This window comes from Triticum urartu, chromosome 6, assembly GCF_003073215.2.
Source record: "Triticum urartu cultivar G1812 chromosome 6, Tu2.1, whole genome shotgun sequence".
NCBI lineage: Eukaryota > Viridiplantae > Streptophyta > Magnoliopsida > Poales > Poaceae > Triticum > Triticum urartu.
The window spans coordinates 107,632,509-107,704,597 of record NC_053027.1 but is presented as its reverse complement, the minus strand read 5'-3'; the positions used below and the strand labels follow the sequence as shown (position 1 = coordinate 107,704,597).

General features: G+C 44.0%; 1 protein-coding gene, 1 long non-coding RNA gene and 1 pseudogene across 7 annotated transcripts; 1 reads left to right on the top strand and 2 right to left on the bottom strand.

The window, feature by feature from the left end:
• Positions 1–9,921: 9,921 nt before the first annotated feature.
• Positions 9,922–14,198, bottom strand: LOC125516643 (annotated as a pseudogene).
• Positions 14,199–35,549: 21,351 nt separating this feature from the next.
• Positions 35,550–38,951, bottom strand: LOC125517216. Of its 3 annotated transcripts, none has more exons than XM_048682394.1 (5): positions 38,418–38,951; positions 37,222–37,259; positions 36,166–36,193; positions 36,018–36,074; positions 35,550–35,702 (listed from the first exon to the last, which is right to left on the bottom strand). In XM_048682394.1, the coding sequence occupies exons 1-5, from the start codon at positions 38,792–38,794 to the stop codon at positions 35,651–35,653; spliced, it is 552 nt and encodes a 183-aa protein (XP_048538351.1). In that variant the 5' UTR covers positions 38,795–38,951; the 3' UTR covers positions 35,550–35,650. The 3 variants fall into 3 exon arrangements, with proteins under 3 accessions (XP_048538351.1, XP_048538352.1, XP_048538353.1); XM_048682395.1 differs by having other exon boundaries at positions 35,566–35,702; positions 35,972–36,074; XM_048682396.1 differs by having other exon boundaries at positions 35,690–35,702; positions 38,422–38,951.
• Positions 38,952–41,733: 2,782 nt separating this feature from the next.
• LOC125516185 lies at positions 41,734–48,038 on the top strand. Of its 4 annotated transcripts, none has more exons than XR_007287279.1 (13): positions 41,734–44,427; positions 44,543–44,642; positions 44,898–45,001; positions 45,084–45,142; positions 45,213–45,305; positions 45,390–45,491; positions 46,467–46,551; positions 46,696–46,764; positions 46,922–47,041; positions 47,214–47,269; positions 47,386–47,434; positions 47,520–47,586; positions 47,762–48,038. It is a non-coding gene; the product is annotated as an uncharacterized LOC125516185 (long non-coding RNA). The 4 variants fall into 4 exon arrangements; XR_007287280.1 differs by having other exon boundaries at positions 41,735–44,427; positions 44,543–44,634; XR_007287278.1 differs by having other exon boundaries at positions 41,739–44,634; positions 47,762–48,033.
• Positions 48,039–72,089: the final 24,051 nt, after the last annotated feature.

The following is a 72,089-nucleotide window of genomic DNA, read 5'->3' as shown; positions in this document are numbered from 1 at the left end:
CTCCCTTGGTCTCAACTACAATCACCTCCGCCCCATTGTCAGTAACCCCCTTGCTAATATCTGTGTTCTTACTAGCGCTGGCAAGTTAGTTTTAAAAAACCCAATAATTAGAAAAATAGAATAAGTTTTGCTTTGCTCTTACTCTTTTTGCCCCTTGGAGTTTGTTTGCATTTTTGCTTTTAGCGGACTTTATCTATGCCAGACAATAAGGAATGCAAGAGTAAGGAAGAGAAGTGTGTAAATTCGTAACCGTGAAGGTATGTCCTATGACTCATGTCTTTGTTATGTTTAGTTTAGCAAACCATGACTTGTTGGGGGACAATTTTTATATAAAATAATCTTAACCAAGAATAACCATGCACAAGAGAAAGTCTATGAAGAATTGCAAAAAGAATAAAGGATGCCACTACTAGGAAAAGGCCTACTAGTGGCGCACCAGTTTTGCCTACTAATGGCGCACTACTGGTGCGCCACTAGTACCACGCCACTAGTACTTTTTACTAATGGCGCACCAGTGGTGCGCCATTAGTATCTGGTATACTAATGGCGCACCACTGGTGCGCCATTATTATAGGCCACAGTGCGCCATTAGTATAGGCCACTGGTGCGCCATTAGTATAGACCACGGTGCTCCATTAGTATTTTTGAATTTTGAAGGCGGGAAAATAGTAGTGGCGCACCGTCTAACCCCCACCGTGCGCCATTGCTATTTTTGAATTTTGAATTTGGATCTGGATCGCGATTTTTTTGCCCATTTTTGCTCGTTTTTTTTGCACGATATTATTTCAAATTTTGTTCCCGTTTTTGGATCTTGTACGTTCTTTTGCTGTGTTCTTTTGACGGAGAGGAGTTCGCCGAAGAGGAGGAGGAGGAGGTGACCGGAGAGGCGCTCGCCTACATCGCCGGAGAGGAGGAGGAGGTCGCCGGAGAGGAGTTCACCGGAGCATCGGAGAGGAGGAAGGAGAAACCATGAGGGGATGGGAGGATAGGAGGGAGGAGGAGCTCACCGGAGATGAGGGAGGAGGAGCTCACCGGAGAGGAGGGAGGAGAAACCGTGAGGGGAGGGGAGGGGAGGAGAGGAGGGAGGAGGAGGAGGTCGCCGGAGAGGAGGAGGAGGTCGCCGGAGAGGAGGAGGAGGAGGTCGCCGGAGAGGAGGAGGGTAGTATGGTGGAGGAGAGAAGGGAAGATGGAGTGGAGGAGAGGAGGAGATGGAGTGGAGGAGAGGTGGAGTGGAGGAGAAGAATGAAGAGGTAAGGAGAAGAGGACACGCCCAGCCATATATACGGCATAGTAATGGCGCACCGTGGGCAGGTGCGCCATTACTAAAAAAAATTGATTTATTTTGAATTTTGAAGGCGGGAAGATACTAATGGCGCACCATGGGCAGGTGCACCATTAGTAACTTTTTTTATTTTTTTGATTTATTTTGAATTTTGAAGGCGGGAAGATAGTAATGGCGCACCATGGGCAGGTGCGCCATTAGTAAGTTTGAATTTTTTTTGAATTTTTTTGCCTCTCCAGATCTTAAAAGCCCCGTATCTTTTTTTCTGTTAGGTTTTTGAGGATTTTGAAAATGTTTAACGGGATTCCCCCGTTAAATTCGGATGTAACTTTTCGAGTAGATAATTTTTCATATAAAAAACTTTTTCATCCGAGTTCGTATGCAAAAGTTATGCCCATTTTTACAAATTCTCGAGAGATTTTGCAAAAAAGTCGAAAATTCATGGTTGTAAAGTTTGCTAACAACTAGACCACATAATACATGGGAATCTTATTTTCTTTTATTTTTTTGACATTTCTATCATTTTCTTTTTTTTGAAACTGAAAAGGCGGTCCACCGGGGGGTGCATTGGGGGGAATGTTTGGGCCAAATTACTAATGGCGCACCGTGGGATGGTGCGCCATTACTAGTTCAACTAGTAATGGCGCACCACTCCCACGGTGCGCCATTAGTAGTTTAAAAAATAATAAAAAATGAAAAAAAAATGAAACATAATTACTAATGGCGCACCGTGGGAGTGGTGCGCCATTACTCACCATCCCACGGTGCGCCATTAGTCATTTTGAAAAAATTAAAAAAAATTACTAATGGTGCACCGTGGATGTGGTGCGCCATTAGTATTTGCACACTAATGGCGCACCAACACATGGTGCGCCATTAGTATTTAGTAATGGCGCACCACATGTACAGTGGGCCATTAGTGTCCATATTGGCTATAGCTGTTTTTGTAGTAGTGTGCCATGCGTCACAATCTAATAAGCCGATACCCATTTGCATTGAATTAAAACAGAGAAGCTCTCGAGCCATAGGATCAAGATCCGATGGTCCAGAATAGATCTTGGAGGGGCACACCAAATAAGACCAATGATGCGGCGGGTGACGGTGTCCTGGACTAGGGGGTACTCACCACGTCGTCTCCCGATCTGTTAGATTGGGCCGAGGACCCCCATGGTCGTATACTTATGGGCCAGTTCGGACAGCTGCCGCATACATGGAAGATTCCACAAGACTTGGTGATCAAGACAAGGACTCCTCCCCACCGGCGTATTCGGCTAGGACTCTTGTTATCCTAGGCCTCTGGTGCATTATATAAACCGAGGCCAGGCTAGTCGATAGATCATATACAACAATCATACCATAGGCTAGCTTCTAGGGTTTTAGCCTCTACGATCTCGTGGTACATCAACTCTTGTAATACTCATATCATCAATATTAATCAAGCAGGACGTAGGGTATTACCTCCATCAAGAGGGCCCGAAACTGGGTAAACATCGTGTCTCCTACCTCCTGTTACAATTGATCCTAGACGCACAGTTCGGGACCCCCTACCCGAGATCCGCCGGTTTTGACACCGACATTGGTGCTTACATTGAGAGTTCCGATGTGTGATCGACAAAAGGATTGATGGCTCGCCTACAGATCAACTATGACTTCGGCATCTTCGTCGCCAGCTCGACTGGTCACCTTGGTTCGACCAAGAACTGCGCCCCGTGTTCGGATCACCATGTTCGGACGAGGGCCTTCATCAAACATCAACTCCGATCTCTATCAAGATCATGGAGGAATCATCCATGGAGCTCGGGGGCTCAACGTCAACATTGCCCTCGAGCGACTGTGCTGTTTTTCTGGACAGTGAACTCGTATCTGCCGCCACCACCTTCTCGGGTATCGCTTTGACGATTGCTTCTCTGGGATTGTGCGGCCTTTAGTCTACAACAACCATGCACAATTTCATCGAGTTCCGGTGGAGGAATCTCTGGCAATCTATGATATACCGGAGCCGTTTTGAATCTGGATGAGTTTAGGGCGTGGTCTCCAGAGCCCAGCTCGGAGGTCCTTTGGAAGATCTAACCGTTCATCTACTGCGGAATTCCCATATCTAGCACCCATCCAAATTTCAGCTTGATCCTACGGTTCAAACTCTGGGAACCTTCTGCTGAGTGGACCAATTTTAGGATCCGTTTTCTGCGCGAATACGGATCCGACCCGAATTCATGTTTCTTTATGAACGTGATATTGGACAAACTTTTTAGAGGAATTCTCTTCTAGGGTATTGTGAGTTGTTTTTAAACACGTGCCCGTAAATTTTTAAGCCTCCCCTGAGGTCACCTTCATCATCATGCTGGTGTCAAACCAGTCCAGCAATATTGCTCCAAGGCTGCCGACCTGCGGTAGACACGTCGTCACTTTGTTGAGCCGAGCTCAACTTCTTCGGATCATCATTTTGGCAAGCCGAACAAGAGTTCGGCATCGCGAAGGATAAATCATCACCAACATCGCCGCCCCACGGATTATACAGAGCGGGCATACCGGCATCGCCACACGGTCACTTCATCAAGCCGGCATCGACCATGTCACGACCTGCATCGGCAGGGCCGCACTATTGCTTCTTCAAGCTGGTGTCCATCACGCGACCTACTTCAACTCATCGGCTGACATCGAGGCTTCGACATCTCGGCTGGACCGGGGGCTTCGCCATCTCTTCATCAACCTACTCCGGAGACTTCGGCGTCACTAGCCGACCAGCTCCGTCAGGTTAGCTGGATCGAGGGCTTTGCCTCGACGAGCCAACCTTTTCCAGCATCGCCATACCGTCGCTTTATCACCCATCAGGCAATGGGTGTGCGGATCGAGTCCCAATTTTCGGAATCACCTTTCTTCGAATTGCTACAACGAATAAACCAGGTGCTATTAATCCTAGTATTTTTTGCTTGTTCGGGTTCATTTTTCCCTAGGAATTATTACTCTGGTTTGTTCATCAGATGTACATAGGTCTATCAAATGATGGCCGCATTAACGACGGTCGCATGGTGGTTTGGTCAGTTTCCGTACATGGTCCGGCGAACGCCGCATCCGGAACTCAGACCGACCTGTGAATTCAGGCTTTGCCATGCCTTTACCGTATCACGCCGACGCCCTGCATCGACATTGACTTCGGCGCCAGGCCATATTTCTTTTATTACTCACTTTGCATAAATTATTTATTATGCAACGAGTTTTTTAAAATTATTATTACTATTATCTCCGGTTTGCACTATTTTTTGTGCACAGGAAAATGATCTGGGTTGGGTAGTATCGTCAACTCGGCGTAGTGACATACCACGTCACCTCGGCTGGACGGGGGGCTTCGTCAACACTTCATTATCCCATGCCAGGGACTTCGGCATCACTCCGCCGGCCCGCATTGACCGTGCTATGTCACCACTTGGGAGTGTCGAGCTCTTTGCTCCGCCACCTTGGGACCGGCTTGGGGGATGGAACCTTCTCCCGCATCAAGCTCGGGTCGCGTCATCAATACCGAACACATTAACCATCTAAGTTGCCTTCATGCTCAAAGTTTTAAATTTTTAACTTGTGTTTGGTTCGACCAAGAATTATACCTTTTTGAAAAAAAGTTGCTTGTAGAGAATCTCCTTGTCAAAACTTTGTTTGTGACACACAAATTCAAATACCCCGTTTACTTGGGGGCTCCCTTGATGGAGCTTTTGCTCTTGCATATGATTATACTTGTACGGCTTCGTTCCTTGTTCATGTATTATGCCACAATATGCACCATATTGACCTAAGCGATTTGCAGGCTGGGTTTCCTGGCTCCTGTGCTTACCCCTATGTTTCTGATTGTTTGGCTAGGGAGTAAAGGGAGCAACTCTGCGATTGTCACGACCGGGTCATCCGAGCTCTGACCTCAGACTGGGTGAAGCCGAAAGCTAGCACTCTTATTGTTTTCAATCATGGTCAGCACACAACAGAACTCATGAGTACAAAAAATCTATTACACAAGTCTCATAGTAATAATGAGCACCGAAGAAAGGTATCGGTGGGGGTACTATTTTGTTCGAAGATGCTTCTTACACTTCGTTAGTAATATAGCATAAGGTCCCTGAGCGCGCTTTGTCTATTATAGCCTTATGGCCTGATTGCCTGGTCATCGGAAACACCGTCGATACTCTCGACAGGCGGAGTACATGACACTTTTCGGCCCTTGGCTGAAGAGGGAGAAGCCGACGGTCGGTTAAGACGCGTTTAAAGTTCGGGTGAACACAAATATGATATAAGTACTTCGGTACATACAATCATTATACATAAGATTCTTACCCAAGTCACTTGGGGGCTCTTAAAATTTATATATGAGCTATAAATGTGTTTTCTTCTTGGTCGTTGTCAAAACACGACAGAAGCACAATTTTTTCTTTCTCTTCCAATTTTCGGATTGGCACCGAACACTTGATCTTGTTCGGACGTCATGTTTTTACTGACGTTTTTTTGTTTTCCAAGCTTTTTGGCACTTTTAAACTATTTGTGTGTTTCTAGCACAAGTCTCACAGTGCAATGTCGGACACCTTTATAGATTCGGCAAAAACATTCTCGGATCTCACTATATATGCATTGGTTTCGAATTGTGTCTTCGGTCAATAGTTGGGTTGCCCGGCTCCTGCGCTTGCCTCCTACGTTCCGCTTTGTTCGGCTAGGTGTGCAAACGGAGAACCACTGCGATTGTGCTTCCAGCTCACATGGTTAAGCACCTCGCTGGAGAAAGCCAAAAACTGACTGTCACAATAAGCGTAAACTGGTCAGCGATCCGATGACGGTGTTAAATGACGGTCCATTCATAACAATGGCCGAAGTGTTTACGGCTTGACCTCGACTGTCGCCGAACACTATTGGGGGCTATTAACTGGCCTCCCAAACTAAATCCTCGATATTTTGCTCTTACATTAGAGCTGAGGTTTAATGATCATGCTTAGCATGACAACCCAAAGAAAGGAACCGATAACGGGACTATTTTCTTTGGAAGACATTTCTTATGTTAAATAGTAATATAACATATCTCTTTGAGTACCTTTGTTTATAAAACCGTATGGCCAGATTGCCTTGTTTGTCGTAAATCTTTGCCCTCATAAAGGCTTTATAAAGTAGGACAAACACTCCTCGGCTACTAGCCGAGGAGGTGGAAGCCGATGGTCGGTCAACAAAGTTTTGTACAATGCGGATCCGAGCATTAAGGATGTAAATTACTTGGATACATAGAGTCATTACACATAATTTGTGATTTTACTATGGATATCGATCCTTAATTCGGCCACCCGTGCCCGCATTAAGGCTCAGGGGCTACTGGGCTTCGGGTTTATTATTTACAAATATTAAAGGGGCACATCGATCCCCTGATCTGGTGTTGCCACCCGACCAGTGTCTCGGGGGCTACTGCATTGCCTGTCCAATGCAGAAAATTTTAAGTGCAATACAGTTTCCGAGGAGATTATGATCCTCAGGTTGGTCGGCCGCACCCAACCTGAGTCTCGAGGACTGAGCATGCCGCTTTTGTATCCCGAAGTATTCTGCCGAGCTAGGACTTGATCCTCAGGCCGATTTTGCAAATCAACCCGAGTCTCGGCGGCTACTGGGATCAGTGGTCTTACATCATCCTTCAAGTGCATCTTAGGTTTTAAACCGATACACACGTTGAGGGTTACTGGCTATATATCTTGGCAGAGAATAAATTGCACCAATCAAAAATATCGACAAAAAATTGGCCATAGTCGGGGTGGTGCACCACCTCGGAAGCAGTCCGGCATAAAGCTCGGGCGCTAGTGGCTGGTTCCATAGAGGGCATTTCCAGCATTAAGCTCGGCTAAACTCCTTCAACTTTTTTGGACCAAGATGATCTATGACATCTTGGATATAGTCCGGCGTTGGAGCTTGGACAAAGTCCGGCGTTGGAGCTCGGATACATTTTGGCGTTGGAGCTCGGAAGCAGTCCGGCATTGGTGCTCGGCTGCAAATGATACCTTGAATGCGGTCCGGTGTTAGAGCTCAGACGCAAGAGGACACTGCCTCCCGGGAACCACTTCAAACCCGAGGTGTGGCATATAAATAACAAGGCATTGATAAAGGCCGGAAACTTAAAGGGGCTCCTCGGATACCCGACATGTAAACTCGTCGAATGCATTTCGGCGATCCTCAAGATCAAAGATGATAAGATTTGTTGAACCAGTATTCAAGACCGACAACCGAAGATGAAGAACAGTTCGGAAGAATCGAGGAGCGTCCCTAACTTGAAGACCATTTCTGGGGGCTACTGACGGTGTCCTGGACTAGGGGGTACTCACCACGTCGTCTCCCGATCTGTTAGATTGGGCCGAGGACCCCCATGGCCGTATACTCATGGGCCAGTTCGGACTGCTGCCGCATACATGGAAGATTCCACAAGACTTGGTGATCAAGACAAGGACTCCTCCCCACCGCCTTATTCGGCTAGGACTCTTGTTATCCTAGGCCTCTGGTGCATTATATAAACCGAGGCCAGGCTAGTCGATAGATCATATACAACAATCATACCATAGGCTAGCTTCTAGGGTTTTAGCCTCTACGATCTTATGGTAGATCAAGTCTTGTAATACTCATATCATCAATATCAATCAAGCAGGACGTAGGGTATTACCTCCATCAAGAGGGCCCGAACCTGGGTAAACATCATGTATCCTGCCTCTTGTTACCATCGATCCTAGACGCACAGTTCGGGACCCCCTACCCGAGATCCGCCGGTTTTGACACCGACAGCGGGCGTCGGCGGTAGTTCGAGCGTGGCGGGGTCTGGGATGGTGGAGGTCTCCGGCGACCAAGATGCGCTGGACAGCAAAGAGGAAGTCGCGGTGGACCTGAGGGACAAGACGGGAGCGATTTATAGAGAGAGAGAGATAGAGAGAGAGAGAGTTGGGCTCTCGAAGGTGGGGTCTTCGAACAAGGGTGGCGAGGGGCCGAGGCAAAAGCTTTATAAAGATCTCAGGGTGTCCAGGTGCATGCGCGATCTGGGGGCCGAAACCTAGCTAGTCCCGTATTTTCCAGTAATGGTGACTGGGTCATTGATTTGAAGTTAATGATGAGGGGGAAAGGTCCGATGGGTGCGAGATACGCGCGGGAGGAGTGCAGGGCGGAGAAGGAAAGAAGGGTCGGCAGGGTGTGCGAGCCGGCGTGCGCGTGGTGCTCCTATTTGTTGGCTCTTGCCAAAGGAGGAAGAAGAATCACCCCTCTCCTTTCTCAAAGCTATTTTTAAAAGGGTTAGGTGGAAGTTAAGCACAATGGGGGTGTTTCACTTCAACCTTGCAAGAAAAACAATTCATGAACCTTGCTGCGGATATCCAAGTATTCACTTAAACTCTATGTTTTAAACTTATAAAATTATTTATCAAAACTCAGTTTCTTTCTTCACTGTCTAGGGGAAGTTGGCTTTCGGTAAATAAACCCTAGACATCCCCTACCCAGCATGACTATTTATGCCTTAACTTTTTTGCAACTTGTGAGTACACTCAGAGTACTTACCTGTACATGCCATGTGAAGATGATGATGTTAATGAGTGAAGAAGTAGGGCTATGGAGCTACACTCAACCAGCCTTGTGGCGATTGATGGGCTCAGGATTGCTATTATGTTTATTTGCTTACGCTATGTAACTCGGTCTTAGCTGAGCATATGTAATAAATTGAACTTTGGATCATCAATGTAATAAATGACTTTTGTGTTTTATAGTCCTTGTAATAGGTGTGCTGGGCTTTTAATCCAGAGATAGCACAGAAATCTTAGAAGATTTGGACTCTAACGGTTCGGATCGTTACGTTATATGTATAATTAGTGCATGTTAAAACCTTATCGATCTTTAACTTGATTGTTCATTGTGGGTTTTCCACCGCTTCTGCGGGCAATGCACGTCAAGTTAGGCTTCCCAATAGTATCTAAGGGTCTAATGGGTTGGTGAAATCACATGTAAAGTAACGGGACAGTTCTCCCGTACCAAGAAACATGTTCTTCTGTTTGGTTGGGAAAGAGAATCTTAAGGCACCCATTCCATAAAATGGAATATACCCCTTAGATCCGGAATGCCCAGTTCCTCCAAATCGGCGGAACAGCATAAAACTACAACACCTCGCTCTCAACCCCGTTCTAGCCCGTCTTTCGCAACTGCACCTCTTAGTCTCTCTTTTCTCTGGTATTGCTGAACCATGGAGTATAGGCGATGGCGAGGACGGTTAGGAGGACTGGTGGCAAGCCAACACTTAGCAGTGACCCCTTCTCCTGAAGTCATCTCCTCCAACAGCGGTCGGGATGACGTGAATCCATCTCTCCTTCACCAGGGACGACCGAGAAGGCATAGGTCTGCCTCTCCTTGACTAGCGGTTTGGTGGCATATGGCAGGAACGGCTCAGCCTAGCGGCCGAGATGCAAAAATAATGATTCTCAAGTGCATCATAACATAGGTAATTAAATTAGAGTTATTTCAGATGCGATAAAAGAAATGTTGGTCTGTAGTAGTCCAAAGACTTTCAAAACTTGGTGTGATTAAGTATTTTTGACCAAAGTCTGGACACTCGGCATGCTTTATTGATCAGATAACAACATTACATAGTTTAGCAGCAACTTTAAATATATCTAATAGAACATGATGTAATCGGTAGGCATATAGTGGCAAATAGGTTCACCACGCTCTCTGTCTAATAGCTCAAAGTACTGTGTGTCCCAATCAGATGTGTTCATATGGCACATGGCTATTGTCGTCACACTCGCCATGCCATCTTTCAAATCCTTGAGTTGCACCCTCAAAGATTGCACTTGTTTTGGCCGATGGCAATAAAAAAACCTCATACAGAAAATCCATAAGGTGGCATGGCACCACGTTACTGCTGAGTTGGGTGATATGTTCCACAACATACATGGAGCTTGGATTCTCATGCCCATGAATCCTTGTAATGGCTGCTCATGTGCCGCTGACTCCCAATTCTCTGGTGGCAAACCTTGCCATTGCTTCGCGGGATGAGAAACACATGTGAGGTTCCTCCTTGTCAGCCGGTTTCCCACATGAATGAAGGGTGTCAGCTACCTACTTTGCCTTCATCGAGGCATGAGGTAATTTGAAGTATGAAAGGATGGTTGGCAAGTACTTTGACTCCAATGGAGTAGATGAAAAATGAATAGACTTTGGTGCACCATCTCGTGCAAACATGGTTCCTTCAGGCAGTGTAGTGCCAATGTGTAGATTCTTCTTCAGGAATAACATGCCAGTTTGAAACTTTACATGTCCGTGTTTTTCTAGTTCTTCAGGAATGGAGGAAGCTGCATTGTTATTATTAAAATAGAAGTTTAAGAGAAATATTGACATACTAATGATATTTTTGGAGATTAAATGCATACATTTTTTCACTGGTATAAAGAAACTAAGACATCATATTAAAAAAAATCAACTTGATATGGTAGCACAAGTACTTACAAGAGTGTGCATGATCTGGATCCCAATGTACCGCATAAGTACTTCCATGAAAATCATTTCTTTCTATAGAAAATCACAAACTATGAGTTGCTTCAAAACTAACATGTTCTCCACCTGATAAGATATGTAGCACAAGTACTTACTGGAAGTTGAATCTTCTAGTTTCCAATCAACTTTATAAGCACTTGCCCCAAAACCTTTTTCTTCTACAAGAAATAACAAACCATGAGTTCATTCGAGACTAACCCATTCTCGACTTCGCAAGGTAGCACAAGTACTTACCAGAAGGTGCATCTTCTAATTTCCAATCTACCTTATAAGCAATTGCCCCAAAACCTTTTTCTTCTGTAGGAAATAACAAGCCTTGAGTAAACATTCATTTAGGACTAACACATTATCGACTTGGTAAGGTAGCAGAAGTACTTACTGGACCGTGCATCTTCTGGTTTCCAATCCACCTTATAAGCACTTGCCCCAAAACCTTCTTCTCCTGCAGGAAATAACAAACCATGAGTTCATTCAGGACTACATTCTTAACATGGTAAGGTAGCAAAAGTGCTTACTAGAATGTGCACCTTCTGGTTTCCAATCCACCTTATAAGCACCTGCCCCAAAAACTTTTTGTTTTGTAGGAAATAACAAACAATAAGTTCATTCAGGACTAACACATTCTTGACATGCTAAGGTAGCACAAGCACTTACTAGAAGATGCATCTTCTGGTTTCCAATCCACCTTATAAGCACTTGCCCCAAAACCTTTTTCTTCTGCAGGAAATAACAAACCGTGAGTTCATTTGGGACTAACCCATTCTGACATGGCAAGATGGCACAAGTACTTACCGGAAGGTGCATCTTCTGATTTCCAATCCACCTTATAAGCACTTGCCCCAAAAACTTTTTCTTCTGCAGGAAATAACAAGCCTTGAGTAAACATTCATTTAGGACTAACACATTATAGACTTGCTAAGGTAGCAGAAGTACTTACTGGAATGTGCATCTTCTGGTTTCCAATCCACCTTATAAGCACTTGCCCCAAAACCTTCTTCTCCTGCAGGAAATAACAAACCATGAGTTCATTCAGGACTAATACATTCTTGACATGGTAAGGTAGCAGAAGTGCTTACTGGAACGTGCACCTTCTGGTTTCCAATCCACCTTATAAGCACTTTCCCCAAAACCTTTTTGTTCTACAGGAAATAACAAACAATGAGTTCATTTAGGACTAACACATTCTTGACATGCTAAGGTAGCACAAGTACTTACTGGAAGATGCATCTTTTGGTTTCCAATCCACCTTATAAGCACTTGCACCAAAACCTTTTTCTTCTGCAGGAAATAACAAACCGTGAGTTCATTCGGGACTATCCATTTCTCAACTTGGCAAGATAGCACAAGTACTTACCGGAAGGTGCATCTTCTGATTTCCAATCCACCTTATAAGCACTTGCCCCAAAACCTTTTTCTTCTGCGGGAAATAACAAGCCTTGTGTAAATGTTCATTTAGGACTAACACATTATCAACTTGGTAAGGTAGCAAAAGTACTTATTGGAATGTGCATCTTCTGGTTTCCAATCCACCTTATAAGCACTTGCCCCAAAACCTTCTTCTCCTGCAGGAAATAACAAACCATGAGGTCATTCAGGACTAATACATTCTTGACATGGTAAGCTAGCAGAAGTGCTTACTGGAAGGTGCACCTTCTGGATTCCAATCCACCTTATAAGCACTTGCCCCAAAACCTTTTTGTTCTGCAGGAAATAACAAACAATGAGTTCATTCATGACTGACACATTCTTGACGTGGTAAGGTAGCACAAGTACTTACTAGAAGATGCATCTTCTGGTTTCCAATCCACCTTATAAGCACTTGCCCCAAAACCTTTTTGTTCTGCAAGAAATAACAAACAATGAGTTCATTTAGTACTAACACATTCTTGACATGGTAAGGTAGCACAAGTACTTACTGGAAGATGCATCTTCTGGTTTCCAATCCACCTTATAAGCACTTGCCCCAAAACCTTTTTATTCTGAGGGAAATAAAAAATCGTGAGTTCATTCGGGACTAACCCATTCTTGACTTGGCAAGATAGCACAAGTACTTACCGAAAGGTGCATCTTCTGATTTCCAATCGACCTTATAAGAACTTGCCCCCAAACCTTTTCCTTCTGCTGGAAATAACAAGCCACGAGTAAACATTCATTTAGGACTAACACATTCTTGACTTGGTAAGGTAGCACAACTACTTACTGGAAGGTGCATCGTCTGATTTCCAATCCACCTTATAAGCACTTACCACAAAACCTTCTTCTCCTGTAGGAAATAACAAACCATGAGTTCCTTCAGGACTAACACATTCTTTACATGGTAAGGTAGCAGAAGTACTTACTGGAAGGTGCATCTTATGTTTCCCAATCCACCTTATAAGCACTTGCCCCATAACCATTTTGCTCTATAGGAAATAACAAACCATGAGTGCATTCAATACTAACACATTATTGACCTGGTAAGGCAACATCAGTACTTACTGGAAGATGCATCTTCTGGTTTCCAATCCACCTTATAAGCACTTGCCCCAAAACCTTTTTGTTCTGCTGGAAATAAAAAACCATGAGTTCATTCCGGACTAACACATTATCGAAGTGGCAAGGTAGCACAAGTACTTACCAGAAGGTGCATCTTTTGATTTCCAATCCACCTTATAAGCACTTGCCCCAAAACCTTTTCTTCTACAGGAAATAACAAGTCATGAGTTCATTCAGGACTAACACATTCTCTCCTTGGTAAGGTAGCACAAGTACTTACTGGAAGATGCATCTTCTGGTTTCCAATCCACCTTATAAGCACTTGCCCCAAAACCTTTTTCTTCTGGAGGAATTAACAAACGATGAGTTCTTTCATGACTAACACATAGTTGATGTGGTATGGCAGCACAAGTACTTACCAGAAGGTGCATCTTCTGGTTTCCAATCCACCTTATAAGCACTTGCCCCCAAAACCCTTGTCTTCTATAGGAAATAGCAAACCATGGGTTCGTTTGGGACTAACACATTCTCGACTTGGTAATGTAGTAGAAGTACTTACTAGAAGGTGCATCTTCTGGGTTCCAATCCACCTTATAAGCACTAGCCCCAAAACCTTCTCCTTCTGTAGGAAATGACAAACTATGAGTTTATTCAGAATTAACACATTCTTAACGTGGTAAGGTAGCACAAGTACTTACTTGAAGGGGGGTCCCAATGTACCGCATACACACTTTCACCAAAAGTGTCTTTTGCTGGAGGAAATAACAAACTATATGAGGTGATTTAGACTTGACACACCCTCGACTTGGTAAAGCTAGAACTAGTACTTACGAGAAGATGGAGGTTCACCCCCGTCACTACACTCAGCAAAGGCCGGGAGGATGAAGAAAAAGGTTACTGCTATATGCTTGATCGCCATGGCTAGATCACTATGAACTGAATTTCGTTGGGCGAGGAAGATAGAAGGGCCTAGGTGCCTATTTATACCACTCAACCATTTCTTTAGTAGTGGAACATAAAGAAGTGGTAGGTAAACATAACCCAATTTCCCTAGTTTGTAATAAATTCTGCCATTTATTACCTGCCATAATATATTTCCCCCAAATCACGCACTTTAATTGACTACCATAAATAAACAGATTTCTTCCCTGTGCTCTGCTATTATATTTGAATGGGTATTAAAAGGCACTAATGTAGTATATTAGTTGAGTATATCAAAATGAAGGAAAGCAATATATATGGAGGTGTGATAGATCATTGTGACAATTGAAGCACATTAATGTAATTAATATTTGTATGCCTACCATAAAGAAGAACAATATATTTTGAATCGAGGGGGTAATAATATGATAGTGTGTAAATTCGAGGCATTGATGTAGCATTTATTTCTGATATATTTTTATGAGAAATTGATATACACTACTAGTACTCGCCATTGTAACTCACGAAAATTCGAATTTAGGTCCTAGTATTAAATAGTCACTATGATTTTTTAGATGTTTCTTCGAGTTTTGTTAGCGTTTGTGTCATGCACAGGAAGGTGGGACAATGGTAACTCCCTGAAGATGGAATAAAATTCTCCTCGCCTAGCCCCCGTCCTGGTAGTGTGTCTAGCATCATTAGTGGGTGACGGTGTACTGGACTAGGGGGTCCCGGCCTAGCTGGCCTAGTCCATGGACCGAACTGACAGCTCGTTAATGAGGAAGGATCCTAGAGGCCTCTAATTTGTGGTGTGAGCATATCGGGCTTCACCGAGGACTTGGTGTGTACTCCAAGTGTAGCTATTAGATTTGACATGTAACCCCTCGAATGGCAACCGACCATGTGTAACCGTAGATACCCTGGTACTTATATAAGCCAGAGGGTTTAGTCCACAGATGCGATCATACATTCATCACCACTGCCATTACCCATACGATTTAGACCATAACTTACGATCTCAAGGTAGTTCAATTATGTACTTTGATACACTCGTAATATAAGAAAGAGTAGGACGTAGGGTTTTACCTCCTTAAGAGGGCCTGAACCTGGGTAAAAGCTTCGTGTCTCCTGTTTCTTGTTACCCATCGATCCGATCATATAACTTGGGCCCCGTACCCAAGGTATGTCGGTCTTGACAACGACATTGGTGCTTTCATTGAGAGCTCACTGTTTGGTAGACGGCTCTTGTGTAGATCATAGCAGTATTGGCCGTGGTGACTTCTTCGTCCCTGGCCAGCTTTTCGCCTTTGGCAGCATTGTGCTGCATTCCGATCCAACCGACGATCTAGGCCGTGTCGAGAACTTCACTCCAAATCAAATTGCCACATTCGACAGCCAGGAGTACACCGCAGATGCCCGAGCTGACCTAGTCGCTGCAAAGATTTGTTGCCACCACTCCGGTTGTTGAAGAGCCTACTCCGGCAGTAGCACTATTGCTGCAACACTAGAGGGACCACGCGGGTTGTTGCATCCATCGTCCTCGCCGCCGCTGGTGACGCTTGCTGCAATGCAAGTCGGCAAGGGGAGTTGCACGACTGGCCGTGTCAACGTCTTTGCAGCTACTCGCTGCAAGGTGACCTCTAACAGGGGAGTGGCAGTGAGGTGTTGAGCTTTGTTAGTGTTGTATCGGGTCGCCGGAGCTCCATTGGTGCTGCATCAAGACATCAGCGCTCCCGCTGGTGCTGCAAGGGTGCGGTGCTGAAGGCTGGTCGTGGGGCTGCAGAAGCTGGTGAAGCGGGGGGCGGCTTGCTGGAGTTGCGATGAAGCATCGGCGTTGCTGTCGGAGTTAAAGTGAAGTGTGCGTGGTTCAATGAAGCACTGCCGGAGTTGCATTGTAGTGCCACCAGAGATGCAACGAAGCACCGCGGGGGCGTTGAAACTTCACCGCTGCTGCAATGGAGCACCGTCGGTGTTGCCATGGGAGCTACTCGATCTTTAGTGGTGTTGCAACATAGCACATCGGCGTGCAGTCGCCGGAGTTTAGGGTGGTGCTCCGGCTCGTGTCTCGGTGAGCACACATGCAGCAGCAAGGCTTCCTTGCCGCAGCCGAGGACATCGCGGTCTCCAGAGACGCGGGGGTGTCGAATTGAATGTGATTAGAGAAGAGAAGACGCGAGCTATTTTGACGAGATCGAACAGCCATCTGCACAAGATCAGACGGCTAGCTAGGCGGATGATTTTCTAGAAAAGCATCTGGCTGATTTGTAGTAGCCGCCGAAAATAAAATAAACTACCTTTTCCCACGCATTGTTGCCTCTCATCAGTGCATCCTGCCTACTGGCAACGTGTCTGTGGTTGGTATACCGCCGCCTATCTGTGCCGGCATCCCCTTCCTTTCTCCACTTCTCGATGGCCGCGACCGCGCGATGGACAGATCCTAGTAGCCAGTAGCGGCGGTTTTGATCATAGCAGGCCAGTAGTCCTGGCAGCTTGGAGATGAAGATATTAGTAGCGATATGTGCGTGCATAATGGGATGCAACAAACATGTCTTTTCGTCTTCCAGAAGTGCGCGTGGTTGCAATGAAGCGTTGCCGGAGTTGCATTGTAGCGCCGCTGGAGTTGCAACGAAGCACTGCGGGGGCATTGAAACTTCATCGCCACTGCAATGGAGCGCTGTTGGTGCTGCCATGGGAGCTGCTCGATCTTTAGTGGTGTTGAAACACAACACATCGGCATGCGGCCGCCCGAGTTTAGGGTCGTGCTCTGGCTCGCGTCTCGGTGAGCACACATGCAACAGCAAGGTTTCCTTGCTGCAGCTAAGGACATCGCGGTCTCCAGAGAGACGCGGGGGTGTCGTACTGAACATGTTTAGAGAAGAGAAGACGCGGGCAGTTTTGACGAGATCGAATGGCCACCTGCACTAGATCAGACGGCTAGCTAGGTGGATGATTTTCTAGAAAAGCATCCGACTGATTTGTCGTAGCTGCCGAAAATAAACTACCTTTTCCCCCGCATTATTGCCGCTCATCCCTGTGTCCCGCCTACCGGCAACGTGTCCGTGGTCGGCAGATCGCCGCCTGCCAATGTCGGCATCCCCTTCCTTTCTCCACTTCTCGATGGCCATGTCCGCGCGATGGAAAGATCCTAGCAGCCAGCAACGGCGGTTTCGATCGTAGCAGGCTAGCAGTCGTGGCGCCTTGGAAACAAAGAGATTAGTAGCGATATGTGTGTGCATAGTGGGCTTCAATAAACATGCCTTTTCGTCTTCCAGAAGTGCGCGTGATTGCAATGAAGCGCTGCCGGAGTTGCATTGTAGCGCCGCCAGAGTTGCAACAAAGCACCGCGGGGATGTTGAAACGTCGCCGCCGTTGAAATGGAGCACCGTCGGTGCTACCATGGGAGCTGCTCAATCTTTAGTGGCGTTGCAACATAGCATGTCAGCGTGCGGCCGCCGGAGTTTAGGGTGGTGCTCCGGCTCACGTCTCGATGAGCACACATGCAGCAGCAAGGCTTCCTTGCCGCAGCCGAGGACATCACAGTCTCTAGAGAGATGCAGGGGTGTCGAACTGAACGTGATTAGAGAAGAGAAGACGTGAGCTATTTTTATGAGATCGAACGACCACCTGCACAAGATCAGACGGCTAGCTAGGCGTATGATTTTCTAGAAAAGCATTCGACTGATTTGTAGCAGCTGCCGAAAATAAACTATCTTTTCATCCGTATTGTTGTCTCTCATCCGTGCGTCCCGCCTGCCGGCAACGTATCCGTGGTCGATAGATCGCCGGCATCCCCTTCCTTTCTCCACTTCTCGATGGTCGCGACCGCGCGATGGAAAGGTCCTAGCAGCCAGCAGTAGCGGTTTCGATCGTAGCAGGCCAACAGTCGTGGCGGCTTGGAAACGGAGAGATTAGTAGCCATATGTGCGTGCATAGTGGGCTGCAACACACATGCCTTTTCGTCTTCCAGGATAGCACGTGGTTGCAATGAAGCGATGCCGGAGTTGCATTGTAGCGCCGCCAGAGTTGCAACGAAGCATCGCGGGGGCATTGAAACTTCGCCGCCGTTGCAATGGAGCGCCGTCGGTGCTTCCATGGGAGCTACTCGATCTTTAGTGGTGTTGCAACACAACACGTCAGTGTGAGGCCGCCGAAGTTTACGGTGGTGCTCCGGCTCGCGTCTCTGTGAGCACACATGCAGCAGCAGCAAGGCTTCCTTTCCGCAGCCGAGGACATCGTGGTCTGCAGAGAGACGCAGGGGTGTTGAACTGAACGTGATTAGAGAAGAGAAGACGCGAGTTGTTTTGACGAGATCGAATGGCCACCTGCACAAGATCAGACGTCTAGCTAGGCGGATGATTTTCTAGAAAAAGCATCGAGTTGATTTGTAGCAGCCGTCAAAAATAAGCTACCCTTTCCCCCGTATTGTTGCCGCTCATCCATGTGTCCCACCTGCCGGCAACGTGTCCATGGTCGGTAGATCGCCGCCTGCCTGTGCTGGCATCCCCTTCCTTTCTCCACTTCTCAATGGTCCTGACCGCGCGATGGAAAGGTCCTAGCAGCCAGCAGTAGCGGTTTCGACCGTAGCAGGCCAGCAGTCGTGACGGCTTGGAAACGAAGAGATTAGTAGCCATATTGCGTACATAGTGGGCTGCAACAAACATGCCTTTTCGTCTTCCAGGATAGCCCATGGTTGCAATGAAGCGATGCCGGAGTTGCATTGTAGTGCCGCCAGAGTTGCAACGAAGCACCGCGGGGGCATTGAAACTTCGCCGCCGCTGCAATGGAGCGCCGTCGGTGCTTCCATGGGAGCTGCTCGATCTTTAGTGGTGTTGCAACACAACACATCAGTGTGCGGCCGCCGAAGTTTACGGTGGTGCTCCGGCTCGCGTCTCTGTGAGCACACATGCAGCAGCAGCAAGGCTTCCTTTCCGGAGCCGAGGACATCATGGTCTGCAGAGAGACGCAGGGGTGTTGAACTGAAAGTGATTAAAGAAGAGAAGACGCGAGTTGTTTTGACGAGATCGAACGGTCACCTGCACAAGATCAGACGGCTAGCTAGGCGGATGATTTTCTATAAAAAGCATCGAGTTGATTTGTAGCAGCCGGCGAAAATAAGCTACCTTTTCCCCCGTATTGTTGCCGCTCATCCATGTGTCCCACCTGCCGGCAACGTGTCCATGGTCGGTAGATCGCCGCCTGCCTGTGCCGGCATCCCCTTCCTTTCTCCCCTTCTCGATGGTCGTGACCGCGCGATGGAATGGTCCTAGCAGCCAGTAGCGGCAGCTTCGATCGTAGCAGGCCAACGGTCATGACGGCTTGGGAACGAATAGATTGGTAGCCATATGTGCGTGCATACTGGGCTACAACAAACAGGCATTTTCGTCTTCCAGGATATCCTGGTTTCTTTATTGGACCGTGATGGCCTGCTTAGCATTCTTCTAGGAGCTCCTATACGGCGTTGCAGGCGCCCATTGGGATTCGAACCTGGGATCGCAATGTTGTGAGCCAACCACACAAACCAGTGCACCGAAGCAACTTTGTTGTCTACAACAAGAAAACAATACTATTTAATGTTTTGATTTAGTGAAACATTACATATACCCAATATAAATTATCTGAAAAAAGGAAACATAAATTGGAAAACAACTTCATGGATTTTGAAATAAGTTCATCAAATTTAATGAAAAATTCAAAAAAGTTCATCGATTTTGAAAGAAGTTCATCACGTTCAAAAAAGTTCATCAAATTCGAAGAAGTTCATTTGTTTGATAAAAAGTTCATCGAATTTTTGAAAAAAAAAGTTCACTGATTTGAAAAAAAAGTTCATCAATTTTGAAAAAAGTTCATCCATTTTGAAAAAGGTTCATTGGATTTGGAAAACAAAGTTCATTGATTGTGAAAAAAGTTCATCAAATCTGAAAGGAGTTCATCAAAATTGAAAAAGACTTCATCGAATTCATCTAAAAAAGTTCATAGATTTTGAAAATAGTTCATCGAATTTGGAAAAATTCACCGATTTAAAAGAAAAGTCAATTGGTTTTAAAAAAGTCATGAAATTTAAAAAGCAAAAGAAAAATAAAGACGAAAAAGCAAGAAGAGAAAATGCCAAAAGAAAAAATCAAAAAAAGGAAAACCAAACAAATTAGTTGAGAAAGGATAAAAGGAAGAAAACGAACAACATTTAGAACAGCGTGCGAGCTGGTGTACTGGTTCTACCACTTCCCTCGCAATGCACTCATCGCGAGTTTGGACCTTGCTGCACGCTCCTTTTTTGACGTTTAAAAGCAGAACAAAAAAAGTAGAATGGGTCGAGCCCAACTAACCCTGTTGCGGGCGCCGGTTTGCAGGAAAACAGTAGTAACCGGCGCCTGCAACGCCACCCATTCTTCTTACGTGGATTTTGTGCTTGTAGCCTGCAAAATGGGTTGTACATGGACTCAGGCTTTACGTTAATAACAGAGGCTAGAGGATTAGGGGGGAAGCGATCAATGATCAAATTTAGCGAATAAGTGATCGCTGACAAGGGACGACGCGATCGGGACGCCCCATCCGACCATCCCCCTCGCCCCCTGTATCCGTCCCTGATCGGAGGTCCTATCCCCGACGGTTTCTGAATCATATGGAAAGGACCCCCTATCGCACACACAGACAAGGCAATGAATTAAAATGCCGTCGCGGAAAGGAGTTAAAAACCGTTTGTATAGCAGCTTGCTGTATCAGTGGAAGGAGCATCCGTCAAGGGTCGCCACCACCGTAGTTGGGCGATGGGAACCACACCATCCGTGCGCCAGTCGGCCGGAGTAAGGAGTGACGGTCGAGGGTCGCCACCACGGTAGTCGGGCGGTGGGAACTGCACCATCAGCGCGCTGGGCCTCGCAGCCCCGGGACTATGGCCGAGGGATACACCGGGACCGCAGCCACCTCGTACTTATGTAGGGAGGTCAAGACTGCGTGACCCAGCATCGACTGGAGTCTTGCGCCATCGCGTCGCCCTACAGGGCGAGGTCGTGCTCGCGCCGCATGGTCACGAGCGTTGTACCGCCGCCAATGATGCATGGCCGGAGCTGTGGCAGGCTTGGATGTCCACGCGGCTGGTGTCGTGGTGAATGCGGCTGCACAAATCAAAGTGCGTGCTACCAAGGCTGGTGTGCGCAGAGGCAAGGTGCAGTCATGCCGTCATGCAACGGGCAACCAAGCCAAGGGTTGATACCACGAAGAGCAGCCAAGGGTCGTGTATACAATGTGTTTGTTGAAATGCCAAAGAAAGAGAGGGGAAGGAGGAAGAACATGCTTGATACTAACATGTGGGGTCCACTAGTCATAATGGTCAACTTAACGGTTTGGAATAACAAAGTTGACTTTCCTACCGCGTCAACCCTGAAAGATGGGCCCCGCCTGTCATAAACACGTTTAAATCGTCTAAACCGACCATTATTCAAAAATGATAGTTTTTAGTCACAAATTTTTTTAAAAAAATTGGTAGCTTTCGGTCACTTTCTAAAAAGTGGTAGTTTTGTGAGACGGATAACCTTAAAGTTGTAGTTTTTTGTCAAACATTCAGAATGCTAGGATCCACAACGCAATGGAAGGAAAATATATGAAAAAGGAATATCTTTTTGATACTGTGTGCCTGCGTTCAATATTTATCTGAGTTGTAGAATTTTGCTGAGCAGTTATATTATTGAGCAGTGCAGGCCTGAACATTTCTCACCTACGTTGTGTCATACAAAGCTTGCATGCTTTCTAGGAATTCCAAATTCTCAATTCCATCAGATAATTAAGGACAGTAAAACTGAACCAATTCCCGACCCTCTCACACCATTAGTAGTTTTGGCCATCGGGTCTCATGTCGTGACCATTTGTAGCGGTCTGATCGCTGCCTCACCCCGCTTCAATTGCTAAGTGGGCTAGCTGTCCTCAGGCTGGCTACTCCGGTGGAAAAATTGGTGCATTGTGGTTGACTGGGCCTGCTCCCGCACAAAACCCATAGATCCAGTAGCCACAACTTCTTATCATTTTTGATGAATTTTCAGGTGGGGACAAAATTTCCTTCTTGATTCTCTGTCAAGATACAAAGCAGCAGATGCAGGGGACGCAGAAAATATAGTGGGACAAGTTACACCCTGTCTTCAACATGTAAACTGTGCAGTTGTTCTTTCGGCTGTCAAGGTACATTAGCCTGATTCACATGAACCATTAGCCGATGCTCATCCGTGCTAGCGAAAAAAAACTCCAAGCCTTTTTTGAGCAATAAAAATTAATTATTATGGGATATACTAATTTGGTGTGAACCTCCTCAACATAAATTTGCAACGTGTAGATGGAAGATGAATGATAAGCAACAGAGAAATGTTTACGTGTAGATTTAGGTGTCTCCAGACAAGTGTGAGGAAGTTATCTAAATTCCACTGACAAAAATTTGATTCTTATGAGCTTCCACTGAAAATTTATCTAGAATAGGATTAGCATCTTAAATTATGTCAAGTCGATGTACTGGTATTGGTCACAATCTTCACTTTGAAACTTGATAGTGTAGTCCCGAGAGATGTCCACCCTGACATTGTGGATGTGTTGAAGAGGACTGTTCTAGGCATGTTTGCTCTGCTTCCGTCCGATCAACGAGTCCATCCAGTTCGGTCTTCTTACTGTCCGGTGAATTTTCTAAGATTGGGCGATTGTGTTTGCGGCATATTCTAAAGTTGGATTGCTTGCCTTGAGAAAGCACATTTTTGGAAAAGGAGGTTTACACCTCCGGCCTCTGCATCAAGCGGTGCATGCAGCCATCTTTATTTATTATTTCACCGAGGTCTAATAAGAACATACATCAAACTACCTGAAGCCATCACTCACACCTACAAAACTCGATTATGTGAAGTGCTCTCTCTCCCCGTATCTCAACCGGTGTCGCCGCCGATCCATCCACATAACGTATTGGAACGAACAATTGGTGCAGCTGACCTAAAGTGTACACCACACATGCACATGTTTTAGACGCCGCCATCATCATCGAACCGCTGACCCATCTTCAGGAGAGAGATCTGCATCATCCTTGTCAGTCCGTCCATCCGTCGACGCCACCATGGCACCCAACGGCACCACCGCCTCGCGCTCGTCCTTCCAGACGCAAAGATTCTGGAAGACCTGTCGTGTGTAGCACTTGTCGACCAGGCATGACACAGCGTAGCACCTGTCGGCCAGGCATGACTTGACATCTCCACCAAAGTTACGTGCAAGACGAAGCCGCTCCACCTCCTGCCTCTGTCTTCCAGCGCTGCTCCACAAATGATGCTCCCAAGAGAGCATCGACATCACAGTACTGCCATCGTCCGATCTAGAACACCAGATCCTAGGGTTTCCCCTGGAGTGGCACGAGTGGGTCGACAGTCGTTGCACGACGATGCCTTCATCAAGGTAACGGCGCATAACGCCGCCATCGCCTGCCATCGGCTTGGTTTTCATCGGCAACTATGTCATCCCGACTCGCAGCCGGAACTAGATGACGGTTCTCGAGATCTGACCATCCAGCCTTAGGCCGACCACCTCTGATGGAGGAGATGGCCACCACCGCCGGCTGCACTGGCCAGATCAGATCTGACCGGAAGTGCCGCCACGCCGCCCACCGAACAAGGTCAATGTGAAGGACACCCGACCACCGGAGGTAGCCGCCACCACTATCATGGTTGATCCTGTTGCCAAATTGGACGCCATCTGCGCGCATGCGCCCGCACCACGGCCACCACGCCTCCTCCATTGATCTGGGTAGGATCCCAAAGAGGGTTGCGGTGACATGGGCGCATAGTCGTGACCACCGTCGTCCTCCCACCACCACCGGGCCTAGCGACGCGGGCGGAGGAGCGCCGCGCCGTCCACCCATCACTCGAGCCTCCCGCCTAAGAACAGGCTACACCAGGGTGCCAGGGGCCCCGCCGCCACCAAATCTGCATGGGCTTAGCCCAGCCGAGTCCATAGGGCAGCAGCAAGGGGAAGAGGAGGTACCACAGGGACCTGGCGGAGTAGATCTCGCCGCCACCTGAGTCGCCCTAGGAGGTGGGCGACGCGGGGGAAAGGTGGGGAGCGAGAGGTTGAGAAAGCACATGATGAAGGTAAACATCATTGCTCTGTAAATAAGATACCTTGATTTTTAATAGTACTGAAGTCATGAAAAATATTCTGCTCAACTAGCTATTAATTTCCACATAGAGTCAAGGTACAATAATAAACTGCATCCTTACTAAAAACAGGCAAATTTGTATTCCATCTTTCACGCTCGTGTGTATTTGCAACTCGATCAACTGGCCTCTCATGTCTCCTTATTTCTTATTTATAATCGAGTATCATCATATCTAAGGATAGTATTATTGATTTTCTGTAGAGGTGGCAGAGTTGCACCTACTCCCAACAGGACCAAACATGATATGACGTAGAGGCTGGAATCATAGTATTTCTAGAGTACTTGCTCCCTAATTAATTTAACTAGATAGTTTATGTCACCTGTGTGGCATGTATAACCTATCTTAGAAATATTTACACTGAAGTTTTAATTATGGGTGCTTAGATTTCCTGATCTTTTATTTTCTGTGTATAGGTGACACATGCTGACTTGAAAACGCTAACGAGAAGGTCATGTTCAAGAAAGATGGCATACTACAGGGGCCTTTAATGTGAGACTGTTTAGGCCTCTAATAAATTAGTAGTAGTGTGCGAAAAAATTGCTCGCTACTAGTATTTAGGATACTAGTAGCGTTGGTAGTATGGACACGCTACTACGTTAGTAGTAGCGCAGGTACGAAATAGCAGTAGCACACGCTACTACTAACAAAGTTAGTAGTAGCACGGGTTTAACCCATGCTACTACTAACTATTAGCTGTAGCGCGATACTAGTAGCGCGGGTACCCGCGCTGCTAGTACATTTTTTCACGCATAATGTACATTTTTCTTATACAAAAGGGACATTTTTATTGCATACGTTTAACCTTTTTTAAATACATGGTGAACATTATTTTAATATAGGTTTTACTGTCTATGTTTTTTCTTACACAATATACATTTGTTTGTATATATCAGAAACATTTCTTTATACATGTTTAACATTTTTCAAATAAATAATTACATTTTTTTAATAAATGTTTGATGTCTACTTTTTTTCAACACATGTCTACATTTTGTAATACACATTGTACATACTTTTATACATGTTTAACATTTTTATAATATATGATTAACATCTTTTCATATATACATTTTGATGTCTAGTTTTTTCTACATATTGTACATTTGTGTACATATGAAATATTGATTACACAGGTTATTATTTAAAAAAATACATGGTTAAAATTTCATGAAATATATATTTTGATGTCCCTTCTTTTCATACATATTATACAATTTTCATATACATCTGAAACATTTTTATATACGTTTAACATTATTTAGGTAGATGATTAACATTTTCTTCAAATACATGTTTTAATTACTATTTTTTCATACACACTGTACATTTTTCTTATACATTAAAAATATTTTTTATACATGTTTATTTTTTAAAAATACATGATTTATTTTTTTTAAAGTGCGATGAATACTTTAAAAACCTAAGTAGAAAAAAAATAGAAATAGAAAGTACAAACAAAAGAATAAAAATATATGGGACGTTATCATTTTGAATGGGCCGGCCCACAAAACTGCTGCCTGCAGCGAGGCCCTGCAGTGAGGCGAGCTACCGCGGGCCTTAATAAATGGTGAAGTTCTGCTTCTCCACCAAAGGCATTAGCTTGCCTTGATGGTTGTGCACGCATGACTCTTTCTAGGAGACCATTGTTCGGGTCACTCTTTTGCACATATTTTTTTTCGACTTTTTTCAAAAAACAGAGGACGTACGAAACAGCTATATGACGAGAAAAGTGGAGAAACGCTCCTGCCATTAATATTAGGTAAAGATGCGCTATTTTATATGATTTTTGGGACTAACCTATTAACACCTATTAACCTAGAGCCCAGTGCAGTTTCTGTTTTTTTTCTTGTTTTTGAGTTCGGGTCACTCTTTTGCACGTATTTTTTTCTGACTTTTTTCAAAAAACAGAGGACGTACGAAACAGCTATATGACGAGAAAAGTGGAGAAATGCTCCTGCCATTAATATTAGGTAAAGATGCGCTATTTTATATGATTTTTGGGACTAACATATTAACCTAGAGCCCAGTGCAGTTTCTGTTTTTTTCTTGTTTTTGAGTTTAACAGAAAAGGAATACCAAACGGAGTCCAATTGATGTGCCAAATTTTGATGATTTTTTATGGACCAAAAGAAGCCCCCGAAGTAAAAGAGTTGGGCCAGAAGAGTCCCAAGCCATCCACGAGGGTGGAAGGTGCGCCCTACCCCCTGGGCTCGCCCCCTATCTCGTGGAAGACTCGGAGACCCCCTGACGTAAGACCGATGCTAAAAATTTCTATAAATAAAAAACCCCCGAAAAGAAACCTAGATCGGGAGTTCCGCCGCCGCAAGCCTCCGTAGCCACCAAAAACCAATCAGGACCTTGTTCTGACACCCTGCCGGAGGGGGGATCCATCACTGATGGCCATCTTCATCATCCCGGCGCTCTCCATGACGAGGAGGGAGTACTTCACCCTCGGGGCTGAGGGTATGTACCAGTAGCTATGTGTTTGATCTCTCTCTCTCTCTCTCTCGTGTTCTTGATATGGCACGATCTTGATGTACCGCGAGCTTTGCTTTTATAGTTGGATCTTATGATGTTTCTCCCCCTCTATCTCCTTCTGATGAATTGAGTTTTCCCTTTGAAGTTATCTTATCGTATTGAGTCTTTAAGGATTTGAGAATACTTGATGTATGTCTTGCATGTGCTTATCTGTGGTGACAATGGGATATTCACGTGATCCACTTGATGTATGTTTTGGTGACCAACTTGCGAGTTCTGTGACCTTGTGAACTTATGTAGAGGGGTTGGCACACGTTTTTGTCTTAACTCTCCGGTAGAAACTTTGGGGCACTCTTTGAAGTTCTTTGTGTTGGTTTGAATAGATGAATCTGAGATTGTGTGATGCATGTCATATAATCAAACCCACGGATACTTGAGGTGACATTGGAGTATCTAGGTTACATTAGGGTTTTGGTTGATTTGTGTCTTAAGGTGTTATTTTACTACGAACTCTAGGGTTGTTTGTGACACTTATAGGAATAGCCCAACGGATTGATCGGAAAGAATAACTTTGAGGTGGTTTCGTACCCTACAATAATCTCTTCGTTTGTTCTCCGTTATTAGTGACTTTGGAGTGACTCTTTGTTGCATGTTGAGGGATTGTTATATGATCTAATTATGTTATTATTGTTGAGAGAACTTGCACTAGTGAAAGTATGAACCCTAGGCCTTGTTTCAAGGCATTGAAATACCGTTTTCGCTCACTTTTATCATTAGTTACCTTGCTGTTTTTATATTTTCAGATTATAAAAACCTATGTCTACCATCCATATTGCACTTGTATCACCATCTCTTCGCCGAACTAGTGCACCTATACAATTTACCATTGTATTGGGTGTGTTGGGGACACAAGAGACTCTTTGTTATTTGGTTGCAGGGTTGTTTGAGAGAGACCATCTTCATCCTACGCCTACCATGGATTGATAAATCTTAGGTCATCCACTTGAGAAAAATTTGCTACTGTCCTACAAACCTCTGCACTTGGAGGCCCAACAACGTCTACAAGAATAAGGTTCCGTAGTAGACGTGAAGCTCTTTTCTGGCGCTATTGCCGGGGAGGTTAGCGCTGGAAGGTATATCTTTAGATCTTGCAATCAAATCTTTTTCTTTCTTGTTTCATCACTAGTTTAGTCTATAAAAGAAAACTAACAAAAAATGGAATTGAGGTTGCCTCATATGCTTCATCTTTTTAATATCTGTCGTGAAAATAAGGATCCCGATAATTGTGCCAAAGTGTTAGAAGAAGAATGCATTAAAAAATTTTGGATGATGAGAATGATTGCAATGTTGTTAGTATGAATTCTTTGAATATGCATGATGCTAATGATATGCAAAGCCACAAGCTTGGGGATGCTATGTTTGATGAAGATGATATTTTTTGTCCCCCAAGTTTTGATGAGCAAATTTATTATGATGAAAGCATCCCTCCTATCTATGATGATTATTGTGATGACATGTATGAAGAAAATATGCCCTAGAGGCAATAATAAAGTTATTATTTATTTCCTTATAATCATGATAAATGTTTATTATTCATGCTAGAATTGTATTAACCGGAAACATAATACATGTGTGAATACATAGACAAACAAAGTGTCACTAGTATGCCTCTACTTGACTAGCTCGTTAATCAAAGATGGTTATGTTTCCTAACCATGAACAATGAGTTGTTATTTGATTAAAGAGGTCACATCATTAGTTGAATGATCTGATTGACATGACCCATTCCATTAGCTTAGCACACGATCGTTTAGTATGTTGCTACTGCTTTCTTCATGACTTATACATGTTCCTATGACTATGAGATTATGCAACTCCCGTTTGCCTGAGGAACACTTTGGGTGCTACCAAACGTCACAACGTAACTGAGTGATTATAAAGGAGCATTACAGGTGTCTCCAAAGGTAGATGTTGGGTTGGCGTATTTCGAGATTAGGATTTGTCACTCCGATTATCGGAGAGGTATCTCTGGGCCCTCTCGGTAATACACATCACATAAGCCTTGCAAGCATTGCAACTAATATGTTAGTTGTGAGATGATGTATTACAGAACGAGTAAAGAGACTTGCCGGTAACGAGATTGAACTAGGTATTGGATACTGACGATCGAATCTCGGGCAAGTAACATACCGATGACAAAGGGAACAACGTATGTTGTTATGCGGTCTGACCGATAAAGATCTTCGTAGAATATGTAGGAGCCAATATGGGCATCCAGGTCCCGCTATTGGTTATTGACCGGAGACGTGTCTCGGTCATGTCTACATTGTTCTCGAACCCGTAGGGTCCGCACGCTTAAGGTTACGATGACAGTTATATTATGAGTTTATGCATTTTGATGTACCGAAGGTTGTTCGGAGTCCCGGATGTGATCACGGACATGACGAGGAGTCTCGAAATGGTCGAGACGTAAAGATTGATATATTGGAAGCCTATGTTTGACATCGGAAGTGTTCCGGGTGAAATCGGGATTTTACCGGGTTACGGGAAGGGTTACCGGAACCCCCCGGGAGCCATATGGGCCTTCATGGGCCTTAGTGGAAAGGAGAAAGGGGCAGCCCAAGGTGGCTGCGCCTCTTCCCCCTCCCCTAGTCCTATTAGGACTAGGAGAAGGTGGCCGGCCCCCCTTTCTCCCTTCCCCTCCGAGGAATCCTAGTTGGACTAGGATTGGAGGGGGAATCCTACTCCCAGAGGGAGTAGGACTCTCCTGCGCCTCCTCCCTTGGCCGGCCAGCCTCCCCTCCTCTCCTCCTTTATATACGGAGGCAGGGGACACCTCTAGACACACAAGTTGATCCACGTGATCTATTCCTTAGCCGTGTGCGGTGTCCCCTGCCACCATATACCTCGATAATACTGTAGCGGAGTTTAGGCGAAGCCTTGCTGCTGTAGTTCATCAAGATCGTCACCACGCCGTCGTGCTGACGGAACTCTTCCCCGACACTTTGCTGGATCGGAGTCCGGGGATCGTCATCGAGCTGAACGTGTGCTCGAACTCGGAGGTGCCGTAGTTTCGGTGCTTGATCGGTTGGATCGTGAAGACGTACGACTACTTCCTCTACGTCGTGTCATCGCTTCCGCAGTCGGTCTGCATTGGGTACGTAGACAACACTTTCCCCCTCGTTGCTATGCATCACATGATCTTGCGTGAGCGTAGGAAATTTTTGAAATTACTACGAAACCCAACAATGTATGCTATAAAGAATAATGATATCCATGAAACTTTTCATCATGATTTTAACTTTCAATTGGATTATGCCTTACATGATAGTTATTTTGTTGAGTTTGCTCCCACTACTATTCATGAGAAGAAATTTGCTTATGTGGAGAGTAATAAAAATTCTATGCTTGTAGATCATGAAAAAAAATGCTTTTTGTGATGGTTATATTGTTGAATTCATTCATGATGGTACTGAAAATTATTATGAGGGAGGAATATATGCTCGTAGAAATTGCAATAATATCAAGTTTCCTCTCTATGTGCTTAAAATCTTGAAGTTATGCTTGTTTTGCTTTCCTGTGCTAGTTGATTCTTGTTCCCATAAATTGTTTGCTCAAAAAATCCCTATGCATAGGAAGTGGTTTAGACTTAAATGTGTTAGTAATATTCTTCATGATGCTTTCTTTATGTTTCAATTCTTATCTTTTACGTGAGCATCATTGAAATCGTCATGCCTACCTAAAAAGGTATTAAAGAAAAGCGCTTGTTGGGAGACAACCCAATATTTACCCCTACTATTTTTGTGCGTTCACATGATTAAGCTACTGTAGTAATCATGTTTTATAGATTTTGTGTGAATAAAGTGCCAAGTAAGACCTTTGGGAGGGCTTACGGTGATAGTTGATTTGATCTTGCTGAAAAACAGAAACGTTTGCGCTCAGGTAAACAATTCTCATTTTTAACTGAAGCGTGATAAAATACTGATTCTTTTTACAGAAGATTAATAAACAAATTTCCTAGGACTTCCTAATTTCTCAGGATTTTTGGAGTTACAAAAGTATTCGAGAGTTACAGATTACTACAGACTGCCAAGTTTTTGACAGATTCTGTTTTTTTGATGCATAGTTTGCTTGTTTTCTAGTTTCTATGGATTATATTACTTAATATAAATTGTAGAAATGATAGGGTACAGTAGGTATCATGTGAGAAAAATTATGAATCTTGTCTTGACAGTACCTAAGTGGTGATTTGCTTTCTTATACTAACGGAGTTTACGAGTTTTTTGTTAAGTTTTGTGTTGTGAAGTTTTCAAGTTTTGGGTAAAGATTTGATGGACTATGGAATAAGGAGTGGAAAGAGCCTAAGCTTGGGGATGACCAAGGCACCCCAAGGTAATATTCAAGGACAACCAAGATCCTAAGCTTGGGGATGCCTCGGAAGGCATCCCCTCTTTCGTCTTCGTTCATTGGTAATCTTACTTGGAGCTATATTTTTATTCACCACATGATATGTGTTTTGCTTGGAGCATCATTTTATTTTACTAGGATTTGCTTGCTATTATTTAGATTAATGTTTTGCATCTTTTAGTTTAATAAAAATGTCAAGTGTAGCCTTTATCATGCTCATTTTTCAAGTCTATATGTTGGTGTTTTAAAAACAGAAGATTTGCTGTTATGTCTTGAATATTGGTGAATAGTCAAAACATGATAAAATCTTGAAAAAGTTACACCATCAGTAATAACAAATTATCTATAGTGTGGTAATTTTTCAGAATTTTTGGAGTTAGGGAAGTATGATTCCTCTTGCATTCTTTACAGACTGTTCTGTTTAGACAGATTGCTGTTATGTTTGCATTGTTTGCATATGGTTGCTTGTTTAATGATTCTATTTGAGGATAATAGTCTTAAATATGCAGAGGCATTTAGCATGCAATTTCAAATTATAATTTTAGTGATTTTCTACGGTAGAGAATGATAAGGTTTAGCATGGATTTATACTAACTTATCTCGCGAGTTCTTGTTGAGTTTGGTGTGGATGAAGTTTTTAAGATTTAGGGAAACCGCGATATGAATGGAATTAAGGAGACACAAAAGCTCAAGCTTGGGGATTCCCAAGGCATCCCTAGTCAATATTTCAAGAAGTCTCAAGTGGCATCCCATCTTTCTTCTTCAACAACTATCGGTCAGTTTTGGTTGAGCTTAAGTTTTTGCTTCTTCACATAATATGTGCTATAGTTGCAATGGCATTTTATTTTGTTTTTCTTGCTGTTTGAATAAAGTACTTAAGATCTGAAATTTTATTTATGAGAAGGAGTCTTCACATAGTTACATAATTATTCAACTACTCATTGTGCTTCGCTTATATCTTTTTAGAGAACGACGATGGTTTTATTTTGAAGAAATAGATGAACTCTCATGTTTCATTTATATTATTTTGAGAGTTTTAACCAGCATGGTAATTTGTTTTGGTTATAAATTTAGTCCTAATATAATGGACATCCAAGATAGGTATAATAAAAACTTCTATATAAAGTGCGTCGAACACTATGAGAAGTTTGATGCTTGATGATTGTTTTGAGACATGAGGATGGTGATATTAGAGTCATGCTAGTAGATTAATTGTGAATTTGAGAAATACTTGTATTGAGGTTTGTAAGTCCCGTAGCATGCACGTATGGTAACCGTTGTGTAACAAATTTGAAGCATGAGGTGTTTCTTTGATTGTCTTCCTTATGAGTGGCGGTCGGGGAGGAGATATGGTCTTTTCCTACCAATCTATCCCCCTAGGAGCATGAGCGTAGTACTTGGTTTTGATGATTTGTAGATTTTTGCAACAAGTATGTGAGTTCTTTATGACTAATGTTGAGTCCATGGATTATACGCACTCTCACCTTTTCACCGTTGCTAACCTCTCTAGTATCGCGCAACTTTCGCCGGTACCATAAACCCACCATTTACCTTCCTCAAAACATCCACCATACCTACCTATTATGACATTTCCATAGCTATTTCGAGATATATTGCCATGTAACTTTCCACCGTTCCGTTTATTATGACACGCTCTATCATTGTCATATTGCCTTGCATGATCATGTAGTTGACATTGTATTTGTAGCAAAGCCACCAATCATAATTCTTTCGTACATTCTCGTGATTCATTGAACATCCCAGTACACCGCTAGCGGCATTCATATAGAGTCATATTTTGTTCTAAGTATCGAGTTATAACTCTTGAGTTGTAAGTAAATAAAAATGTGATGATCTTTATTATTAAACCATCGTCCCATGTGAGGAAATAAAAAAGAGAAAGGCCACAAAAAGGGAGAAGGCTCAAAAAAACAAAAAAAAATAAAAAATGAAAGAAAAAGAGAGAAGGGGCAATGCTACTATCCTTTTACCACACTTGTGCTTCAAAGTAGCACCATGATATTCATGATAGAGAGTCTCCTATGTTGTCACTTTCATATACTAGTGGGATTTTTTCATTATAGAACTTGGCTTGTATATTTCAACGATGGGCTTCCTCAAATGCCCTGGGTCTTCATGAGCAAGCAAGTTGGATGCACACCCATTTAGTTTTCTTTTTGAGCTTTCATACATTTATAGCTCTAGTGCATCCGTTGCATGGCAATCCCTACTCACTCACATTGATATCTATTGATGGGCATCTCCATAGCCCGTTGATACGCCTAGTTGATGTGAGACTATCTCCTTCTTTTTTTCTTTTCCACAACCACCTTCTATTCCACCTATAGTGCCATGTCCATGGCTCACGCTCATGTATTGCGTGAAAGTTGAAAAGATTTGAGAATATCAAAAGTATGAAACAATTGCCTGGCTTGTCATCGAGGTTGTGCATGATTTGAATATTTTGTGTGATGAAGATGGAGCATAGCCAAACTATATGATTTTGTAGGGATAAACTTCCTTTGGCCATGTTATTTTGAGAAGACATAATTATTTTGTTAGTATGCTTGAAGTATTATTGTTTTTATGTCAATATTAAACTTTTGTTTTGAATCTTATGGATCTAAATATTCTTGCCACAATAGAGAAGATTACATTTATAAATATGTTAGGTAGCATTCCACATCAAAAAAAATTGTTTTTAGCATTTACCTACTCGAGGACGAGCAGGAATTCAGCTTGGGGATGCTTGATACGTCTCCAACGTATCTATAATTTTTTATTGTTCCATGCTATTATATTATTGATCTTGGATGTTTTATATGCATTTATACGCTATTTTATATGATTTTTGGGTTTCTGTTAACCTATTAACCTAGAGCCCAGTGCTAGTTTCTGTTTTTTCCTTGTTTTTGAGTTTTACAGAAAAGGAATACCAAACGGAGTCCAATTGACATGTCAATTTTTGATGATTTTTTATGGACCAAAAGAAGCCCCCGAAGTAAAAGAGTTGGGCCAGAAGAGTACCAAGCCATCCACGAGGGTGGAGGGCGCACCCTACCCCGCTGGCTCGCCCCCCTATCTCATGGATGACTCGGAGACCCCCCTGACATAAGACCAACGCTAAAAATTCGTATAAATACAGAACCCCCCGAAGAGAAACCTAGATCGGGAGTTCCGCCGCCGCAAGCCTCTGTAGCCACCAAAAACCAATCGGGGCCCTGTTCCGGCACCCTGCTGGAGGGGGGATCCATGACCAGTGGCCATCTTCATCATCTCGGCGCTCTCCATGACAAGGAGGGAGTAGTTCACCCTCGGAGCTGAGGGTATGTACCAGTAGCTATGTGTTTGATCTCTCTCTTTCTCTCGTGTTCTTGATATGGCACGATCTTGATGTACCGCGAGCTTTGCTTTTATAGTTGGATCTTATGATGTTTCTCCCCCTCTATCTCCTTCTGATGAATTGAGTTTTCCCTTCGAAGTTATCTTATCGGATTGAGTCTTTAAGAATTTGAGAACACTTGATGTATGTCTTGCATGTGCTTATATGTGGTGACAATGGGATATTCACGTGATCCACTTGATGTATGTTTTGGTGATCAACTTGCGAGTTCTGTGACCTTGTGAACTTATGCATAGCGGTTAGCACACGTTTTTGTCTTGACCCTGATAGAAACTTTGGGGCACTCTTTGAAGTTCTTTGTGTTGGTTTGAATAGATGAATCTGAGATTGTGTGATGCATGTCGTATAATCAAACCCACGGATACTTGAGATGACATTGGAGTATCTAGGTGACATTAAGGTTTTGGTTGATTTGTGTCTTAAGGTGTTATTTTACTATGAACTCTAGGGCTGTTTGTGACACTTATAAGAATAGCCCAATGGATTGATCGAAAAGAATAACTTTAAGGTGGTTTCGTACCCTAGAATAATCTCTTCATTTGTTCTTCGCTATTAATGACTTTGGAGTGACTCTTTGTTGCATGTTGAAGGATTGTTGTATGATCTAATTATGTTATTATTGTTGAGAGAACTTGCACTAGTGAAAGTATGAACCCTAGGCCTTGTTTCAACGCATTGCAATACCATTTTTGCTCATTTTTATCATTAATTACCTTGTTGTTTTTATATTTTCAGATTATAAAAACCTATATCTACCATCCATATTGCACTTATATCACCATCTCTTCACCGAACTAGTGCACCTATATAATTTAGCATTGTATTGGGTGTGTTGGGGACACAAGAGACTCTTTGTTATTTGGTTGCAAGGTTGTTTGAGAGAGACCATCTTCATCCTACGCCTCCCACGGATTGATAAACCTTAGGTCATCCACTTGAGGGAAAATTGCTACTGTCCTACAAACCTCTACACTTGGAGGCTCATCAACGTCTACAAGAAGAAGGTTGTGTAGGAAACATCAACGACCGTCGCCACCAGAACCCTGCAGCATTACCAACAGAGGTTCAGAAACTTCAGATTCTTCAAAAGAATGACACGGAAAAATAATGTGATGCATGTCAATGAAAAAGGCAATCCATGAAAAAGACAAGGAGCATACTAACCCCTTCAGGCAGTGAAAATATAATGTAGAGCAGTAAAAGTGGAACATTGCTCGACATTTGCATTGATAGGGACAGATATACAATTGGGGATCCACTAGGTAAATAAATAATTCTCATAAATCAACAACATTGTCTGCATTTAACATACTGTAAATAGTGTCCGACATTCTTCAAGAAAACCCAAACATTGCTACCTTCTTAAGGGCTCGAGCATGAACTGATGCGCTCTGCTTCTTGTACATATCGTTGTGCTGCACCGGTGTTTATGCAAGGGGGTCAGTGTTAAAATAACACTGAATTTACTATGAGAGGGGATGGAATGCCTGAATTAACAATACTAACCTGATTGACCACCTGTTGCCGCACAAATCTATGGTGTTCAGGAGTTCAGTAAAATTGATCAGGCAATGCCCGAAACTGCTTAAAAGGATGATCCAGAAAGAGATAAGTACTCCCTCCGTTTTTATTTACTCTGCATATTAGAGTTGACTGAAGTCAAACTTCGTAAAGTTTGACCAAGTTTATAGAAAACAATATAGACATTTATCATAATAAATCTATACGATGTGAAAGTACATTTAATAATAAATCTAATGTTGTTGATTTGTTATTGTATATCTTAATATTTTTGTATATAAACTTGGTCAAAGTTTGTAAAGCTTGACTTTAACCAAAGCTAATATGCGAACTAAATAAAAACGGAGGGAGTACAGGTCTATACTAATGATACTAAATATACTATTCTCAAAAAGTAAACAGAAAACTGAATCCGGTAGGTAGACCTCACAATTGTCGTCTCCGTTAACCTTGAGCTCAACCAGGCCATACAACACTATTTTCTAGATTAATGCGCAACAAACTCATTATTAGTGTAAAAGGTGGCCCGCCTTAAGAGGGAACGTAGTAAAGTGCAAGAACTATCACACAGAATAGTAAAAATGGAACGTAGCTCAACACTTGCATTGATAGGAACCGACACATGATCAAACCATGGGCATCCACTAAGGAGGATCGATAATTCTGCATTTAACATATTATCTTAACCGGAAACGGGGCAAAATCCAAGAATACCATAAAGAGCAAACAGTTAGCACGTGGATCATCACATTTCAACTAGAAGCACTACAGGTGAAATCAACTGCTTAGATTAGATATACAAGCACACTGCCTATGTGCCCTTGAACTCGCCAATACGAGATCATCAATCCATGCTAAACTACAGCACACTTGGGATCATGTACACATCAGTCACACCAAGTGTAGATGCCCGACTCAGAACAAGTAGTAGCCATAAATAAACAGAGTGAAGCAAACAAGTTAACATCAAATCAATCGGCCCATTCGGATCACAAACCATATTTGAGCAGTTTTAGAATTCAGCAAATGTGGGAGGCTCACCGGGGGCGTAGAAGCTGAGCATCCGGTTGGCATGGTACCTGACAGACAAAGGAATGGAAATCCATCAGTAATCAGGAGAGGAGAATGCGTGAGGTTACGATCATACATAGGGAGCCATTTCAGTTGTCACATGAACCTCTCGATAAGTAGATGGCCTAAGGTACTAGCAAAGCACTCTTGTGCTGTCCACATATTTATCTGAACCTATGCGACGGCTACACGGAATCTCAATGTGAAGTTGCGCTGGCAGACGGATAAAGATGTCGAGGCCGCTTGGTCAAAACAAGTTAACAGAGTGAAGTAGTGCAGGGTTTAAAAACAATGCAGGCTTTAAAAATGCCCACTTGCAGGCATTTGAGACAGCGTGCACTGGCATTACAAAACGCCGACTTGTAGGCACGTCCGGTGCATCATGTGAGTAGTGACCCAATACAAGGGGGGGAGTGATTCATTTTTCATTTTCGTCAGTCATAACATGGGGTTCACGGCCTTGACATTTACAAGCTTGTTACCAATGCCTTGCCATCAGCATCAGCACCCAGTTGATGGCACTTATTCACAAGTTGTGCAGTGAATCCATTGCATCATTTGTTTCCTCTTAGGAGTAACATCAATGTTCCATGCACTTGGATTCAGCATATTTTCTATTGAATCTTACGCCCCAATTATCTTCTCTTCCACTCTAAAATGTACTGAAATACATTTTAGCCGGATGTTTACAATATACAATGGTCGTGTACAGCCCCAGATCTGCTCTCGGGCCAATTACAAGAAGAATATTTAACCTCGCCGCCAGCGCCAACCGTCTGAGATGGCATGCAGTGCCATTACAAAACGTCCACTTGCAGGCATGCAGGCAGGCAGGAGGAGGAGGATAATCTTGTTTCAGATACTACGTTTGATGCATCGTGCAAGCAGTCACATGGTTTTCACCCATGACGAGGAAAAAAGTGTTTAATTTTTCAGTTTCATCAGTCATGGCATTTGCTTTTTGCGTTCAACCATGCCATCCCGGTGCTGCATGTAAATGTATTGAACCATTTGCAAGTTTCATTTTGAGCTACGTACCAATTTTACATTCATACAGACTAGCACATCTCCAACAAACAGAGAGCAAACAAGTTCTAACAGAGGATGCAGAAACAGATTTGAAGAGAGCGGGCAGCAAGTGAAGGGGAAGGGGAAGGAGTGGGTACCTACATATTCCAACAGAGGCCGGGATGGGGTCTTGGAGGCCGACGTCGCCGTCGTTGTTGCCCGCCGCCGCGCTGAGCCTGCTGAAGCCGGAGGTCACCGCCGCCATGGACGGAAGGAGGGACGGACGGCAAGCAGCGGTGGTGGTGAGGTGGGAGACTCGCTGCGCCACTGCCAGCAGCCGCAGCACGAGGCGGCCGATCTTGGAGGAAGGTGGCACCACGTAGTTGCCCGTCGAGGCCGCCGCGGCGAGCACCTCCCTACCCCTCCTCCGCCACTCCGGCGCCACGGCCACGCGCACGCGGCTACAGTGGGAGCCGCGGGGGAGCGGCGAGGAGGCGAGGGTCCGCACGATGGAGGCGGCGGCGGTGGCTTCCATGGGGATCAGAGCGGAGGAAGGTGGGAGCTTGGGGGAGTGTTGCGCGCGGCCGGCGTGGGTGGTGGCGGCGGCGAGGAGATCGTGGGGAGAGGAGCAGGTGAGTTCGTGAGAGAGTTTTTTTAGGGATGAGAGAGAGTGGTGGGGTGGGAGTGGATTGGGCCGGGGTGGATGGTGCAGTAGTGGACATGTTTAGTAGTAGCGTGGGGGTCTTATCTGCGCTATAGCTACTTAGTAGTAGCGCGGGTTTTATCTCCCTCGCTACTACTATGGCCCGTCTCGGGGGCATGGTGGAGACCACTTAGTAGTAGCGCGATTTATAACCCTCGCTGTTACTATCAACTTAGTAGTAGCACGGGTTTTATACCCCTTGCTACTGCTAATTAGCAGTAGCGTCTTTTTTTAGACCGCGCTACTGATAAACTTTCGTGTATAAGGTTTTCTCTAGTAGTGGTTGGAGGTATGGTTTGTGTTTAGTTGTATTGTCGAAGTAGATTTTTGCTATGTGGCTTAGATATCAGTTCACTATTTTATTTGATTCACGCAAGTAGTTGAATCTTTTTTTATGGTTTCACCGTCCTGAAACCTTGGATAGTGGTCAGTTTCTAGAAGCCCAACATGCATAACTAAGCTTAGATTAGGAACCCAACTAGCCACTCTGTTGTGTGTAGACAAGATTAGAGTGCACCCCTCTCTTTAACATGCTCAAGGTAAAGAATGAATAATCCTCAGTAACTGACATGGTTGTTTCCTACAAGCAAGTGAGGTATCAGAGGAGCTTGAGTTTTTACTATTTCCTTCGTTCCATAATGTAATGCATATAGATGTTCTGAAAAGTCAGACCTCACAAACTTTGACCAAGTTTGTAGAGAAAAACAATTACATATAGAATGTCAAACATATATCATTAGGTTCATCATAAGATTTAGTTTCATATGTTATATATTTGGTATTATACATATAAATAATTTTCTCTATAAACTTGGTCAAAGTTTGCAAACTTTGACTTTCCAAAAAATCGATACACACTATATTATGGAATAGGGAGTATTATATAATATTCAGAATAAATTAACCCAAAAGGTGTTTCAGCATAGTTAGTCTTCCATAGAGTAGGAAATATTGCAAGAAATTACTGAAGGAATTTAATAGAACAAATTAAAAAAAATTGGTTCAAGGTATCCTATCTGGACATTAGTTGAATCAATAGAAAAATGTTAGTTCATCCATCAAGTTTAGATGCGTTTTAGGACTTAGTTCATGAATTTTGGTAATACTACCAAAATCCTCAAATTTGTTTCAATCAGCCGCATTGTAAGCTTCAAGACAAGGGCTACAAGCCAGCTCGATGAAGTATGTATCAAAAACTCTGCTCTATTGCAACCGATATGTAGTTTGTGATGTCATTAATAATGGACTATTTGCCCAATGATTGGTGTTTTGCAAAGCATCATATTTTTTATGTGCTATACTTACAAAGTAAATGACAGATGAACGGAAATCAATATGTACCCGTATTATTTTTTCATAAAGAAACATAGACAACATTCTATGTTCAAGGCCCTATTTATTCACTTTCAGGTGTATGCTATTGTGAGCTACGGACATGAATTTTCTGACATTGATCTCAACATACTAACACAACTACACCTCATTCTATGATAAGCTCAGCAAGAAGCGGCGGATAGAAGGAGGGTCGCCACCAAGAACAATGAGGTCGTGCCGACACCATTGCATTGTCTGAATACGTGTAGGGATGGAAAGCAGCGAGCAGCGACGCATTGTCCATGGAGGCGGTCGACACAAGGCTAAGCCTGTTGTCCTCCTTGCCAAGACCTGCGTTTAGCTCAACGAGGTGGTTGAGGTGCGCACACACACAGAGGCGTGCGAGCAAGACGTCATGTGAAGTGGAGGACCCTACGAGCTACATGGCAGCGGATGTGGAGTAGGCGCAGCTCCAGCTGAACTGTGACGCGGTTTTAATGGTTAGAGTCACTACTATTAGATTGCTCCGCTTTCCCTGTGATCATAATTCATAGTTCAGTTTGTTTTTAGCAATAGTTGGCATGAATATATACTGCCCATTATGCAAAAAATCAAATGAAAAGGGCGACCCCTACCTGGCACCGCACAGGAACACCCTCAAGAGGCGCATCAAGGGTGCGCCCTAACCACTAGGTAGTCAACACACATGCACCAAATGTGGTTCTTCTTGGGATATAGAGCGAGGCCAGGGATTGAGAGAACAATCAAGAGAGAAGAGGATTGATAGGGAGAAACAACCAGTGATAGAGGCATGGGGTGGCTAGCATGGGCCAGGAGCCTCCCAACACGATGAGTTTGCTTGTATATACACAAACGTACTAGAAGTTTTTTTCTACGATGCCTCCCCTCAATACTAGGACTTGAGAAATTCTGCCTCAGCCAGTGAAAACAACACTAGAGGACGAGAAGCCAATTATGAGAGGAGGGATCAGAACAGAGGAGGGAGAGTAGTGTTGGAGCTGAGAGACAAACAAAGGATCAAATTGCAAGAGGGAGGGAATCAACAGGAAGGGAAGAGCCGGCACCACGTCGTCGGTCGTCGGACTATCACCAGAAGTCGCCTCGAACATAGTCAATTCGGATACATATCCTCGCTATTCTAACGGGGCAATTAGTTGGACCTTAAGTTTTTTTGTTTGAAGCAAGCTCGATCTTAAGTTGATGCTAATGAAATTGAAAACATTGCGGATGCATGTCTTTTTGCGTCAACATATTTTTTTCCAAGATATAAGACACGACGCACAATCTAACATGACCAAATGGGCCGCCGGTCTGCTCATGTGCGCCGGCAGGATAGCCCGTGTGCCCGGATGCAACCGCCTCTGCCTCGACCGCCCTAGCTAGAAATTTCTCGGTCTGCCTCGAGCACCCGATCCCAATCTGAGGCTCCCAACGGTAATATCTCCGTGTTGCGTTGCCGATCGACCCCTCCTGCCCACCCGGTCCGGTCCGGATCCAGCCCCAACCCACCACCACCAGCTCCACTTCCCTCCGGTTTCCGCCGCCCGCCGAGGCCGTCTCCGGCAAGGACCCAGCCGGCGGCACGACTTCTACCCCGGCGGCGCGCCCACGGCCAGGCGCGCCCTTTCCTCCCTCCCCGCGCTCCGGTCGTGGCCGGTCTGCTCCTCCTCCTCTCTTCGTCCGGGGCCCCGGGACGTGCCTATCGCCTCCACCTCCTCGCGTCTGGTTTGGATTCGCTCCTCCTCGATTTGTCGCCCGTTTAGGCTTAGAACCACGCCTGATTTGGTTTTCGCTCGTGCTTGATTCGCCCGTTCGGAATTGCGCCTGGTTTGATCTTGCTCGTCCTCGTCGTCGTCCGTTTGGGGTCGCATCCGGTTCCATTTGGCTCCTCCTCGCCGCCGTCGTCCGTGTAGGGTCGCGTCCGTTTCGATTCTGCTCATCCTCGCTGTCGTCCGTTTAGAGTCGTGTCTCGTTCGATTTTGCTCGTCCTCGCCGTCGTCCGTTTGGGGTCGCGTCTGATTCGATTTTGCTCGTCCTCGTCGCCGTCGTCCGTGTAGGCCGCTTCTGGTTTGATTTCACTCGTCCTCGCCGTCGTCCATGTAGGGTCGCGCCTAGCTCGATTTTGCTCGTCCTCGCGGTTGTCCCAATGCGCTCGCGTGTTCTTGGCCCGTCTCGCCTCAATTATGTCTGTGTGCGCTTCTTCTGTTATCCGAACTAGCAATTCGTCGGTTGCAGGAACAAACAGAATGGATCTGGTTTCGAAATTGGATTACGGCCGGAGACGGGGTTCGTTTATCGTGCTAGTTCAGACCGGTTCTTCCGTCCCGTCACCTACGTTGTTCCTGGTGATTTTCAGAACTCAAACGTATGCTCTCCTGTGATACTCTGTCACTTCTTGGCCCTCTGCCAGTTCTTGTTGGCCCTCTGTCAGTTCTTGTTGGCCCTCTGTCAATTCTTGAGTTCCAGGGTCTGTTAATTCTTGAGTTCTTGTTGTACCGGCTAGGCGTGTGTGTGCTCTCGTCCTAGATTCAAAGATGGGGTGATTCCTTACGCTTGATCTGATGGTGTATACTGTTTATGTTCTGTCCAGTTTGTTTCTTTTATCATGCTTTGCTTGTGTGTCCCAAGAAGAAAAGTTTTACAACAGTGCAAACCATGTGGCCTGCTGCTTGACTAATTGAACACTTGCTCCTGCTACTGTTGGACAATGTTCCTTCTTTTCTTCCCGATGTTGCTATTTCCATTGAAGTACTCATACGAGTTCTAGGTGAGCTGCTGCTAGTTAGTTCCCCTTAGACTACATTCTAGATTGCATAGCATAACTCCAGTATTTTGTCGTTGCACACCTGGGCATATCTGTTGTGAGCATAACTCCTGAATTTATTTATCCATGAAAGCACGTTCATCACATGTTTTTTTACCAATGCTGCTAACTTCTGTCATGTCCCTTTCCTTTGGACAAGAATTTCAACGAACCTATAACGTGGACATGTGCTGCTTGTTTTCTTGTGATGATGGTGATCCAATAGAGTAGCCCAACTCTTATGCTCTGACATTTGTTAATCCCTAGTTAGTGTGCATGAAAAAATATTGTTTGTCATGTTAAATTGTATGGCATCAACTCGGTATTGTGATTAATGACTTAGTATTTGTTTAGTGTAGACAGTTGACTTCTTTTTTCTTAAGTTTTTAGTGATATGCGTGTTTTGTTATGTCTTATGGGGATATCATATTCTTTCTTTGTATTACTAATGTCCAGTCAATGGAAAATGCTTTTCTTGCTTTGCCTAGACTTTGTGACAATTAACTTATAGTGCAATCATTGATCATTGAGCTTCTGACACCCTATTCCGTAAAACTCTGTTGTAATGCTTGCTGGATCATTAAGTAGTTAATATTGATTCTGAGTTTGTTGGATCATTAACTTCTGCGTGCGCTTGAGTTATCTGAGAGGCACTCACAATCCTGTGTTTCGTATTCGTGGCGGAGCAATGAACGATTACGTATTGTATCCCTGTGTTTCGTGTTCGCCCATCTAATTTTGAATTTAGATTACGGAGACGGGGAGAGGCCAAGGCAAGGTCAGATTATTGTGTTCGCTCAGATCAGTTCCTCGGTTCCGTCACTGCGTTGTTCGTCGGCAATTCCCATACCTCAAACGCATGCGCCCTTGTGATACTCTGGTTTGGCGCACTAGTCGTTATGGTTGTTCATTATGGTTGTTCTTATGTTCTTGAATCACCCATCTTATAAGCAGAGATGGGATGATACATTATGGTTGTTCTGATGGTTGCTTATTTAGTGTTCTTTCCAATCGGGTTCTTCTTGTCATGCTTTGCTTATGTTCCCAATGTCTATCTTTCCATATATGGGGATGCGTTTAGGGGTGCAAACTGTGTAGGCCATGGTGCTTTTTAGACTAGCTATGGTGTGTTTTATACTATCTGATGTGGAAAGTGGAATTATTGATATCACTTATGTGTTAGTATACTTGGTATGGTGTGTTTTATTTAAGTAATTAACCACATCTCTTACAAATTTTCCTTGAGTTACATGTTTATATGGCAGGAGTGATTGTCTTGACGAATAATCATTTGTGCTAACTTGGTATTGGTAGTTCCTGATCGTAGGTAACAGACCAGTACTTGTTTACTGCAGACAACTGACTATTCTTTTTTTCTGAACTTCTTTGTGATATTTCTGTTATGTGGATATCATAGTCTAATGCTTTTATAAGTATTTAAGGTACAGACATGTGGATCTGGACATTTCACATTTGTTCTTTATTGTGTTGCTAAGGACACTGAACGGTTTGTCTGGGCCACCGCACAGCCTAGGTAATCAGGTACACTTGATTTTATGTGTAGTTGATGTTCTGCCACATCATGCTTAACTTGTGTTTGCCAAATGGATCTCCTGGAACAATTTGTTCGTAATAAATGAACAAATTGCAGAACTTGTGGCTAAGCTATTTACCCACTTGCTTTTGCACATGATGCTAAGAAGAAGAAAAACATGCGTCCTGTTATTTTAAAATGGTGTATTTACTGTTTTGATGCGCATAACCTGAGAATAGTATAACCTTGCTGGCTATCTGCAGGTTGTAGTGATTAGGGAGAAGCTTGCAGAACTATATGAATTTGAACAACAATGGTCGAGAGCAGCACAAATGCTTAGTGGCATTGACTTGGACTCAGGAATCAGGTAGAAGCAAAGCTTTTGTCTCTCTTTACATGTCATTGGATATTCTAAGTCTGGGGAATCTGACCATCTTCTTAAAAACCAGGATGCTTGATGACAAACAAATTATCCAAGTGCGTCCAGATTGCACACCTCTATTTGGAGGTTAGTCCCGTTTCTAGCCTTTGTCGTCATTGCATTTTCAGCTGGACTAATGTAGTTCTTCATTTTGTAGGTTGATGATGCAGTGAATGTTGAAGCTTTTATCAACAAAGCCTCATTTTTGGTCACAAACAGCAACCAGGAAGTTCTGAACTTGCAATACAAGGTTTGTTGGTTCAGGAATAGTTTAATAATCTATCTGTCTACAACTAAGGACAAAAATTTAGTTCCCTTCTTATATCTCTTGTAGGTATTGCTATGCGAGAATTTTAGATCTAAAGCGTAAACTCTTGGAAGCTGCACTTCGATACTATGGTATCTCTCAAATTGAGCAACGCCAAATTGGGGATGAGTAAGGCTTACTCCATTCAGTTGTAGATTTGTTTCTCTCTTTTGCAATTTACTCATTTTTAATATTCTTTCTTGTATGGTTCTTTATTGCCTTGCCGGAGTAGTGGTGCCTAATTTCTATTTTGCACCCTTCAAATATTTCAATGTTTTTCTTACTGTATGTAATAAATTACCCTACTTGATACTCATGTTTAAGTACTGAAGTGGTTATTAGCAAGTCGTGTTTGGAACTGATATGGCCTCCATATTTTATTCTCAAAGATCTTGATGGAACATTGTTTCTGTATTTTCTCAGATAGATTGATGAAAATGCTCTTGAGCAAGCTCTTAGTGCTGTTGTAATATGCACAATATTGTAACTGATGAGAGGCAGCCACTGTTGCCAACTTGAAATCAGTTTACTCATTCAAGTTCTAGAATTTCTTTATAGCTTTCTGAGTTTACTTCGGTCTTGCATGTATTAGGCTTCTCTTTGTGCTGCTACCTATGTCCGTTTCTTTTGTGCAAGCGCTCCATTCTGTGTCTGTGACTCTATGTGACTTGATGGTGAATATGTGTGTGGCTTGACTCTGTGTTTGTGGCTTGATTGTGTGTGTGGCTAGACTCTCTCTGTGTGTGGCTGGACTATGTGTGTAACTATGTGTGGTTTGATGGTGAATATGTGTGGCTTGACTATGTGTGTGACTGTTTGTGGCTTGATGGTGAATATGTTTCTGGCTTGACTCTGTGTGTGTGTGACTGTGTGTGAAAACTGCATTTGTTTGATGGTGTGGCCTGGATGCTTTGCTGAATGTTTGGTTGTATAACTTGTGTTTTATATTTCACGATTGATTGCTTTGCTGTTTGTTGAATGTGAACAGACCTAGCACTATTCTTTTTTCTGAACTTTTTTTGATTATGTCTTATGTGGATATCATATTCTTTTTTGTATTACTTCTGTCCAGTCACTGGAATAATGCTTTTCTAATTATTTAAGGTACAGACATTGGATCTGGACATGTCACATTGGCTCTTTATTGTGTTGCTAAGGACACTGATGGTTGGGTTTGCATACAACGCAGGTATATTTACGTTCTTTACATTTTGCGACACTGATGTCAAAACATTTATTTAGCCAAAATTTGCTACTTCTAGGTACTTTTGTTTTTAGATGTGTTGTATCCATAACTACCCATTGGCACCTGATATTTGTGCTCAAAATGCAGTATGGAGCAACAAATTGGTCTCATTGCAAGGTCACTACCTGGACGTATACGCAAGCAATGTCAAGAGAGGTATCTTTTGATTGTTTTATTTTCATGGTTTACTTAAATGCATTTTCCCCTTTGTGCAAGACAAACAGGCGAATGTTTGCTAATTCAGAAACACACTGGTTACATAAAGAGCCGATTGGTTATGAAGCTGATTTCGAATTCATACATAACATCTTAGGTGGCATAATCATCTGAATCCAGACATACAGAGAGATGCTTGGACTACTGAGGAGGAACATGCACTGAATAATGCCCATCGGAATAAATGGGTAGAAATAGCAAAATTTCTTCCTAGAAGGTACTACCTTGGTCCTCTTTGTTACCAGATTCCTAACATGAATCGTGTAGCCCCTGCCACTTCCTCACTCTTTCTTGAACATCATACCGTGCATCAGACATCTGAATATTGTAGGAATGGGGTACTTACATTTGTGTAACTTCTATTTGTTATCAATTCTTCTCACCTATAGCTAAAGCAAGACGACAAACCAGGTGAATTATTGGAGTTGCAAGATACAGAGACTCAGTAAGTTCCTATCTAGATAACTTTGATACACACACATGAATAATTACCTATGTTGATATGATCATAAACTGATTTCCAAGTATTTTTTGACTCATATGATGCTTATTACATCACAGGTCATCTTAATCTTCTTTTGTAAATATGACTATTGGTGCTGCTGGTAACGTAAGATACTTTTCTTGCTTCAAGAATATAGAAACATCATTTGCATTGTGGAAACTCACATTTTAAGTTGCTCATGTCATTTCAGACTATCCATCGGCTTGTAACTCATGAGAGGCAACCACAGTTGCCAACTTGAAACATATTTTTTTTAGGTATGAATGGCTTACCTGAGCCAGAATTTCTATAAGTGCTCATGTTACATGCCTTGCTTTCTCTAGTAAGTAGAATAAGAACACATTTAACATTTCTTTTACATAGGCCTACAAACTTGTGGGTAGTGATGAAGATAATCACTTAATCAGCCTCTAACCAGCTTCCTGTTTTCAGGAACGAAGATCTGAATCACCCTCACCCCTCAAGAGAAATCGTTTAGTCATTCAGGTTCTGGAATTTCTTTATAGCTTTCTGAGTTTACTTCAGTCTTGCGTGTATTTGCTTTCTGTTTGTGCCCCTATCTATGTCTGTTTCTTGTTGTTTCTTGTGTGCAAGTGCTCCATTCTGTATCTGTCTGACTGTTTGTGGCTTGACTCTCTTATGTGTGTGGCTTGACTGTGTGTGTGGGACTGTGTGTGTGACTGTGTGCGAATATTGCATTTGACTGTGATGTGTGACTGTGTGTGTGACTGTGTTTGACTGTGTGTTTGACTGTGTGAATATTGTGCATTTGACTGTGATGTGTGTGACTATGAATATTGCATTTTGGCAATGACTGTGTGTGTGATTGTGTGTGGCTTGACTCTATGTGTGTGGGGGGGGCTTGTATGTTTTGCTGAATGATTGGTTAGTGTGGCCTAACACTGCCTTTGCTGGTCACAAGCCCGGATGCGAAAATGTGGAGGGAGCTGCAGTTACCTCCTTTGTATTGTTTGCCTTAGAAGTGTGTTGCATTTTGACAATGAATGTGTGTGTGTGATTGTGTGTGGCCTGACTCTCTAAGTGTGTGTGCCTTGTATGCTTTGCTGAATGATTGGTTGGTGTGGCCTAACACTGCCTTTGCCGGTCCCAAGCCCGGATGCGAAAATGTGGAGGGAGCCGCAGTTACTTCCTTTGTATTGTTTGCCTTAGAAGTGTGGATAGAAATTACTTTGTCCTAATTGAATAGTAAATCTTCACATAATGTCGTAGCATGTGATTCAACATCTGAAATGCATCCTTCCTTGCTATGAAAAATCTAGCAAGTGTAATTGTCGTTAGAATTTGTCCCGTCTCCTAAATTAATCTCGATGGTTTCTTAAATCTTGTCAGCACTGATGTTCTTTTCTGCTAATATATACATTTTTAGTAAAAATCAGTCATCTGTTTTTTATTTGGCTTTAGGTAGAATTTTGTGTCAGTCTGATCATGCATGAATCTCAGCGTCGCAGGTGTCCCTCATTTGTCTATCACTCGCGAGTGCGTGTCGGGTTTATTTGTCGTTGGACTTTTTATTCAGGTTGTGGGCCGTCCACTCCATGTTTGGACTCCGACTCATGTGGGGGTGTCCTTTTCAGTTGTGTGTCATTTCTAGAGGGGATGAGCTATTGAGTGTGAGAGAGAGAGAGAAGGGGAGGGGGGAGCTTCAGCGCACGACCAATAAGGCACATTTTTGAGGAAGAGCGGGCACCTCATTCCCGTCCAAAAACCGATTCTCCTTGGTGTTTGAGTGCAGTTGTGCGGGGTAGCCAGGGGGGGGGGGGGGTTGAATATAATCTGCTTGTCTTCGTGTGTTTGCTTTTTTGGGCAGTTTAAGTTCTGTTCCTTCCCGTGCGTGCTATTTGTCCACACCCTCACTAAAGAATATCATATGAATTATTTGTTTTGAATTTCACATGATATAACTTTGGTCAATGATGTAAAAATGAGTTATTTCTCATCGGTTCAGCTGAGGGGGCTGTGCCAGCATGTGTTTTTATTGGGTCAAAAGTGCGGTGTTTTTTCTGGCACTTCTGCTAGTTTACCTTGTATGCATATTTTTGGGACTCGGTTTGTTGAATATAGTAGCAAAAGGTCCCATGCGTTGCATTCGGAAAAGAAAAATCTCCAATGGCCATGATCACATTTTGCTGCATCACTGAGATACACTATCACTCTCAATTTCATGAAATCATGAACATATTTTAAACTCTTGAACATATTTCAAATTGTGAACACTTTACAAATTTTTGAACATGTTCTTAAATCAAGAACATTTTTTTGAATTCATGAACATTTATTATATTTGCAAATATTTTTATAAAATTGTCAACATTTTAAACAATTATCTTGAATCGGCGAACATTTCTAGAATTGACGAACATTTTTTTGGAAATTGGTGGAACAATTTTTGAAATTCACGAACATGTTTTTGATTTAACTTATAAATTTTTTGAATCATCCAATATTTTATGAATGAATAAACTATTTTCTAACTCATGAACAGTTTTTAAATTTTTAGGATATTTTTTCATTCATGAACATTTTTTGAATTGGTGAAATTTTATTCAATTTCATTAACATTTTTAATACACTAACTTTTAAAAAAATCATGAATATTTTTTTATTTCCCAAGCATATGTTTTTAAAATTTGGAACATTTTTTGAATGAGCAAACATTTTTTTACAAAATTGCGAACATTTTTTGAATCCACAAACATTTTGTGATTTAGTAAAAATTTATTTCAAAATTGTTTTTAAAAAATCCAGAATTTTGTTGAAGTCCCAAATTATTTAAAGTAAAACAAACGAAAACAGGGAAGAAAAAGAAAAAGAAAATAAAATAAAAGGACCGCCGGGATATGAGCCGGCCCAAACGGGCATGCCGCGTCTTCTCCCAGCACGCAAAGCGCAGTATAGAAGGTCCCTACTGCATGGGTCGGCCCAGGCGGGCATTCCCTTGTCTAAAACGTTCTTTATCACTTGGCATTGGTGGGTAATATTTTGCAACTTTGGCATTGGTTTAGGGGTAGTTTGGATGGTGACCTGGGCTTCGTGCCTAGGAAAACTAGCGCCTGGCTTGTGCCTGAGTTGGTGCTGATTTTTGCCTGGCAAATATGGCCTGGGCAGGAAGTGTTTGGTTGGTGGCCTGGATATAATAGCACATTGGTTGATAGTAAGACTGAATAAACTATTAATAAAAGATCTAGACAAAGCTATTTGCATTGGGTAGTGTGTGCAGACATCAGTAGTAGGTTGCCATTTATCTGGCAAAAAGACAAGTGTTGGCAACAAGCAAGTAATGTAGCTGCATGGAACACTAAGACCGGTATTTATAGCTTATATATTATTTCAGTTGCTTGTTGTAATCTAAAGGAAGAATTTGTGAACATAGTGGCAGTGAGTTAGAGCAGGAGCCAGTTGTAATGATGTGTTGGTTGCGCCTACTCTGCTAAGAGCAGAGAAGAGCAGAAAAGAGAAGGGTGTTGATATTTAGACAAGTAGAGATGCAAGAGGAGGAGCAGCCAAACACATCCTTACAATTGTTAGAAATAACTTGTACTAGCAAGATGTTCTTACAGTGTTGTGATTCTCGTACAAGGAGAATTTTTTTGTTCTTTGTATTTGGTCACTGATGCCACCAAGAGTTGTTAAAGAACAAGCACCTAGTGTACATTTTGAACCACATTAGGTCAATTTCAGAAAAGAAATACCATTCTTACCCATCTGTGTTTCCAATAAATTCAGTGTGAGCTTGGTGTGTCCAACCAAGAACATGTGCAAACGCAGCCGTAGCGGCTGAGAATGAACAATCTTCAACAGTCGACAAGAATATAAATGTCAAGAAACTATATTAAGAAGCAGCCAAGCCATCTAAAGTAGACATCAATTAAATCGAGTACCAATGGATAAAATGTTGTTAGAGTATTGGATAAAATGGATAAAATTATACTCCCTCTGTCCAAAAATTCATGCCACAATGGCATTTTTGCTACCCCCTTGCCCAAGACGGAGCACCCCTGCTCAGCTCTCTCCTCCTCGTCGCCACCCCCGTCCACCTCCCATACTTGTCGCCGCTTCCTCGTCTGGTGCCAATTAAAAGCTCGTCACCCCCTACTTGTAGATTTAGTCATACAGAAGATTTCTCTGCATGACTTCTCTATAGATGAAACAAAAGTTCTGTTAAAGAGAAGATTAAAGTGATCGAGCAGTAGATGGTTTAGTTATTTAGGAACATTGCAAGTTTTAGGAATAGATGGTTTAGCTTCTTTTCAAGATGAACTTCTGCTTCAAGACATTGCAAGTTTCAGTGAAAGCTAAACTTGCAATGTTCCTCCTTCAGAAGATTTACTATACAGTTGTTGTGAAAAACTTACCAGATGAAACAGAAGTTCAGTCAAATAGTAGATCACTCGCAAAGGAAGATTTTGTCATGCTATTCACTGAATCAAGTTTCATGCAGAAGATTTCTCTGTTCATGCAAACAAATTTCAGACAGTTGAAACTCAAGGAGTATATTGATTCTTTCCTCTGTTCATGATGTTCACAGAGTGCTAGAACTGAATCTACAATGTTAGACTCTGACATCGTTGCTGCAATAAGTTCTTGGAGTGGATCAGATAAGGATGAAATTGAAGCTTTTTCAGATGGTATGATCTTCAGATATTGTGCAACTTCTTCCATCAATGTGGACGATTTGGTCATGCAAATAAGGTCTCTTTGTATGCTCCCATCACAGCTAGTCTTATACTCACTCTTCCTCTTCATCACTAACAATTAACATGCATTTGCAATTGCTTGAAGAGGGTGCTGCAAACTTGGTCATCTATAGTTCCTGAAATTATGGCAAAATTTATGGACATTGACCATTTATGTACTCCATTGTTCATGTTACTACTCCATTGTTAACTTGATCAGCATATCGCTTGGCTAACCTTCATGTTACTGTACTCCATTGTCCATGTTAGTATCATTCAGAGCAACAAAAATGTGTTAATTGTTATTGCTAGTTATTTAGAGCAACAAACATTGCTAGTTCATACACAAATCTTATAAAATTTGTGTATTCAGAGCAACAAATGTGACTAAACATTGCTAGTTACTGAAATTCCCCCTGTCAATTCCTTAGGGGCTAGAGATAATCTCTATAGACATTTCTAGGTGATCTGCAGTCGGTTAGAGACTAGAGAGAGTTTGTGGAGCAAAGGTCTAAAACATTAAACTCGGGGTTGTTGCTGTAACAATCGAATGTTGCTACCTATTGAGCTTGCATTGGTTTTTCCCTTGAAGAGGAAAGGGTGATGCAACAAAGTAGAGTAAGTATTTCCCTCAGCTTTTGAGAACCAAGGTACCAATCCAGTAGGAGATAACACAGCAAGGCACCGAATACCTGCAAAAACAAACACCAACTTGCACCCAACGCGACAAAGGGGTTGTCAATCCCTTCACGGTTATTTGCAAAGTGAGATCTGATATAGATGGATAAACGATAAAGTAATATTTTTGGTATTTTTGGTTTATGGAACGGAAAGTAAAAGATTGCAAAGAAAGTAAATAGGAAACTAAAATTGTAGATCGGAAACTTATATGATGGAAAATAGACCCGGGGCCATAGGTTTCACTAGAGGCTTCTCTTAAGATAGAAAATATTACGATGGGTGAACAAATTACTGCCGAGCAATTGATAGAAAAGCGTAAAGTTATGATGATATTTAAGGCAATGATCATGAATATAGGCATCACGTTCTTGTCAAGTAGACCAAAACGATTCTGCATCTACTACTATTACTCCACAATCGACCGACTCTTACCTGCATCTATAGTATTAAGTTCATAAATAACAGAGTAACGCATTAAGTAAGATGACATGATGTAGCGGAATTAACTCAATAAATATGATGAAAACCCCATCTTGTTATCCTCGATGGAAACAATACATTATGTGCCTTGCTGCCCCTACTGTTACTGGGAAAGGACACCATAAGATTGAACCCAAAGGTAAGCACTTCTCCCATTGCAAGAAAAACCAATCTAGTTGGCCAAACCAAAGCGATAGTTCGAAGAGACTTGCAAAGATATCAAATCATGCATATAAGAATTCAGAGGAGATTCAAATAATATTAATAGATAAGTTGATCATAAATCCACAATTCATCGGATCTTGGCAAACACACCGCAAAAGAGTATTACATCGAATAGATCTCCAAGAACATCGAGGAGAACATGGTATTGAGAATCAAAGAGAGAGAAGAAGCAACTAGATATGGACCCGTAGGTCTGTGGTAAACTACTCACGCTTCATCAGAGAGGTAATGGTGCTGATGTAGAAGCCCTACGTGATCGAATCCCCCTCCGGCAGGATGCCGGAAAAGGCCCCTAGATGGGATCTCACGTGTACAGAAGGTTGCGGTGGTGGAAAAGTGGTTTCGTGGCTCCCCTGAAAGGTTTTGGGATATTTGAGAATATATAGGTGGAAGAAATAGGTCGATGGAGTCATGAGGGGCCCATAAGGGTGGGGGCGCGCCCTACCCCCTAGGCACGCCCTCCGTTCTTGTGGGTGCCTCGTGGCTTCCCTGACATGTACTCCAAGTCCTCTGGATGTCTTCTGGTCCAAGAAAAATCATCGTGAAAGTTTCATTCCGTTTGGACTCTGTTTGGTACTCCTTTTCTGCGGAACTCTAAAACAAGGATAAAACAGGAACTAGCACTGGCACTGGGCTCTAGATTAATAGGTTAGTCCTAAAAATAATGTAAAATAGTATATTAATGCATATAAAATATCCAAAACAGATAATATAATAGCATGGAACAATCAAAAATTATATATACGTTGGAGAGGTATCAAGCATCCCCAAGCTTAATTCCTGCTCGTCCTCGAGTAGGTAAATGATAAAAACAGAATTTTTGATGTGGAATGCTACATAACGTATTTATCCATGTAATTCTCTTTATTGTGGCATGAATGTTCTGATCCGTATGATTCAAAATAAAAGTTTAATATTGACAAAAACAATAATACTTCAAGCATACTAACAAAATAATTAAGTCTTCTCAAAATAACATGGCCAAAGGAAGCTTATCCCTACAAAATCATATAGTCTGACTATGCTTCATCTTCATCACACAAAATATTCAAATCATGCACAACCTTGATGACAAGCCAAGCAACTATTTCATACTTTTAATGTTCTCAAACTTTTTCAATTTTCACGTAATAGATGAGCATGAGCCATGGACATAGCACTATAGGTGGAATAGAAGGTGGTTGTGGAGAAGACAAAAGGAGATAGTCTCACATCAACTAGGCGTATCAACGGGCTATGGAGATGCCCATCAATAGATATCAATGTGAGTTAGTAGGGATTGCCATGCAATAGAAACACTAGAGCTATAAGTTTATGAAAGCTCAAAAAAGAAAACTAAGTGGGTGTGCATCCAACAACAACAACAACAACAACAACAACAAAGCCTTTAGTCCCAAACAAGTTGGGGTAGGCTAGAGGTGAAACCCATAAGATCTCGCAACCAATTCATGGCTCTAGCACATGGATAGCAAGCTTCCATGCACCCGTGTCCATAGCTAGCTCTTTGGTGATACTCCAATCCTTCAGGTCTCTCTTACACTACAAAAAAAAGACACATCCGTGACATTTTGGGCTGAACGAAAAAATTTGTGTCATACATTTGACACTTCTATGACGATAATTGTGACAAAACCCGGTATCATCATAGATGTGGTGGGCTCCTACTTCTATGATAAAAAATCATGACAGAAAATGGGCTTTTCATCCTGGGCGGGCCGGAGACGCAGCTGCATGACATTCTTTGGGCCGTCCATGACGGAAACACCATGGTAGAAGCGAGGGGGAGGAAAATTTCGGGGAGTTCCCGGTTACGGTGGGAGGCCGGGGGCCGAGCGATGCGCGTTTCTCTCGTACACGTACACGCGTGTGTGCGAGGCGTTGGCTCTAATTGAACCCGAGCGAGGCGTTGGGCTCTAACTGAACCCGTGAGATTGCACTGCAGGCTACGCGTTACTGAACCCGAGCGATCGATCGATGGCTGTTAACTGAACCCGATCGAGCGATTCCTTCGCTACTGCTGCTAACTGAAGCCGATCGATTGGATGAACAGTGAGCGTTGCAGGGGGGGGGTGGATGAACAGTGAGCGGTGGCGTTGCCTTTGGATGAACAGGACCCCGTGGTGTGGTGGAGGGCTGGATGAACAGTAGACGGTGGAGGGGTGCCCGTGGAGGGGTGGTTGAACAGTAGCCGGTGGAGTAGCGCGCGGTGGAGGCTGGATGAACAGGATCCCGTGGAGGTTGGAGGAGGTCAACGGTAGCCCGTGGAGGCTGGAGGAGGTCGACGGTGGAGATGAACAGTATCCTGTGGAGTCCCGTTTTGCGGTACGCCACACCCCTCCCGATGAACAGGACCCATGTTTCGACCGTAGGAGGTCCGTTTCGTTCGTTTTGCGGTACGCCACACCCCCTCCCAATCAACAGGACCCCCGTTTCGACCGTAGGAGGCCCGTTTCCTCCGTTTTGCGGTACGCCACACCCCTCCCGATCAACAGGACCCCCGTTTCGACCGTATGAGGTCCGTTTCCTCCGTTCTGCGGTACGCCAGGCCTCGTTTCCATCGTCTGTACCGTCTAAGCCCTCCCGATGAACACGACCACGCATTCCATTTCGACCCAGCCGGTTGGCTCCCACGCGTTCCGTTGCCTCCTGATGAACACGATGCATTCCGTTGCCTCCCGATGAACACGACGCATTCCGTTGCCTCCCCATGAACACGACGCATTATGTTGCCTCCCCATGAACACGACGACGACGCTGTTTCTCCGTTCTGACCCAGCCATGTACACGAGCCCTCGCCGTACGTATGCGCGAGTAGGCGTTCGAGACCCCGCCCGTATGTACACATACGTGGCCGTATTTTCTTTCTTGCACCCTGGCCGCTATATGTATGTGTACATGCTACATGCGCGCCTCTACTACGACACGTGCACGCCTCTACATCCACCAGTATATATGTATGTACACGTTCGGAACCAGAATGACAACGCTATGTACGCTTCGACCAGGTGGGTCCCGACTGTCAGGCACTTCCTTGCGTGCGAAGATGTAGCTGGTGGGTCCCAGCAGTCAGGGGGCGAATCGCTTTTTTTCTCGGACGCACTTCCTTGCGTGCGAAGATGTAGCTGGTGGGTCCCAGCAGTTAGGGGGGCGAATCGTTTTTTTGCCCGGACGCACTTCTTTGCGTGCGAAGATGTAGCTGATGGGTCCCGGCCGTCAGGGGGAAACTTTTTTTCACGAAATACAGTGGCCCATCTGGTGGGTCCCAGCTGTCAGGTGGAGGAGTCATTATTTTCCGCGTAATAAGGAGGCACTTCCTTGCTGCGGCCGTGGACCCAGCTGTCAGCCTCTCCACGTACAGTCCATGTCCGATGGAAGTCGTTCCTTGACCACGTTGACCATGCCGCGCCGAGAGCACCAGGGCGGTGGAGGACGGCGAGGCCTAGGAAGGGGACGACGCGAAGCCAGGGAAGACGTGGCAGTGGAAGCCCGCGCGGAGAGGAATACGAGGGTTCACTGGTTCGGCTGTGGTGTGAGGCTGCCGTCGCCGCAGGGCCTGGCCAGCGGTGGGAATAGTAGGGGACGGTGAGGCCTCCGTGGCAGCACATCCGGCCACGGGAGGCAGGAGCATGCGGCACGACCGGCGCTGCTTTGGGCGGCTGGTGCAAGAAGACCAGAGGTTGAAGAAGCACTACGGCCGTTGGATGGACATCGTACGGTCACTGGAGCTAGAATCGTTTATATTAACTAAGTTGACAAAGCCCTCCGTCCCCGTCAACTTAGTAGGCCCACAAGTCAGCCTCCCACCAAGGTGGGTCCCAGCTAGCAGGGGGTATTCATTTTTTGTGCGTAATAAGGAGGCACTTCCGGTGGGTCCGAGATGACAGCAGGGGGAATGTTTTTTTCGCGAAATACGGTGGCCCGTCGGGTGGGTCCCAGCAGTCAGGGGCAAACATTTTTTTCGTGAAATACTGGTGGGCGTCCGGTGGGTCCCTGCTGTTAGGTGGAGGAATAATTATTTTCCGTGTAATAAGGAGGCACTCCTTTGCGGCTGCCGTGGACCCAGCTGTCAGCCTCTCCACGTACAGTATTCTTCTGATGGAATTCGGTCATTGACCACGCCGAGCCGAGAACACCATGGCGGTGGACGACGGTGAGGCCTAGGAAGGGGACGACGAGGAGCCGGGGAAGACGCGGCAGTGAATGCCCACGCGAAGAGGAGTATGAGGGTTCACTGGTTCGGCTGTGCTGCCGTCGCCGCAGAATAACAGGGGGTGTGGGTGAGTGGAGTGGAGGGATGGTCTGGCCAGCGGTGGGAGTAGTATGGGGGCGGTGAGGCCTCCGCGGCAGCACAGCCGGCCACGGGAGGCAGGAGTAGGCGGCATGACCGGCGCTGCTTTGGGCGGCTGGAGCAAGAAGACCAGAGGTTGAAGAAGAACTACGACCGTTGGATGGACATCGTACGGTCAGTCGAGCTAGAATCGTGCATATTGACTAAGTTGACAAAGCCCTTCGTCCCCGTCAACTTAGTAGGCCCACTATACTGGGTCCCAGCTAGCAGGGGGAGTATTCATTTTTTATGCGTAATAAGGAGGCACTTCCTTGCGTGCGAAGATATAGCTGGTGGGTCCGAGCTGTCAGCGGCAATAACGTTTTTTTCGCGAAATACAGAGGCCCTTTCGGTGGGTCCGAGATGTCAGGTGGAGGAATCATTATTTTGCGCGTAATAAGGAGCCATTTCCTTGCATGCGGTCGTGGACCCAGCTATCAGCCTCTCCACGTACAGTCCACTTCAGATGCATGTCGGTCGTTGACCACATTGACCACGCCACACCGAGAGCACCAGGGCAGTGGACGACGGCGAGGCCTAGGAAGGGAACGACATGGAGGCAGGGAAGACTCGGCAGTTGTTTTTGTTTCCCACGCAGAGGGGAGTACGACTGTACGAGGGTTTACTGGTTCGTTTGCCATCACTGGAGAATAATAGTAGGTGTGGGTGAGTAGAGGGATGGCTAGGCCAGCGATGGGAGTATGGTGGGGCGGTGAGGCCTGCGCGTCAGCACAGCCGGCCGCGGGGAGGAGGGAGCAGGCAGTCCCGCCGGCGCTTGTTTGAGTGGCTGGAGCAGGAAGAGCAGAGATTGAAGAAGCACGACGGCCGTTGGATGGACATCCAACAGTATACAAGCCATCTATGGAAAGCCTCAAATCTGTGGAAAACAGCATACAACCCATCTGCCATTATTTCAAATAATTTACAACCCATTTGCTAATTCTTACGGGGTTTTTTGGAGCCCATATTCTTTTTGTTAGCATTACAACCCATATTGTGGCCACGGTTAAAAAATTATGCGAAAATTTGCATATGTCGGTGCGGTCTGAACTATTTTTAATCCCGAAATTTTGAGTCACATTCAGACTGATTTTAAAAATAAATGTATATCAATATAAAATCCAATAAATCGTCCACGCATAAAAATCAATGCAATTTAAAATCTCGAAATGAAAAAAAGATATTTGAAACTAATTGCCGGTTTGATGTGTTTTAAAAATGTACAACCCATTTCTCATTACTGATAGGCCATTTTCTCGGCCAGCCGAATGAAGCTCTCCTCGTCTTGAAAGATTTGCAGCCCAACAGGCCTGATAAAGCGACTCACTTGACAAATCACAAAAAAACTGGGATAGCCATTTTTAGAAATAAAAAAACTACTGGGCTGGTCTGTGGTAAACATAAAAGAAAAGGCTGTCTAGACAGGCCAGAGTGTCCCGCACAGCACAGTTGACACCCTGCTTCCGTCTCAAAAACAAATTAGATAAATGCCACTCCAATTATGGCGATTCACAAAAATGCCACTGCAATTTAAAAACTTTGAAAAATGCCACTGCAATTTTTGCAAACTTTGGAAAACGCCACTGCAGTTTGCAAACTTTGAAAAACGCCACTCCAGACTTCATAAAATGCCACTAGAAATGACATTTTTCAAAGTTTGGAAATTGCAGTGGCATTTCTCGGATACACCAGATTTGGAGTGGCATTTATCAAATTAACCCAAAAGAAAAATAACTGGGCGAGCTGCTGGGTCCCTGGTGTCAGCCGCTCGTTGTGCAATTCTCTCGTTTATTGACTACGTTGACAATGGCATGGGACCCAGATTTCAGAAATCCACTAGGAGGAGCCATTTTTTATTGGCTTGAAATAAGGAGGCACTTGCTTGCATACTGCCATGACCTTGGCGGGTCCCTGCTGTCATCCTCTCCACGTACAATCATCTCCTGATTGTGTACGCGTCAACTTGCTAGGCCCACAAGTCAGCCTCTAAACCCGTGGAGGACAAATACAACCCATTTAAAAAATAACAGCCCATTCCATACGTTCAAACGGAAAGTTCAACTTCAGAGCAAAGTAACAGGTCTGATCCACATATAGAGTACTGAACTTCCACGTTGACAACCATCATAGACAAGTTAACTATCTACTCCCACTAATACTCTAGTAGTGTACAAGTACTAACTTACTCTTAGCTAACTAGACGATGCCAGCCGCCATCTGTGGTACACGCTAAACGCCGGCACCGGCGTCGTGCGCCTCGCCTCGGACTTGCAAGAGGTGCGATAGGGCGCGTTGCTCGCACGCGTTGGCCCTTTCCATGCCGGCGTGGTCCACCGAAGCTTTGACTTCCAAGCGGGAAACCCACTTGACGAGCTGGTAGTAAAAATCGGCGTCGCGAACGCGTAAGTGCCCGACAGCCTCCAGGGCTATTTGCTAGGCGCCGACCTCCACGTAGTCGGCCCAGTTGCGGGCGCTCTGCTCGTGACTCAGAGCGTCAGTGCGCTGCTGCTCCATGTCCCGCTGGCGGCGCAAATCGGCGATACGCTGCTCCTTCGCCAGGCGGTCGCGCTCCAACAACTCCTGCTCCTCTGCCATGCGGTCGCGCTCCAACAAATCCTCGATCTCCGCATTGCCATCTAAAGACAGATAGAATACCTCCTCCCTCCATCTGCCTTTCGGTGAAAACCCGAACACTAGTTCTGGCGGTGACCGCCTCCGGCGTCGCCTACTACGGACAGGCGGGGGCATGGCGGACGTGGCGAGCGACGTCGGGCCGGTGGGGGCTTATGAGGATATGGCGAGTTGGGTCATGGTGGCACCGGAGAAGGCCGGGAAACAGTACTTATACGCGGAAGGTAGCACGACGATCATCGGAATTCAATGCATAATGGCTTAGCGCGCCAGCTTGCCGTGGAAAACTAGAGAAACTGAAATTATGAGTGTGCCATCCTGTCCCGTCTGGGTCGCACGCCGACATGGCGGTCAAACGAGTGCACTCGAATCATCTCCCTCCTTGTCAATAATGATTCCACGGATTTAAAAAGCCCGCAACAATTAAAGCGTATCTTTTTTCGCATCAGTTAGCTGCCTTAATTATAGCCGGCTGCATGCAGGCACTCAGAATCGCTCGCAGGCAGTACGCGAAGCAGCATGCAACGAGTCGCAGCCGAGGGCACACATGCAGCCACTTAAATTGCCGGAATTAATTAGGCTTAAACTTCTGCATGCCATTAATTATTGCCATGCCTTGGTCTTGCTGCTTTGCTCAAGCCCTGCAAATCGGAAAGGAGGTACTAGTATGTGCGTGATTTGCTATTTATTCGTGTAGGATCGAGTAGGTTGTAGGATCGAAAGTATGTCTAGAGGGGGGGGGTGATTAGACTACTTGACTAAATAAAAATCTAGCCTTTTCCCAATTTTAGTTCTTGGCAGATTTTAGCTATCTTAGCACAAGTCAAGCAATCTCCACACAATTCAAGCAAGCATGCAAAAGAGTATATGAGCAGCGGAAAGTAAAGCATGCAACTTGCAAGAATGTAAAGGGAAGGGTTTGGAGGATTCAAACGCAATTGGAGACACATATGTTTTTGTCGTGGTTCCTATAGGTGGTGCTATCGTACATCCACATTGATGGAGACTTCAACCCACAGAGGGTAACGGTTGCGCGAGTCCACGGAGGGCTCCACCCACGAAGGGTCCACGAAGAAGCAACCTTGTCTATTCCATCATGGCCGTCGCCCATGAAGGACTTGCCTCACTAGCGGTAGATCTTCACGAAGTAGGCGATCTCCCTGCCCTTACAAACTCCTTGGTTCAACTCCACAATCTTGTCGGAGGCTCCCAAGTGACACCTAGCCAATCTAGGAGACACCACTCTCCAAGAAGTAACAAATGGTGTGTTGATGATGAACTCCTTGCTCTTGTGCTTCAAATGATAGTCTCCCCAACACTCAACTCTCTCTCACAGGATTTGGATTTGGTGGAAAGAAGATTTGAGCGGAAAGCAACTTGGGGAAGGCTAGAGATCAAGATTCATATGGTTGGAATGGAATATCTTGACCTCAACACACGTGTAGGTGGTTCTCTCTCAGAAAATATGTATTGGAAGTGTAGGTATCTTCTGATGGCTCTCTCCACAAATGAAGAGTGGGTGGAGGGGTATATATAGCCTCCACACAGAATCTAACCATTACACACAATTTGCCAAACTCGGTGGGACCGAATGGTTAAACTCGGTCGGACCGATTCAGCAAATCTAGTGACCGTTAGGATTTTCGGTGGGACTGAGATGCAACTCGGTAGGACCGGTATGGTTAGGGTTAGGGCATAACGTAATCTCGCTGTGACCGATTACACAAACTCGGTGGGACCGATTTTGGTAATAAGCTAACCAGAGATTTGGTCAGGTAAACTCGGTGGGACCGATTCGCTCATCTCGGTGAGACCGAAATGTTACAAAAGGGAAACAGAGAGTTTACATTGCAATCTCGGTGGGACCGATCGCTCATCTTGGTAAGACCGAAATGTTACGAAGGGAAACAGAGAGATTACAATCCCATCTCGGTGAGACCGAGATCCCTATTGGTGAAACCGATTTGCCTAGGGTTAGGGCATAACGTAAGACATTTGAAACTTGGTGGCGCCGGATAGATAGAATCGGTGGGGCCGGGTTTGTCTTTTGGTTTAGGTCATATGTGGATGTGGGAAGGTAGTTGAGGGTTTTGGAGCATATCACTAAGCACTTTGAGCAAGCAAGCCATTAAGCAACACCTCATCCCTCCTTGATAGTATTGGCTTTTCCTATAGACTCAATGTGATCTTGGATCACTAAAATATAAAATGTAGAGTCTTGATCTTGAAGCTTGAGCCAAACTTTTTGTCCTTAGAATTTTGACGGATCCACTTTCCTCATCCATGCCATGCCATTCATTGAGCTTTTCCTGAAATATTAATCTTGGAATAATGTTAGCTCAATGAGCTATATGTTGTTAGGAATTATCAAAACCACTCGGGGATAGTTGCACTTTCAGTCTCCCCCTTTTTGGTAATTGATGACAACATATAGATCAAAGCTTCGACAAATGATAATAAGAGTGAAAGATATTGTCGCTTTGAGAAGTATGTGAAAAGCAAGAGCTCCCCCTAAATTTGTGCATATCTTAAGATTTGCTTTGGACTGCAAATGCACAATGAGTTAGGATCTTGGGTTACTCTTCCATGTCACATACATCTTGGTGGAGCGCTCAAAATGATAAGAATTAAATACATGCACTCATCACCAAGCAAAGTGAATGATCATATAAGGATAAGTAAGATAATATCATCCAACAAGCATAAGTGCAGCTTATGATCAACCACATGATCATCAATGTCTCACAGATAATAGCGTAGTATCTCAAGCAATCAAAAGACAAACAAAGTTCAACCACCAAAGCAAGAGAGAATAAAAAGCAACGCTCTCTCTCGAAGCCTATGATCTATACATTTTTCTCCCCCTTTGGCAACAAGTTACCAAAAAGTTCATAGAAAATGCATAGCACTAGGACGTCTCTCAGGCTTGGTCTTCAGGTGGTGGTGTCCGGAGAACTCCAAGGACGAAGGCTTCAGTCGAAGTAGACGGAGCTGATGGGGTAGGTGCTGGAGCTGGTGGCACTAAAGTTGTAGCTGGTGCAGATGAAGTGACTCTAGTGTCTGGAACAGGCACTGCAGCAGATCTCTGAGCTCGAGGCACTCTGGCAAATGCATCAGTGGTTGTCTTGCCCTTCCTCTCCTGCATGTCATCATGTAGCTGCTCCACAACAGACTGAATCTCAGTTACTTTGATATCTAAATCATAGAATTTTTGTTACACGATTCTTTCCAGGCTCTCCTGGTTTTGAGTTAGGGTGGCCAACCCCTTCTCAATCCTCAGAGATGATGCTATCAAGTAACCAAGCTGGTCCTGCTTGCTTTTCAAAAAGTACTCAGATGCCTCCTCTTGAGTTGGCATCTTGGCAGCCTTCTCCATCTTTGCCTTCTACTTCTTTGCTTGTGCTTGCACTAAGGAGGGTCCATCTTCATTCATCACAACTTGGTTGCCCTCGAAGTCAGGATAGATAGGCAAGTGTTCCTTATCCAACAAGTATGTGCATGTGCCCATCTTTGAGTTTATCAACTCCTGGATCTGTGGGGCATATCCACAACTTCTTTTCTGGTCAGCTGCAGTCCTCTTGATAGTCTCAACTATAAGGCTGATGACCTTGAACTTCTGTGGCACATCAAATATATCTAGCAAGTTAATTGCATGCCCTTTGATCATGTTGTGGTCACCTGACTTGGGCAAAAGAGTGTGCCTTAGGATCCAGTTGATCGTTGGCAGTCCTGACAGAAGAAAATGGACTGACCCAAACTTGAAAGTCTCAAGAGCATCTTCAGGAATCTCCTTGTACATCTGTGACATAGAATTGTGATCCATCTTTTTCTTGGCATAAACATCCAAGTCATCTTCACTTTTCTTTGGGGCATTGATCAGATTGGCCCATTCCTCAATAGTTGATTGGTATCTCGTACCTTCAGACATCCAAACTATTCTGCCATCTGGATAGAAGTGTGCTGTGGAGTAGAATTGCATTATGAGCTCCTCATTCCACTTTGTGAGCTTCTGCCCAACAAAGTCTGCAACTCCACAAGTACTGAAGCTGTCAAACACACCAGGATAGTTTTCCTCATTTTCCTTGATATACTTCCAGTCGACCCACCTCATTTCACACACTATAGGCTTCTTGTCCAGCAGCACTGTCTCATAGAAATCCCGCTGTTCCTTTATGTGGAACCTGTAATCAACAGTAGTCCTTCTCCTGGTAGCATATGGATATGTCTCTCTCCATTTCCTCAGTCCTGAGTCTCTCCTGATCTTCATGTTCTCAGCCACAGGATGAGCATCATTGTGGTCTGGAATTTTTGGCTTCAATTTTCTCAGAACATGCTCTTCATCTTCTTCTTCAGCAACAGTCTCAGGCACTGGGGCCTTGTTCTTCTCAGCAGCTGGTATGTTTCTGGTATTTCTCTTTGGTGCAGTCTTGGGCTTGGAGGCAGCTTTGGGTGCTTCTTTGGGCTTTGATGATGCAGCCCCTGTCCTGATAGCATCACCCATAAGCTTCTGTGCCTTGGGTGCTGGTGCAGCAACCTCTTCTTCCTCTTCTTCTTCCATCATGGAAGCCTTTCCAATCACTCTGGCCATGGTCTTCTTGACCCTTTCCTTCCTTTTCTTTCCTTATGCAGCAGGCTCTTTGGGTTGAGATTCCAAAGATGCTTGAGAGGATGCTCTGGCCTTAGACATTGGTTGTCTTCCTGCTAGCTTTTTGATCTTCATCCCTGGCTTAACTGCAGCTGAGCTGTACTCCTTCTTAACCACTTTCTTCTTTGATGTGGCCTCATCGTCAGTGGCCACATAGTCTTCATCCTCAGACTCTGAAGTTTTCTTCTTGCTTGCTCTAGTGGCAACCTTTGGCAAATTGCTTGGGGTGCTCCTGCTACCATCATCTGAACTGCTAGAGGGACTAGTGCCCTCACTCAGGTGAACCTGCTCCTCTGACCAGTTCTGGCTGTCACTCTGGTCAGACATGTTGCAAACACTAACTGCAGACCCTGTGAATAGATTTTAGATGAGATAGAGTGGATGAGCATCACAAAATACAGAGATTTTTGCAAAAGAATGAGTCAAAAACTTAGTTTTAGTTTTCCACAGAAAGCATTTCGGATCAACCGATTTGCAAACTTGGTGATACCGAAGCAGCTGTTGGAACCTAAACTAGTGAACTCGGTCAGACCGAGTCACAGTTCCGTGGCACTGAGACTGCTAGGGTTTCACAAAGTCCTGAACTCGGTCACACCGATTTGCAATTCTCGGTCAGACCGAGAACCACATGTGCAATGGCCTTGGCCGAATCGGTGGAACCGAGTTCTGCAACCCGGTGGGTCCGAGATGGTTTCGGCAGAAACCTAACCCTAAATTTTCGATTCAACTCTAATCTACAGAGTGTTTTGACTGGATAGAAGCGTTTCAATCGTGGTAAGAATCATAATGAACACATGTGCTAGGAATCAGACGGGGATAGCACTGTGATCGAGTCCATACCCTAGTTCGGCGATGAACTCGCTACGGCGGCAACGGTGGGGAAGAATTCCGTTGACGGCGGCGGAGACCAGCGACAGGAGGCGGCTGGCGACGAGGAGGACGATTCGGAGACCCAAGAGGCAGAGCAAGCTATGCGCGGGCGAAGGGGTTTCGGAGAAATTTCCAAAATTTTGCCTGTGAGTACATATAGCCTGACCCTGTCGGTGTGACCGAGTGGAACAACTCGGTGGCACCGAGATGCATAACTGTTGACAGTTACAGCAACTCAGAGTCACCAAAAAGTTCAAATCGGTTGCACCGAGATTGAAAACCTAGATCGACTTAGTGATCTTGGTATGACCGAAATGGAGGAATCGGTCAGACCGAAACACACAAAGAAGTTTTGGAAGTTTAAGTCTATGACGAATCGGGGACTCCGAGTGCTCCTCACACAGAGTGGTTCGAATCTGACTTGATCAAATTTTGTGATGTAGCATGAATAGAGTTTGAGACGAGAAAATCATAAATAGCTAGAGAGGGTTCTTAGACATTCTTGTCCATCCACTTGGCAAAAGAAAGAAAACCAATCAATCAAAACAACAATTGGATGTCCTCGAATGAGTAAAATATGCAATCAACATGCTCACACAATAAAATGGCAATTGAAATATGTGGCAAAGCATGCACAACCAATTCTAGCATCTATCAAACAATTTGCGATGACTAGGTCATCTATATATGAGTATATTGACTTAGGAGTCAAATGAGAACATTTGATCATAGGTCATACTCATCGTTTAAGCACAAGTGGGGTTACCACTTTTACATAAAGCATTGTTGTGTTCACACCATTAGAGTTGTTTTAGCTCAATTCTTAGAGTAGAGCTCCCCCTAGATGTGAGATCCCCCTTAAGAGGGATGAACTAACCTTGGGTTTTGTCGATGATGACTTCATGTAGATGTTGAAGATGTGGATGCTCAATGTTGATGTAGATCATTTGGAGCTATCCATTGGAGTGAGTTGCACTTTCAATACCTACACGGGTTAGTCCCACAAGGAACAAACAAGGATATCCATAGACATAGAGTGATGCACACACAAGATGATGTCTATGAAAGCTTTTAGGTTACCTTGTCCCTTGTCTTACCAACAAGAGGGTTTGTGACTCCTTGAACTAGTGCAAGATGTGGAAGTTGATTGCACTTGTTCTTGCCAAGATGATAAGAGTGAAGTATGTTGGCGGAGTCACCCTCAAGAACTCTCTAGTTCTTCTTCTTCGGGATCCACACCATCTTGATGGGAATCCTCGGTGTTGTAGTTGTACTTGATGAAGTGGAACTTGAAGTAGTCTTGGGAACCCACTTGACCAAGGCCTTAGGAGCTTCTTCAAATGCATCAATTTCCTCTTGAAGCTTGTCCTTGCCTTTTTGCTTGTGGTCTTGTGGTGGAAGATCATCTTGAGCTTGTGTCCCTTTGAGAGAAGTAGGATCATACTTCTCTTGTTGAGGAACAAACTTCGTCTTGGGGTATTGATCTTCTTCCCACTCAACTCCATTGGCATTGAACTTTCGTTCAAAACCAACACCTTGATTCTTCCGGTGCCTTCCTTGCTTGCGTACAATTTCCTCGAATTGCTTACTTTCGGCAAGGCTCTTGTAAACACCTTTCTCTATAATTACCTTCAATAAGCTATTTTCTTGCTCAAGTGTAACTTGGCTAAGAGAATCATTAGTGGAATCAAGAGAACTACTAGAAGCAACAATATTGGATTTAGCATGATTATTGTTACTACTAGAGGAAGAATCTTTCTTGTTCTTGTTACTAGACTTGACTTGAGGCATGTAAGTGGATAAGAGTAAATGCTTGGCAATGTAAGAAGAACTTTTCTTGCGAAGATCATCATTGATTGCTTTTAAGAACTCATGCTCTTGCTCAAGGTTGAGCTTTTCAAAGCGCAATTTCTCATGAGTCCTTAAAAGTTCTCGATGATGTCCTAAGATAGTTTCATGAGATAACTTAAGAGTGTTTAGTTCTTTAGTTAGAGATTCAATCTTCTCCTTATCATTGTCATTCGTTTTATCTTGATTAGCATGATTAATTGACGTTTCATCATAGTATTCATCACTAGAGTTGTCAACAAGTAAATCATCATCACCTAACAAGTCATCTTCATCACTATTGAAATTAACATACTCGGGGTGTGATACCTTTGGGCCTTTAGCCATGAAGCATGTTCCAACTCCTTCATTTGGTGAGTCAAATATGTCGTAGGAGTTGGTTGTCACAAGTGCTAGACCGGCAACACCTTCATCTTGAGTATATTCGGAGTCGGAGTGATAGCTTCTCTCGGAGTGGTTGTCGGAGTCGGAGCCGGATACCCATTCACCAACATGAGCTTGATGTCTTCGTTTTGTGTAGCTCCTTGATGACTTGTCCTTTCTTTCCGAATCCTTGCTTCTCCGTGAGGGTCTTCGTTCATAACGATCATCTCTACTCCTTCTTTCTCTAGATGGTGATTCTTCTCTTCTACTTCTTCTCTTGGGAGAATCTTCTCTTCTCTTGTAGGGGGGCGTACACTCATTGGAATAGTGTCCGGGCCTTCCACAACTGTAGCAGTTTCACTCTCGACTAGAAGATCTTTTGTCATTGTAGGACCTTGATTTGGAGCTTCTCTCTTTGCTTCTACTCTTGTAGAACTTGTTGAAGTTCTTCACCATTAAGCTCAATTCTTCATTGAAGGTTTGTCTCTCACTTTATGATGTGGGGACTTCACATGAGGCTTTGTAAGCACCACTTGATTTGTTGTGAAGTTCCTTTTTATCCTTGAGTGACATCTCATGAGCAACAATTCTTCCGATGACTTCCGTTGGCTTGAGATCTTTGTAATTGGGCATCATTTGGATCAATGTGCACACGGTATCATATTTTCCATCCAAGGCTCTTAGGATCTTCTTGATGATGAATCTATCGGTCATCTCTTAACTCCCTAAGCCGGCAATCTCATTTGTGATAAGAGCAAGCCTAGAGTACATTTCAGCGACACCTTCACCATCCTTCATTTTGAACTTGTCAAGTTGACTTTGAAGCACATCCAACTTGGATTCCTTGACGAAGTCGGTACCTTCATGCATGTCAATCAAAGTATCCCAAATTTCCTTTGCATTCTCAAGACGGCTGATTTTGTTGAATTCTTCGGGGCACAATCCGTTGAAGATGATATCACAAGCTTGAGCATCATATTGTAGCATCTTCAACTCATCCGCGGTAGCTTCACGATTTGGTTCTTTCCCATCAAAGAATTCACCTTGCAAGCCAACACACACACTAGCCCAAACGGCGGGGTTATGTCCAAGAATATGCATTTTCATCTTATGCTTCCAACTAGCAAAATTAGTACCATCAAAGTAAGGACCTCTATGGTGATAATTTCCCTCGCTAGACGCCATACTCTCCTAGGTTGTGAAACCAAGGCTATGACCACCAAAAGCTATGGAAATCAAAGCAAATGGAGACCAAAGCTCTGATACCACTTGTAGGATCGAAAGTATGTCTAGAGGGGGGGGTGATTAGACTACTTGACCAAATAAAAATCTAGCCTTTTCCCAATTTTAGTTCTTGACAGATTTTAGCTATCTTAGCACAAGTCAAGCAATCTCCCCACAATTCAAGCAAGCATGCAAAAGAGTATATGAGCAGCGGAAAGTAAAGCATGCAACTTGCAAGAATGTAAAGGGAAGGGTTTGGAGGATTCAAACACAATTGGAGACACAAATGTTTTTGTCGTGGTTCCGATAGGTGGTGCTATCGTACATCCACGTTGATGGAGACTTCAACCCACGGAGGGTAACGGTTGTGCGAGTCCACGGAGGGCTCCACCCACGAAGGGTCCACGAAGAAGCAACCTTGTCTATTCCATCATGGCCGTCGCCCACGAAGGACTTGCCTCACTAGCGATAGATCTTCACGAAGTAGGCGATCTCCCTGCCCTTACAAACTCCTTGGTTCAACTCCACAATCTTGTCGGAGGCTCCCAAGTGACACCTAGCCAATCTAGGAGACACCACTCTCCAAGAAGTTACAAATTGTGTGTTGATGATGAACTCCTTGCTCTTGTGCTTCAAATGATAGTCTCCCCAACACTCAATTCTCTCTCACAGGATTTGGATTTGGTGGAAAGAAGATTTGAGTGGAAAGCAACTTGGGGAAGGCTAGAGATCAAGATTCATATGGTTGGAATGGAATATCTTGACCTCAACACAAGTGTAGGTGGTTCTCTCACAGAAAATGTGTATTGGAAGTGTAGGTATGTTCTGATGGCTCTCTCCACGAATGAAGAGTGGGTGGAGGGGTATATATGGCCTCCACACAGAATCTAACCGTTACACATAATTTGCCAAACTCGGTGGGACCAAATGGTTAAACTCGGTCGGACCGATTCAGCAAACCTAGTGACCGTTAGGATTTTCGGTGGGACTGAGATGCAACTCGGTAGGACCGGTATGGTTAGGGTTAGGGCATAACGTAATCTCGGTGTGACCGATTACACAAACTCGGTGGGACCGATTTTGGTAATAAGCTAACCAGAGAGTTGGTCAGGTAAACTCGGTGGGACCGATTTTCTCATCTCGGTGAGACCGAAATGTTACAAAAGGGAAACAAAGAGTTTACATTGCAATCTTGGTGGGACCGATCCCTCATCTCGGTAAGACCGAAATGTTATGAAGGGAAACAGAGAGATTACAATCCCATCTTGGTGAGACCAAGATCCCTATCGGTGAAACCGATTTGCCTAGGGTTTGTGGCAGTGGCTATGACATTTGAAACTCGGTGGCGCCGGATAGATAGAATCGGTGGGGCCGAGTTTGTCTTTTGGTTTAGGTCATATGTGGATGTGGGAAAGTAGTTGAGGGTTTTGGAGCATATCACTAAGCACTTTGAGCAAGCAAGCCATTAAGCAACACCTCATCCCTCCTTGATAGTATTGGCTTTTCCTATAGACTCAATGTGATCTTGGATCACTAAAATATAAAATGTAGAGTCTTGATCTTGAAGCTTGAGCCAAACTTTTTGTCCTTAGAATTTTGAGGGATCCACTTTCCTCATCCATGCCATGCCATTCATTGAGCTTTTCCTGAAATATTAATCTTGGAATAATGTTAGCTCAATGAGCTATATGTTGTTAGGAATTACCAAAACCACCCGGGATAGTTGCACTTTCATAGGTCATTTCTTGAATTGAGCCCTGCAAACCGGAAAGGAGGTAGTACGTGTGTGATCCGCTATTTATCCGTGTAGGATCGATAGTGTAGCTTGTCAGTTTCTTCAGAGGTAGGCATTTTTATCCGTGTTGGATCGATAGTGTAGCTTGTCAGTTTCTTCAGAGGTAGGCATTTTTATTCAAAAACTGCCACTTTGCATCTTGCGTCGCAAATAAAACTGCTAGGAGCACATTTGTAGGCTAGCTAGTGATCGATCAGTAACTTGTAAACACTGAGCGAACAGAAATAAGTAACTGTTAATGCATCTCAATGATTCACAGATCATATACAAATATGTAGCTCCAAAAGCAAAGATCATCCACTTCGGATCTTGCGTCGCAACTAAAACTAACTAGTACAATTCCCATACATAAGATCAACATGTTAATGCATCTCAATGATTCACAGATCATATACAAATATGTAGCTCCAAAAGCAAAGATCTAGAAAAAACATCTGTTCTTCCTACTAACATGGATGCTTCTCTTGGCCAACATTCAGACAGACTGAAAGACAAATTTGTGTGTGAAGTCTACAATTCCTCTTGCAAACGTAATTGGTTTCACCAATAGCTGGAACCATGAGAATGAACCACACATGAGATGGAGGAACATCCGCTGCAATATGATTTGGTCTTCTCTCGATCACACCACGAGACTATTTTCGGAATACAAACTTTAACTTAGGCAAAATGATGCCCATTGTATAATCAGACCAAAGCAATGAAGCACCTAGTGTTGGCCAATAAATAGTACAGTACTACTTTTCTGCAGTCCATGAAGTGACTATCCAATCTTTCTGTGTCTATTTTCAAATGGCACTGCATGCAGTGACTATATTATTCTCTTGTGCAGTTCAACCAAAACTGCAGACACTTTGTTTGTTTGCCAAATAGCAACGGGCAGACATCTCTGTCTGCACAAATATCAAGCAGCTAGTAAACATATACCACACCTTGTATTTTCGGTTTAAACATGTCTCTTCCGCTTAGCATTTGTC

Excerpts from the sequence above, each read along its gene's own strand:
- LOC125517216 (XM_048682394.1), bottom strand. The coding sequence starts at position 38,794 with ATGGAAGCCACCGCCGCCGCCTCCATCGTGCGGACCCTCGCCTCCTCG. Across the intron at positions 37,260-38,417 it reads GCCTCTGTTGGAATATGTAG|GTACCATGCCAACCGGATGC; the intron begins GTACCCACTCCT and ends TTTGTCTGTCAG. Across the intron at positions 36,194-37,221 it reads GCTCAGCTTCTACGCCCCCG|ATTTGTGCGGCAACAGGTGG; the intron begins GTGAGCCTCCCA and ends TGAACACCATAG.